Source organism: Theobroma cacao, chromosome 1 (genome assembly GCF_000208745.1).
Source record: "Theobroma cacao cultivar B97-61/B2 chromosome 1, Criollo_cocoa_genome_V2, whole genome shotgun sequence".
NCBI lineage: Eukaryota > Viridiplantae > Streptophyta > Magnoliopsida > Malvales > Malvaceae > Theobroma > Theobroma cacao.
This window is the reverse complement of record NC_030850.1, coordinates 8879432-8951520: the sequence shown is the minus strand read 5'-3', so window position 1 is coordinate 8951520 and position 72089 is coordinate 8879432. Positions and strand designations below refer to the sequence as shown.

At 34.1% G+C, this 72089-nt stretch overlaps 5 protein-coding genes across 9 annotated transcripts in view; 2 read left to right on the top strand and 3 right to left on the bottom strand.

Moving 5' to 3' along the window:
- Positions 2197-6466, bottom strand: LOC18612057. Its single transcript, XM_007048640.2, has 5 exons — positions 6313-6466; positions 6069-6153; positions 3905-4955; positions 2672-3784; positions 2197-2571 (listed from the first exon to the last, which is right to left on the bottom strand). The coding sequence occupies exons 3-5, from the start codon at positions 4931-4933 to the stop codon at positions 2542-2544; spliced, it is 2172 nt and encodes a 723-aa protein (XP_007048702.2). The 5' UTR covers positions 4934-4955; positions 6069-6153; positions 6313-6466; the 3' UTR covers positions 2197-2541.
- Positions 14071-34377, top strand: LOC18612056 (serine/threonine-protein kinase EDR1). Of its 5 annotated transcripts, none has more exons than XR_001928578.1 (17): positions 14071-14421; positions 15339-15737; positions 20036-20239; positions 21067-21255; positions 21446-21708; positions 21877-21996; positions 22126-22215; positions 26289-26384; positions 26964-27056; positions 29145-29262; positions 30288-30588; positions 31976-32099; positions 32209-32228; positions 32472-32628; positions 33500-33810; positions 33944-34016; positions 34129-34377. XR_001928578.1 is itself a non-coding variant. In XM_007048635.2 (17 exons), exons 2-17 carry the CDS (start codon positions 15489-15491, stop codon positions 34209-34211), a joined length of 2463 nt encoding a protein of 820 aa, XP_007048697.2. In that variant the 5' UTR covers positions 14072-14421; positions 15339-15488; the 3' UTR covers positions 34212-34359. The 5 variants fall into 5 exon arrangements, 4 of the variants coding, with proteins under 4 accessions (XP_007048697.2, XP_007048698.2, XP_017979405.1 ...); XM_007048635.2 differs by having other exon boundaries at positions 14072-14421; positions 26970-27056; positions 33500-33788; positions 34129-34359; XM_007048636.2 differs by having other exon boundaries at positions 14072-14421; positions 33500-33788; positions 34129-34359.
- On the bottom strand, positions 34528-37318 carry LOC18612055 (F-box protein MAX2). Its single transcript, XM_007048634.2, has one exon. The coding sequence runs from the start codon at positions 36806-36808 to the stop codon at positions 34673-34675; it is 2136 nt and encodes a 711-aa protein (XP_007048696.2). The 5' UTR covers positions 36809-37318; the 3' UTR covers positions 34528-34672.
- Positions 41310-47071, top strand: LOC18612054 (dihydroorotase, mitochondrial). Its single transcript, XM_007048633.2, has 7 exons — positions 41310-41830; positions 44000-44181; positions 44440-44576; positions 45008-45173; positions 45312-45428; positions 45686-45846; positions 46674-47071. The coding sequence occupies exons 1-7, from the start codon at positions 41748-41750 to the stop codon at positions 46866-46868; spliced, it is 1041 nt and encodes a 346-aa protein (XP_007048695.1). The 5' UTR covers positions 41310-41747; the 3' UTR covers positions 46869-47071.
- LOC18612052 (protein LIGHT-DEPENDENT SHORT HYPOCOTYLS 10) overlaps positions 71487-72089 on the bottom strand; it is a 3610-nt gene continuing 3007 nt past the window's right edge. Inside the window, exon 2 of the mRNA XM_007048631.2 lies at positions 71487-71802. The gene's annotated coding sequence lies outside the window, so the exon portion shown is untranslated. The remainder of the gene's footprint in view (positions 71803-72089) is intronic.

Below are 72089 nucleotides of genomic sequence, written 5' to 3'. Positions count from 1 at the left end.
ATTAAATCAAATGGAAGATTGAATCTTTTGAACAAGAAGAAGCACTGCAATAAACCTTTTTAATATAAATCACTCAGTAAGGGAACTCCAGGGAACACCACACTTGCATATAATGACACGTTTGAAATTGTGATGGCCTTTGGCTGAAAAGTTATCTTGAGAGTGAGTGATGTTCAAAACCAGTGAATTCTCTTCTAAGGAATGAACCTGGTCAACTTGACCTTTTCTCCAGCTTATTCATATCTAAGGTCCTGTTTCTTGCCACAAAAAGGTTTGCTTTTCAAGAATTAGAAGTTTACTTCACCTTTGACATCATTAAATTGATTATTTTCCTTGTTGTGCGTAATTAACTCATTGAAAGAAGTAACCTGAATTGGTATTCTATTGGTTATCTGCAGAAGGAATCCTATTTGTTATGCCATTGTTGGGTGTATACGCCAGAGATTCCAGAAAGGAGTAAGCACTGGAGGTACTTTGTTGGGTGTATATGCCAGATGCCAGATTCCGTTATTGGGCGTATACTGTTGCTTAGGCAGTGTTAATGACCAAGTTTTGGCTGAATAACCAAGGCTTGTGGTCCTCTATCCGTAGGTGTTTGATTTGGCTGGACTTGGATTTTGAGTCTAATGGTGCTTAGTTGGCCGTTACCGGTCTGGAGCTCAGGGCCATTGTGGAGGGAGTTGATTCACGACCCTGAGGGCTCATTAGGCAGTCTGTCCATGCTCGACCCTTTGTGTTGCTCTCGGCTTTTGGGAGATGTTGCCTGCCTCGTTGTGCTGAGTGGTCTTTAGGTGCTGCTGGTGCTGTTTTTCTTCTGGTATCCTCTGCTGTCCTTTGCGGTTGTCTTTCATGCTGGGGAGAGCAGGAAGATTTTCGAGGATTTTTGGTGTTGCAATGGAATTTCGTTGATGTTTTTTGGACCACTTCAAGTCGATATACCTGTTGTATAGTTTTGGTTGATTTTCCTTGGCGCCATTAAGTGTTGGTTAAGGGCTCCCTTTTTGGATTGATGCTGCTTTGAGCTTGATAAACAGATCATCGTTTTTGTATCTGACTCGAACGTTGTTGTGCTTTCAAAGCTAGTTGCTCTATGCCAACATGAGTCTTCTACCTATATGGTTCAAGACTCACCATTGCATTCTAGCTGCGAGTTTGTAAATCAACCACTCTTCAAAAAAAAAAAACCAAGTTTTTCCTATTTCAGCGTCACCTTTCTGCAGACTAGGAACTGGCATTTAAGTTTGCAGCTTAGATTTCTGATGAGTTATGGTCAAGTCATTTTGTCCCAAGGGTTGTATTTAAGCTGAGTTCTTTCAACCTGATTCCAATTTGTCCTGCTCAACTTGAAGCCTTGAACAATGCCTGGATCTTGAATTAGCTAGAATTGGTAGAACACAGCGGTACTTTGCTTGTGTGACAGGACCAAACATTCTGCATCATTTTGTAGTTAAACTGTAGTTTCTGGGAATTCTATATAATCTGTAGCCTCCGTATTTCTGGGAATTTAATGTTATCAATATCAGCTACTTATAATTTGCCGGTGTTCCCAATTCTTCTGTGCAATTATCTGAAAGCAAGCAGAAGGGAAAGAAACTTCAATACACAACAAAATCCTTTAACAGTGAAAATCATCCTTTTTTGTCTTTTTGAAGGAGTTTCTTGTGACCCTAGTTTTGCAAACGCAATTTAATTTGAAAATTTTTGTTTTTGTTCGTTTTTTTTTTTCATAATATAATGTTTCTGAACATGGCTATCTAGCTTAAATAAATCATTTCATGGATTATTACTGACTGGTTTTACTGTTATTTATGAAGAGCTACTGGAATCCAGCTGCAACTGGGGCCTCTTTGAGAATTTCAGTTGCATGAGCCAGATAAGAAGTAATTCGATATTAAAGAATTTTTTGAAAAAAAAAGTTACAAAAAATTAAGTATTATTCCATTTGTATTAAATTGAATGTTAACTTTCTCCTTTTTTCCGTCAAATATTATAATTTTATGAATAAATAAATCTTTAAAAATAAGTTTTGAATTATCTTAAATTTAAAATTTTTAAATCTTATTCTTTTGAAATTTTAATTCATAGAAATTTATGATAAAAGTTGGTTAAATTGGAACCAAAAAAAATAAGCAAAGTGGGCATATCATACTGTTTTTAAATAACAAAAAACTATAATGAATAAATAGATAATAATAATTAATAGTGTAAACCATTTTTCTCCTATTATTGCAAATAAGAGGAGAAAGCTCCCGAATTCCTTTACAAAAGAATCAAAATACAGGATTATTGGACCTGTATCTATGTACTCAATGAACTAATTGATGTGATTTACAAGATATTACAACTGTAGCTTCTTATTTCAGTGTGATAATGGAAATGTTGATTTACACTTTTACAGCTTTCCATTATATACCGAGAGCATCTGTAGAGAAAACTTTTGAAAGGGGATTTAAGGTATCTTTCTGCATCCATTAACCCATTAAAACAATGGATCCAACCATAGCAAATGGCTGAGCCTGCCGACTCAAAGTCTTTGTATTTCTAAGCTTCGGGTATTGCCGGAAGTTGCTCCTGATACATGAGGAATTAGATAATAAAGGTAAGAACCACTCAATCCAATAACGGTAAACATAAACAAAGAAGGTATGAACTAAGAAGCTACGGAACTTACCTCAGAAAACCGCAAATGGCCGTGATGTACATTAGAAGATCGAACAATGGTTTCCCACTTGGGATCACTAGAGGGAGCAAGGGAGGCCTGAGTTCCACTGTAGTTACAGGTGGCGAGACAAGACCGTGAAGATGAATTCCTCGAGGAAACAGTGGGCAAGGTGCGCTTTAACCAAGACTCTGATGGAGCTTTTGGTAAAGGTGGGGCAAGAGGAAGTTTTGAGTAGCTGCCATGAGAACTTTCCTGGTTACTTGATTTCTTTTGCAGGTGACTTTCTAAACCAATCTTTCTACGGCCGCCTACTTTTGATTTTGTTAATGTAATAGAGTCCTGTACGAGACCATGAGAAGTTTCTCGATAACTTAATTTAACGTGCAGTTGGCTTTCCATATCATCCTTTTTGTTGTCGGTCACATTTAGGCTTGTCAATTTACAAGAATCCTTAATCAAATCTTGATCCCTTCTGGAACCATTTGTTGCATCCAATTCCATCTCAGGAGCATATTTTTCAGAAGGAAACAGGGAATATGAATCCACAGACTCCAAGCTTTTACGCTGCACTATCACCTTATCATCAACCACGCAATTCAAGTGCTTGATATCCTGTAACAAAGAATCTACTGAAGGAGTCTCCTCCACTTTCCCAGGTTTAACTACAATCTCAGAATCATCCTCCATGCCTTGAGCTGTCTTGGTAGCTGAAAAATATGGATTGGTTGATATTACCTTGTGTACAGAATCTACATAAAGAGTTTTCTCAACCACAGGGCTGTCTAAACCTGATTCCTGATATTTACTCTGGAGGGCCAGTAATTCTTGAAAATTGTTGCTTCCTTTTTCAAGCGGATCAATGCTACTAACCCCATAATTTTTAGCTTTTTCCGGAATACCAAGAAACCCTTTTTCTTGATGGACCAACTGGGAAATTTGACTAGGATAGGATGATACAACATTACCCTGCAAATGCCTGGACAGAGATGCTGCATCCGGATTCTGACAATCACTCCTATAACTCATATGGCTAGATCCACTCTTTAGATTATTCTTATCTTCAATTAGCTCTTCTGTTCGAGATATACGTGTTAAGCCTTTCTCTGTAGCAGCCTTGGCATACTGCAGAAACAGAAAAGAAGCCAATATTTAGCTTATAAATGGAAAGCAAAAGAAGGGAAAGGAAACCGTGGTTCGATTTAGACAACCATATTATACAGGAGGAGAAATGAAAATAGGTACCTCGCTTTCAGTTTCATTGCCAGATCTTAAATATGAGGATTTAGCCTGTCTTCTACGAACAGAGTGGGCTGGTTTCGCCGGTTTCTGAGCCTGAATTTTCATCCCTGGTACCGGGTTCAAAAGGCAGAAGGAACTTTTAAGCAAGAACTGAGGAAATAAGCCACAAACTTTTGCTGAAGAGTTTTGAGACCCGCTATAATCATCTTCACCTTCACTTTCTTCCAACCAATCATCTTGTGCGTGATTTGGGAACTTGTTTGGGCTGGACACATAAAGTGGTTGCTGCTTATCCACAATGACTACCTTCTTTACCTGTCTCTGTGGCTCTCGTGCTACAGGTTGCTTCCTAGAAGCGTACGGAGGTATTTCTGATGCTACTGCCTTTGCCGCAGGCAAAAAACGACCCATCATGAAATCCCGAGTTTGCGGATCTGTTGTGAAGATCCCAGATGGTTTGATCTCAGGACCATCGAACCCACTCACACCACTAATACTACAGTTCAAGAAGAATGACTCTGTTCGTGAAAATGTATCAAGCGCATCTACATATGCCTCATCACTATCCTTTGAACCAGAGCTCCCTGTCTCCTCCATATCTCCACTGGAACTCTCGTATTTAGTTTCATTCCTCTTCAAAGATGAAACTTTTTGAGAACAGGAAGGGACAGTTCCTGTTTGAGATGGAGTAAATGTTTTACCGTTGAACCCTTTTCTTGAAGAATGCTGCTTATCATTCAAAATCCTCCCAGGTGGAAGCCTTGGGGCAAGCAGAGGCTGTTCAAGAGCCTGAGCTTGTGAATTGCTTTCTTCCTTTGGTCGTCCTGGGGTTTTCTCCCATACAAATGGAACTGTTCCAGGATTTCTTACTGGTCCTGATTTCAATTCTGATTTGTAAATGGGCGGACGGAGTATCTTGGGGAGTGAAGTATCAGTTTTCTTTTTGCACTCAGAATCAGATGCCGCTCCTGGTGATGTGAAACGCCTCACAGAGAGAAGTGGCTGATTAAAATCCAGTTGTTTGTCTTCCATCAAATTCTTTAGCAAAATAGATCTGCTCATGTGCCATCAAATCAAATCCAAACGAACAATATTGAAGAATATAACAGGAAGAAAGAAAGAAGCTGAACATTACTATGATTTGAATTTTTATTCAAAAGTAGCAAACAATGGGAACAGCTAACGTCAAACAACAGGCATAACACAGATTAGATGAGCAGGGTAGCAGCATTTACATATCAGCAAATCAAGCAGTATTCTTTATTTTCACAACAAATGAAGCTGCTAATTGTCACTGAAACCCAATGAAATAAGGGTAGTACTAGATTTTTACTTGACTGCTAAACGGAAAACTTCTTCTGGAAATTTCAAAGCTATGAATAAGACTGAGGGAAGCAAAAGATCTTTTCCTCGCTTTCTGCGCAACTAAGTCAATAACATCTGCTTAATTTGTTCTAATTGCAAAACCCAAAAAGTTATATCTTGCTCCCATTGATCCTACCAACAAGGTTTTATGCTCAGTTTCACTGTTCAGAAAAGGCAGGAAGAAAACCAATGAAAATTACATTTCTAGATCATCATAATCCGCAAATGACAAATACTGCAATGCAACAGAAGCCACTGTAACTATTTTCCAAGTTTCCTTTCACATTTTTTCCGGTTTTGCCAGAACGGCATAACCCCAAATAGACAAACGCTAAAAACAGAGGAATGCTAAAGCTTAATCTAAAACTTGAATATACTAAAAAGACGACAGCTATGCAGCTCATAACCACAGTATATGGGCAGCAGCATTCTACTTATCAGCAAATCCGGCATCAACAAGAATTTATTTCAAACAAGATAAATCTTGTCAAATAAACAAAGAAAAAACAATTCAAAACGAAAAGTTTCCCCTGCATTTCCATATCTGCCAGAAAAATTTAAAACAAGAAACTATCAACTTGAGATTCAGATTTCTTACTGAAACTAAATTTGTTCAAGAAATGAGCAACGCCTCAAATTTGAGAGAGCAAGAAACTAAAATCTCTATATGAAACACGATAAATAGAGATGTTTTTCTTTTTCAAACTTCTTTTCTTTCTTTCTAGTAATTGAAATTCCAACAACCACCCAACACAGAATTGATTACAAATACTAGAGAAAAAGAAACAATTAAGAAAAGTACCTTTATGATATGATGAAGGAAAAATTGCAGAAGACAACCCAGCTCCTTTCTTGGAAAAGATTGCGAGAGAGAGAGAGAGAGCCGCCTAATCAATGATTAATTAAAAGAGAGAGAGAGAGAGAGTGAGAGAAAGAAAGAAAGAATCAATGCTTAGTAGCAATAACAAGAAAAAATATTGAAAAGAAAGAGAGAAAGAATAAAGAAGAGAAGAGAAGAATAAATTTGTTTGTACGCTTGTGCTTACTTGAGGGTGTGGAGGAGAAAGAAACAGCCTTCACCCGCCCATAATGGCAACTCAATTTACTCCACGATTCTTTTTCTTTCCATATACAATCTTCGACTTCACCATCGAAATTCCACTTCTTTCTACTTGAAATCTAAATTCAAAAACTTTAGTATATTATAATCGACTAGTACTTTTTTTATTATTTTTATCGAAATTATCAAAAAGAAAAACCTTTTTGTGCTGTTTAAGTGTCACTTGTTTTTTGGATCATGTGAGAAGAAGCTATCAAGAAGGAAAGAGAGAGTGAGTGAGGTGTCGAATGCAACTGTTGAAGTCGTAGTCACACATACACACCCCATTTACTCATTGGGAATGTTAAGGTGTGAAATCCATGGCAAAAGTCAGAACCGACGCCCCTCCCATATTTTTCCATTTTATTTTTGGGTTTGGGGGCCTATCTTGAATTGGTTGGGTAGCACTAGCAGCCAGCAGTCCTTTTGTTTTGAACAAGCTAGACAATTTACAGTTACCGTAAAATTTCTTCGCATGTCCTCCATATGCCAAGATCTAAATAGTTTGGGATAATACGTGGCTCTATGACTTTCTCTCTTTCTAGATTTTTTTCTTCTTATGAAACTTACTGAACAACGGAAAAGGTAATGATTTTTTAACTTCATGTATGAACTGGAACATGAATTAGAAAGAAATTGCATCCATAAATGGTAATTTAAAACTCAAGGGATGATGACATTAGTCTAATAATAATGGCCCCTAAATACAGATATTCTCCTTTCTTTTAGGTGAAATTTGGAAAGAAGGAGATTCAGAGTCCCACAAAATCCATTTTTAAATGGGTCATAATTAAACACAAATTCTCTGCAAAAAATTTGTAAACAAACACAAGATGACAATAGGAAGGTACGTATCATCAAGATGATGGAAGGAGGGGCTAAAATTTTGGTCTCAAGTTGCATCACGTGTTTGTACTGATCCAAACAAGTTGCAATAATGAAGAGAGTTAAATCGTTCCCCAGCGAAGAAGCTTTGTCAGGGCTAGCTTTGAATGCTTCAATGGGGGAAAAGAATAGATTCTTTGTATTATGAGAGCGGGGCCTATAATAGAATAATCAAGTGCTGTGAAGTTGTAATAAGTAATACTTTATAACTTTTTTCTCCTTCTTTAATTATCGATAAATCAATAACAATTTTTTATTTGTAGATGCTCCACGTCAGGACACCTTCCATGCACATGGACCAAGACTTATTACAGATCACCTACTCACTTTGGTATTGGTTGTTCGATATTAGCTTATAGATATTATTAGTTGTATGACTTAAAACTAATATTAATATTTTTTGTCCTTTTTTTCTTTATATTTTTGAAGCTTGGACCACATATATCTTTTATCTTCCTACTATTTTTTTATCATAGAGTCTCATGATTATTATCCTTTTTTCCAATGAATCAAAGGAAGTCCTAAAAATCCTTTTTCAGCCTAATTGCCCATATTCTTATCCACAACTTTAGACGCTCAAAATAGACAGGCTTATGCTCAGTTAGTATATGTCTAATTAGAACAGACAGCAAGCCTTAAATAAGCACACATTTTTGGTACAATTCTTGCCTTTCGTACCATAATTGCTTGATTTTTAAGGAAATCTCCGTTAATTTCCTTGAACAAAGAAAAGCAGTCATGACATTCTAACTTGGCTTATCACTTTCTCCAATGTCGCGACGCGTTTTCCAGCCACCGGCGCAGGATCAACTTCCATAAATGAGTGAAGCCATCGTCTATGACTATGCTCCCAACGGAGTTTTATCTCTTTCATTTTTTTTCTTTCGCTCAAGAATTTTTTTAATATATAAATTTAATTAAATTCCGTTTGATTAATTATGACAAAGTTTTAACGATTTAATAAGTATGAATAAAATTTTGTTTAAAGTATTACTTTTAATTAATTGGCTCTATTATTGGATTTCTCTTCATTTTGTCATTTTTTAATTTCAGTTTTTATTTAATTACTTTTAATTAAAAAAATGTCACAACTTTATGTAAAAAGTCTTCCCTTAGTGTCTTGTTGGCTTTCAATGGCATTACGCATATCTTCCTGTGATAAACAGTGAGTGTAGTGGCTCCTACGGTAAAATTTTTAGCTGCATTTTCTGTTCAATGTCGCGCGTCTATCTATCCATCCAAGAAAATTTAATGATATATAGTTAGTTAAATTATCACTATCATGAAAATGATATTATGATGTTACGTCTGGATGTTCTTTCCTGCCGTACACTGCAGAGGGATAAGAGCAGATCAAGAAGACCTGGGAAACAAAGGAAAAATATAGGATGCGTATACATGCAGTCAGTATTTTATATTTGAGAGAATGAAAATAATATTTATAAAGTAATTATATTAAAAGTTTAATATTTATAAAAATAAAAGTAAAATTATAAAACTTGAAAAAAATAAAAAAAAATTAAAATTTTTGAAGGGCGGGACCCTAGTAGCCCCTGTCCCTCTGCCTCTACAGTCGAGACCAAGTTGCATTAGCAAACCCAAAGCCAAGGAAATAAACACAGGATAAGGAAATGCTTTACTTTCTATATTAATTAAAAGTTAAAGTAAACTTCTTTAAAATTAGCATCTATATTAATTTCTATTTTAGTTGGGTATATGACAAACTAACGAAAAGAAATTCTTATATTTACTTACCATGAGCACTTCGAGATCTCAGTCGTCAATTATGTAGAAATAAACAAAGTTATAAAATAAGTTGATGGATAGAATTGCTTAATCAAAATTGAATAACATTCGATAGAAATAATTATATTGGATGGACACCAAATCTGTCAAGAACCAATTAACCTTTTGATTAAACCAGTCCAAATTCAATTGGATAGTATTGAATTTGAACTGATTTTAATCAATTTAATTATTATTTAATAATTAAAAAAATGCTTGCAAGTGGCAGGATTCTTATCCTTTTGACCTTTAAGGCTTCGATTAATGTCTTCATCATTTAGTTAAAATTCTGTGGCAACTATTCACCGTATATAATGCACATTAAATGCCAAACCATATACTTTTAATTGTGAATTTAATAATGCAATATGATAAGTTAGATCAATTGAACCAAAACCTAATCCCTCATCGATTCAACAATCAGTCTGGTTATTAAAATATTGATTAAGGTATGACTTTCACTAAAAGAAGAGAATGTGTCCCATCAACTAGTGAGGCAAAGTATCTAAAGATGTTTTAAATATTTGATATTGTTGTGAAAAAAATGTTATAATAAGTTAAAATGTAAATTAAAATTAAGGATTTAAATAAGTTGTTATTATCCGATAATATAAGGTTTGAATACTCGATATTCGGTTATGGAGTGAATTTGAATTAGGTTTTCAATAACTAATTTAAGTTCAAGTAAATTTTAAATATCACTTTTAAGATACTTTAAACTCAAACCTAATTATACATATATATATATATATTAATATTACATATAATGTTTAAAAAATTTATAATTTGTGAAATTTAAACTTTTATCCTTCCTACCTTTAATAAAAAGTTTACCATTTCAACCAACTTTTTTTTTAATATAACCTTTATCATCTTAACCAACCTTTTTTTATATATTAATAAATCTAAAATTATTTTTATATAATTCTTAGTTATTTAAATTGTTGTTTGAGTTATTTAATCGAATATTAAAAAAATTCAAATAATTAATGAGTAGTTATATATTATTAGAGTTCAATTTTGAAAAGTGTTTTGTGATTTTATTCAAGTTTTAAAAAGGTTTGGCCACCTTTTTAACTAAATAGATTATGAGTCAAATATTTTTAAAAAAGTGGATACCTTACCCATTTGTATCATAATTAAAACATAAATTTTTTTAGTGACAATACTACCATGAGAGGTAGTTTTTTTTGTAACCTCTAAATAATTAATATAAATTCTGCTTTAAAAAAAAACATAATGCTCAATAAAATTTTTAAATTATTTTAAAAAATTCAAACAAATTCTTATTTTTTATTATATTCAATCAAGTTTTTATATTTTTATTTTAGATTACATAAGCTCTTGTTACTATTGATTGACTAATTATCATTAGTTAAAATACTATTTGTCATTTTATATTCACATGACACTAATATGATATTGATGTGAAAGGTGAATTTGACTATATTATCATATCAAATTAACATGACATATCATTATCAATTATAATATGTCAGCATACAATATGTCATATTATCATCAGTTATAATACATCGGCATTATTATTATTAATTATGATATATTAGTATGTCATGTCAGTACCATGTGATATAAGATGATAAATGACTTTTTAATTATGTCCATAATTAGTTATAAGAATTTATTTAATTTAAAATAAAAATAAAAAAATTATTTATCTTAAAATAAAAATATAAGAGTTTAATTGAATATAATAAAAATATAAAAATTTATTTAAAATTTTTAATTAATTTAAGAGTTTTTTAAAATATTATATATTAAAAAATTTTGATAAGGGAGCACAAAAACCACCGTCATCGGTCAACACGTTCAATGGGGCTTTTGTGCTCCACCGCCAAAATGTGTAGTTATTTCGAATCATCAGTAGCCTTTTTGCTCAAAAGTCACTTTCAACCAAAATGCTAAATGCAGCTTTAACCGGGTAATGGAGTCGTACACGTTCAATAGAATAATGGGCTAGATCATTTTAATTACCTCTCAGAACTTGATATTTCAAGTTTATAATTGACTTTAATTAGACTGATCATTGCATCATAATTTCTCTTAAAGAGTGTTACTTCCTATTGTTTAAGAGATTTTAAGTTTTTCTTTTTTTGTATTAAGTAGTATCCACTGTCCACGGTGAATGAATATGAGGCCCAACAGCACTGTTTGAATTCCAGTAGAAGGCTGAGATCTGCTTTTAAAGCAAAGACACATTAATAATCATTGAATTGTACTCCACGTATAAAACGATAACGTTTTAAGTAACATGACTTGCTTGGCCAGAATATAAGACTTTGGAGCATTAGATGCACTTCCAACATGACTTTCATTAAACGTTTGATAAAATGCGATTTCAAGTTCTTTTAAACAAAATATAAAATTGGTCCGGAATTAATAATCCTTGTAAGTGCAAAGTCTTGGTCAGAGTCAAAAGCAGTCCAAGTCAAACCTCATGCCCTGAGTTTGGTGGGCTTGGCTTTGTACATTGATTGGCAATTCATCCTTTTGATTCTGAATTCTGAACCTTCTCAAATTAGCCCAACTTCAATGGCCTCCTCATGCCTTGACTGACAAAGTATTTTGGACTTTGTCCTGATTGGGTTGACCGACAAAGTCCAAAATACTCTCTCCTTTCGGTTTTCAACCTGAAAAAGATGCTTCGCATTAGAATCTACGTTTCAAACCAGAAATTAGTTAGAGGAAAAGGTCGCCTTCTATCTTCAAATTTGAAACGTAATCTATTTAATTTTAGTGCTGTTGTTAGTTAAGATGTTGTCACCGTAGTTTTAATATAGCCAAATTCATACAAGTGTAAAAGGAAATGAAAAAGACAAAAAATGGCCCTTTAATTTCAAAAGAAAAAAGAAAAAGAATACCGATGGATATTGCAAATTTATTTTGGTTGCAACCCTCCCGTTCGGTAGACCCTTCAGTGCCGTTAGCACCGATTGCACCAATCATGTCGTGAAATTGCCGCTTGCCAAAGATTCCAGCGGCGTGATTGGTCAATCCAACCGCACTGCAAGTGCAGTTGGCAGCCCAATTGCATCAGGAAGGAGTTTCCGTGGACAATTTGCACTGGACCTCTTCCCTTTTTTTTCTCTTTTCAATTTTGTCCTTCTTTTCTTTTTGCACTAATGACATAAAATGCTCTGCTTAGTAGTTTTTTATCCTTTTTTCTTTTTATATAATAGTTCTTCTTTACTTCACTTTATTTATTTTTTATTTAATGCATTAAAAATCGATATATAAAATTATTTATATAAATAATAATGCTTTCAATATTATATATAATATATATAAGTAAATAAACAATTGATGAAAATAACCATGAAATCAATTTCTTTAGTAAATAGATAAAACATAATAAATATACCTTTCAATTTCAAGTATTATTGTTAATTTTTATTAAATTTTTAATAGTAAAATATTTTATAAAATTAGATAATATACCAACTTTATCTAATGTCCTTGTAGTCATTCTTTTCTTCTCATTACACCTTATCTCACCCTTACTCCTGTATTTTACCATGCATATGAAAGCAAGTTATGAGAAAATATTTATATACTATATTTAATAGTATATAACTTCTATATATTATTAGGTCACTAAATCCTATCACCTTATTAATGAGGTATTATTTTGAAGGAATTAAAAGATTGATATTATTTTGAAAGAAATGAAAACGGACTTTATTTTTTTATGTCATCAATAAGGTGTCAAGATTTAGTGACCTGATATTTATATAAGGTAAATGCATCAAATATTAATCCCTAAGTTATTCACATCAACATTATTGACAACAATATAAATAATTAAGCATTTATTTTAATTAATCAAATCTTCTTTTATGTCATTTTCTTGTAATCATTAGAGTTAAAACCTTTAAAATTCATGTATTTCATTTAGAGAAATATCCAATCAAATTTAATGTTTTTTGGTCAAGTAAAAAAAAAATCAATATCTAATTTTTTATATCATATTCAACAATGTTTTTGACTCTAAATTGAATGCTTTAAAAATTTTAAGCAATGGAATAAAATTTGCCACCACACTATGAAACAATATCAAATTTTATTATTGCACCTCAATTTTATTTAACTTTGTTATTATTCTATTTATTTTATTAAATTTTAAAAAGTAATTGAATTAAAATATTTTATCAATACAAATAACAAATTTTGGTATTAAAAAGTTCAACGCGTCATAATATACTTCATTGTAGAATATGATATATTTGATGTTTTACACATAACCGAGATTATAGTTCAATAAAATTATTTTTTTTTTCAATACGAAGTGGGTTTTGTTTTCATATGAAATGACGAAGAAACAATCAGAACACATGGAAAAATATCTAATCGGGACGTCACTTTAATGTTGGGATAAAAAAATCCTATTATGCGGACCAAAAACATAAGAGACATAAGCCTCCAAAGAAATATATGGACCATGTAATTTCCCCACGCGTGTGTGCATGACCTGTTCCTCTTGCGTAAGGCCTTGAGATTGTGACCATTGACTCCTTTTGGTCCTCGGCATGTACGCTCATTCGACAATTCCTGCCGCTTCGTTTTGCTTGGGGATTAAATAAATTACTTTTAATTTTTTTGATTTACAGTACCGGAAACTTCAAATTTTTATGCGTTAACAAAAATAATTATATGTTTAATAATTAAGTCAAATGTTTAAATATGAAATATGTAGCAGCTTTTATTACTTATCTTATTGGATACTAGTACTAGTAATTAGATGGAACCAACCTCTGCTTGGTAAAAACAATAGAATTTGTCTTTTTTTTTATGGGAAAGAACAAGAGAATTTGTTCAAGAAACACAAATGTAAGAAAAAAGAAAAAAGAAAAAAAGAAAAGAGAGGGGTGATTCACGCGGATAAAGGTGTGGATGTTGGTGAGCCAACCTTATTGCCAGCTGGCTGTCGGGGAGAGGTCCCCAGATCCCGCTGCACGTGACTCACCACCCCCCTCTTCTCTCTCTCTCCTGAAAACTCAGAAGAAAAAGCCCATCGCTTTCTTCATCGATCGATCAAAATAAATAAATAAATACACACACACACACACACTTATTTATCATTAAATTCCAAAAATCCAATCTCTCGTTCATTTTCTCTCTCTTGCATTTCCTCGTTCCCTTCTCCTTCGGGGTTTTCATTTGGATTTTTGCTTACATTTCTCATTTTCCCTACTTTCATCTACCTTTCTATTTCTATAAATATAAATAAATTAGTTTTCTTTCTCTTTCTGGCTGGTGAGTTTGTGTAGAAGAATGTGATGGAAAAAAGATGGGGCTAATTCACCAAGGGAGGAGTTGAGATTCAAATGCTATTGGTTTGGGATTCTAATGCACGGATCTGCTGGTGGTAAAATCCTTTTTTCGCTTTCTTCCTTTCATTTAAATCATTTCCGTTTCTCTTTTTCTCATTCTCCTTTTTTTTTTCTTTTTATTTTTTTATAATTTTAAAGATTGAGAAAGAATCTATATAAGATTGAATAATCTTTGTTTCTTGTTTGGATTGGATATTGTCGTTGATTAGGGAAAGATTAATTGCTTGGCATAATCACTGCCAAAAGAGAGGGATTAAAGTGTAATTTTGAGAATGCCTTGCTGATTTTGCTTCGTTGCAAGCATTTGTCTACTTAGGTTTTCTATTCGTAGATCTTCTAATTTGATCTAAATTTGCTTTTCTTTGTTATTCAGCTTTATTCTTTTTTTTTTGGTATTCCATTAAATTATTAATCACTTGAGGGTACTCCAATTACTTCCCAATATTGGAAGGAATATAATTTTAAAGACATTAAGTTTCTTCTTTTGGTGGATAAGAATTTAGCTAGATATGAGTGGGTTCATTTAGGGTCCTTTTGTTTGCTACTTTGCTATTGTCATATGAGGCTGCCTATGGATCATCTGAATCATTTTGCTAATTACATATGCGTGATTGAGTTTTATATTGAATATTCTATGGGTGATGATTTTTATCTGGGTGAAAAAATGGGTTATTAGATATGCTGGCTGATGTGCTTGTGAACAAGTGATTATGTGCAGAAATTCTGGATGTGAGCATATTTTCAGATCTTAATTGGGTCATAGGCTTTTTAGAAGAAGTTTGAGGAGATTTTCATTGTACATTACTTTCTCATTTAACTGTCTTGGTTCGTGTGCTTTCCTCATTTGCTTGTAGTTGTTTCCCCCTTGATAATGGGTGCTAAACTCTTCAATGATTGTTGTATTCAGAACTAAACAGTTTACCTATTTGGTCTAATAGTTTATGCTCTGCAGGTCTGATGGCCTCCAGCTCGAACAAGTCAACACAAAAGAAGCTTGTCATCCAATGTTTTGTTGCCTGAGACCTATTCCTAGATTGAAAAGATCTTTTATGGGGTGAGAAGTAGGGGCGAATATGGTTTTTCATTTTAAACATTTAAGGACATGGAGGAGACACGAGATGATGCAGGGCCAGCAGAGCAAGGGCCTTCTAATGCAACATGGTGGTCTTCAGATTTTATTGAAAAATTTGGTTCTGTTTCTTTGGGTTCTCATGAAGAGAGTTTGAGTAATAGGGAGTCACCTAGAAATTTTGAGCAAGATGTATTGTCATCTCAGACAGCATCACAGATTTTGTGGAACACTGGAATGCTTTCTGAGCCAATTCCAAATGGTTTCTATTCTGTGATTCCGGTGAGGATTGAATTATGTTGTTTCTGACTAATCTTACCATACTTGCTGCTTAAGTATTGAACCTGAGTTTCTTGAGATAACAAGTCCTTGCTTTCTTCTCCATCTTTCTCTGTTATTTTATTCTTATTTGTACTGAATTTTAATTGTTATATCTTTGCAGTTATAGTCAATGTACTGTTGTCAAGTGCTTTCTATTCCTTTTCAAAGATAAATATTTATCAGCATTTTGTGTCTTTTCATCAATTTTGAAACAGAATTTCATCTTTAAACCATTCATCTGAGTAATTGCCACATCCTTAATTTATCAGCAAAAAATTAGAATTGTTAAATTCTTTGATTTTGCAAGCCAGGTTGTGGTTGTCCAATCTGCACTCACATGACAATTGCATAATTTTGTGGTTTAAAACTACAAAAAATACTTGGAAGGTCAAGACTCCAATATGGATTAAGTTATAGATCTCATTGACGTTAAGGTGATAGGGCAATAGTGGTTTGCTTCATCAGGTTATAAATCTGTGTGATGTTTAGAAGGTGTTGCATATGTCATATTGTTGAAGAGAAAGTGGCTATATGATGAGATAATGTATATTGGCTCATATCAGGTTATGGTACATCTGGTAAACTTGTTCATTATATTGGCTCATATCCTAAGCTGTCACACTGATGCCTGAGCTGTTTCAAAGCCCCAATGTTACTGATGGTCTTGGGTAAAGGTAGAAAACTGAGGTGTCCACAGAGTGTACTTAAGCTTGTTTGTCAGATGACTTAAATAAGGTTGCTGTACTTTGAAGTTCCTTTGATTAGTAGAAGTTCATTGGTGAGCATTCATAGCTGCTTATAACCATATATAGGCCATAATTCATTGCTAAGCTTGTGACGAGTGGTTTTTCTCTTCTGGTTTATATTGAAAGTAGTAAAGTTATCACGGTGCTGTGACAAAACTTAACTAGAACTATTAAAAGAAGGTAACGAATTTTCATTTATTTCTGGGATGGTTGTATTTATTTAGTGGAAATTTAGGAAGCTAATATTTGTCTTTTTGTCTGAGAACTTGCTTATGGCAGCTGATGCTTGTTCTGGATAAAACTGTTGAAATGTCAAATTGATATGGGTCTGCTTTAGGTTGTGAATATACTTCTTCTACATTTTCATTTCCCATTGGAATCCCTAAAGTTAACTGAGTTGAAAAGCACTTTGTTTCTGCTCTTAAAGTTGAGTTGACTGTGGCTTTGGTTTTTGATCTGAAGATTGTTAAAGAAAGTAGGCATTGACTCTCTGATTTTTTAAGGTAATACCAAAATGTCCTCCTGAAAGTTTGCAGAAAAACCATGGCTCCCTCATTGCTGAGATTGTCTTGTGAAGTTTCTTTTTTACAAAAGGTAAGTGCCCAAGTTGAGGTGTGAATATATCAGACAAGGTTTGATGATTGTTAGTTTAACAGGTTTAAGATAGAGAATCATTGGCTTTTTTTGAACATGTTTCAGCCTCCTCTAGTCTTAAGGGCAGATCATGTAAAACTTTGGGCTGAAAATAATGTCTGGGATTCGTATGGCTCTCTTCTGGTGGACATTTACTGGGATAACATTTTTGGGCCAAACATATTCTAAATAACCTTTTTAATAGGAAAGAGTTATTGTTTATTGGTTCTAAATTCACAAAGGTAATGAATGATGCAGAAAGTTTTTCCACTTGATTGTTTTTTGGTAAGGGCTTGTGGAGTTATATTTTAAAACTTTTATTGTGACTCAAGTTATGCCAAAAATTGTGGCTAGATATTGACCACATGAGAGAGGTTTTGAGCACAAGATAAAGCTTGGTAGCAAGTCTCAGTTTGACGTCCCTTACAATTCTCCAAAAGGACAGTGTGTTTGGCTTTGCGTTGAGTGTGAGCAAATTATTATTTTTCCAGATGGTGTGTGAAGGAATAATTTTACCTTTGATAGCATTGAGATTTTGGTCCACCAGAATGAAACTAGTCTACTAAAGATTGCTTGTCCTTCTGTTTTCTAGTCTCTGTGCCTTTTTTTGTTTGGGGGCAGGGGGGCAGGTGGGGTTAGTTTTCAGTTCATCTTTTATTGCCCTTGTAATATGGAATTTACCATACATAGTTGTTGCTAATATCTCCTCTCTTGTTTGATAGGTTCTTAAGGAATCATATAATATTATTTATTTGTTCAACTTATGCAATATGATGAGTTATGGAAGTTACTTATGTATTTTTGTTTGTGCATAGATATGTAGCTTGGCGTGTAGTTATGTATGAAGTTAGTTGGTAATTTTGCTATATAGGGATATCTAACTTGGATAATGGTTAGAACTGTTAAGGCTTGAGTGACTTTTGTTTACTAATGATAGGCTTCTTGATTGGTTTAAGTAGAGTTCCCTTTTCAGGCATATAGGTGATAACTTTAAAACCATCATAGTTTAGAATAAATTCTACTTAGATCAATAATGTCATAAGGAAAGAAATTAATGCTAGACTTTAAAGTTATAGACTTGTTTGGAGTTATTCGAAGTTGGGGAATTTGTTTGACATATAAATGAAGGTTGAGGGACTTTCGATGCCTTTTACCTGACATTTTTGTTGCGCAACACATAATATTATGGGCTGTTTGAGGAGATCTGTTGTGGGATTCAACAAATTGCTGCAAAGACATTAGGATGAGACCAGTGATACAGTCAGAAATGAACTGATTTTTGCTATTGATAGATTCATTAAGGCCTTTTCCAGTTGATTATGGAGATGCCACAGGTTTATTTACCGGATACTGTTTGCTGATGTTATGGAGGAGGAATATGCTCTTTGTTAAAATGACGGCAAAATTATGATCCTAAGATTTTGGGTTAAGCAAGATGAAAAAGAGAATGTGACTCAAGTAAGGTTTTAGTCAGAGGTTCTTCACTGAAGAATGTTTTCGTTGCAAATTGCCTCACTCACTTGGTTGGATGGTTTTCTGCTGTGAGGAAGCTTGGTCTGCTTGTTTCCACCAAAGAACAAAAGAGTGGGGATGGGGGAATCTATCATTTGTGGCAAGGGGGATTGAGGTGAAATTTGTAACAAAGTTAATTCAGAGTCATCTAATGTCTGATGATTAATCTCTAAAGAACTCCAAATAAGGAAGAAAACTTCTATAGCTTTTGGAAAATTATTATGGTACCTTTGATGCTGAGGATATGTCATCTATAAGGAATTAAGTTCTATTTATGGGGAAGAGATGTAGGAGGAAGTTGTTCACAGGATTGAATCTGACTGGATGTAATATGGGATTGCGGTGAAGTCATAAGCAATTGAGGAATGCTGTAAATTTCAAATTATCATTTATGATGATAGTAGATTTTAAAGTTTTACTTTTTTCAAGAATGAAAGAGCATATTTACATCATCAAAAAATTTAGACCATGTCTTATGTGTTTTATTTTAACAAATTGAATGTTGAATTTTTTTTAATACATTCCAATGTATAGATTGAGAACTTTTTACTTGGCTATGTAGCTTCCAACTGCATATTTGCTCTAGCTCCACATATCTATATGACAATCAGAGCACTTAATGATATTTGATCAAACCTAAAATTGAATTTTAAGCAGTTCTATCTGGTCTACTATCTATAAGATTTCTATTGTAATTGACAGTATTCCTCTTGTGATTGATTGTTTGCTACCTAAAGTAGAGTCTAGACAGTTTTTGCATGGAAATTTGCTTTAGAATTTGATTCTTCACTGTGCTTCTATGCTGAGGAAATGTAATGGCATTTTAAAGAGAAAGTTATTGCTTTTCAAAGACTTGATGGTTACTAACTCATAAGAACCCTCTGAAGCAAAATTAGAAGGTTTTTACAATTGTACTTCTTTGTGTAAAGAGATAGAATTAATTGCAGTTGGAAGACTCGATGGTTGCTAACTTGTAAGAACTGTATGAAGTTTTAGTTTAGCAGGTGTTTATTGGGTAAAGTCTTGTTCAAATTGAAGGACAAACAGAAGCAACCTCCTTGTCCTTTATCATTCTGTTGATGTATTTTTCATTACTTATCACTATTTATTCAGGGAATGCTTTCTACACTTGCCAAATAAAATTGGCTAGGAAATTCCAAGAAGCATTCTGTAGATTCTTGGAATTGTGAAATCAGAATCATATTGTTGTGTCTGTTTCAATGCTGGTACTTGGATGATATATGCTTCATATGTGTGCTAGTGAACTAACACTAACATGCAGATCATTCCATTTATTCTTGTTTATTATTTAAGTTTAAATATTACTGCTCCTGGGATTAAAGATTTTTTTTTTCCTGAAATTGACAGGATAAAAGGCTTAAGGAGATGTTTGATACTATTCCTACATTGGAAGAGCTTCATGCTTTGGGTGGAGAAGGTTATAGAGCTGATATCATTCTTGTGGATTTTGAGAAAGATAAAAAATTATCTATGCTGAAGCAGTTGATTGCGGCACTGGTTAAAGGATTGAACTCAAATCCACCTGCAATGATTAAAAAGATTGCCGGATTGGTGAGATTAGTTTGATATTTGTTTTTTCTATAGCCCTTCTTCCTCTCTTTCTTTTCCCCCTTGTTTCACTGTTCTCATGTTTGTATTTCATATTGTTAACAGTTTTGTTGTATTGTCATTATCAACATGCAGTTAGATGCATCTGTCTATGTTGTTACTTGCTATTTTAGGTGCATGCTATTTGCCATATCATGTGAAAAGAATTTCCTACTGTACCACTTCTTACATATTTCACCTTCTTCTAGTGATATATTGGTAATAGTAAAAAAAAAAAGTGTATTTATTTCCCTTTCAGTGCAGGCAATTTCCTACTGATATTTGCTGAAGTATTGAGCGGTATTTGTTTACCAAAGAGTTTGGGCAATTTAAGAAAACTTGCATGAGAGATAAATCTGCCCTATAACAGAGATAAAAAGATTTTATAAGAGAATTTTGGAGACTAGAAGGTACACATCCAAATGCTGGTGTTCTTTGTTTGGGACATGGAAAGGACATTACATCTCTTGAGTAAAATTTCCAAAATTGGAATTTAGTAATTCCCAAACATGGATAGAGTAAATTCTTAGGACTGCATGTTGTTTAATTTCAGTGCTCTGCATTAACATGAATAAAATAAATAAGAGCCTAAAGCTGGCTACTTTAACCCTTGAACAATGGGACAAGACAGTAACTTCTTATTCTTCCTCATTGCTCTTTCAGACTAATATTCCTGTTGGAAGTCTATTGTAAGCATTTATTTAATCTTTTTAATCAAATTTCTAATTTGGTTGTTAATAAATGCTTATTTATTTATTTATTTATTTTTTAAACTCCTGCTATTTACCTAGGTATCTGATTTTTATAAACGTCCAACTGCGGAAAGTCCAGCAAAAGCTGCACTAGAAGAAACCTCTGACATGTTTGAGAATAGAAGTGTCCAGATGCTGGGACAAATAAAGCATGGTTCATGTCGTCCCCGGGCAATTTTGTTTAAAGTTTTAGCAGATACTGTAGGGCTTGAAAGTAGGCTCATGGTGGTAAGCTTTTCTTTTGTTGCCGCCCTCTTCAGTTGTTAGGTTAGATTACATGATCTATTTCATCTTTCATACATAGTGTATATCAGTTTTAAGTTGAATCAAATAGAAGATTTTCCAAGAGACTTTTGATTGCCTATGTCAAATTGTAACTGAAAGGCTGTGGCCCAATTTTCCTACGTCATTCTTTCAGGGTTTGCCAAATGATGGGGCTGTTGAGTGTGCAGATTCATATAAGCATATGTCTGTGATAGTTGTGTTAAATTCTGTGGAGCTACTGGTTGATCTTATGCGGTTTCCAGGTCAGTTGATACCACGATCAACAAAAGCTATTTTTATGACCCATATATCAGCTGCAGGGGAGAGTGATTCTGCTGAAAATGACTCTTGTGATTCACCATTGGAGCCAAATAGTCCTCTCTACGGATTTTCTGATAAAGTTGACCACCCTGACAGGTTAGCAGATGGCATATGACGCAATCTGAAATTGTATATAACTTGCCTTCTGAGCTCCCTTAACATTATGTAATTGGTGACAAATGCTTGGGAGATGTTTAGAAAGTTATTATTGTCTTTTTTTTTGGATGAGTAGATGGTTATAATTCTCATTTTGGTTTGTGGCAGTGCTGAAAAAGATGAGAACCTTCAGTTCCATCGGAAATTAGATGGGTCTTCCAATATAACTGGTGCTTCGTTGCGAAATATGATGCTACGATCTTCCGCCTCGATTGACAGGAAGTTAAGGTAATATTTACCTGGACATTTCTCACAAGTAAAAGACCTGCTTGATTGAAAAATATGTATGCTACAGCATGTTTGATATTAAATTTCTAATTTTATTTATTTTTTTATTTTTTTGTTTGTCTCCCTTAGTCTGTCACATAGTGAACCCAACATCGCAACTACATTCTGGCGTCGTAGCCGAAGAAAGGTTATTGCTGAACAGCGGACTGCCAGTTCCAGGTTCCTCTCATGCCCTTTTGTGTTTTGAATTTGTATATGCTAAAAGTTGAGTAGTGTAATCCTATTATTGATTAGTTTGCGTATTTTGTGACCCTATATTCATTTTGGGCACTGCACTTATTATTAAATAGTTGTAGATGGGATGCCATGTTGATGTAGTGATGTAGAACAGGTAGGGGAAAGAGATAGAAATTAGAAATTTAGAGGGAAATCAGATATATGTTGCAACAATTAGGAAGAAACAGAGGGAATGGGGAGATAAATAAAAGAATTAGTGAAGAGAAAACCAGAAAGAATCAATAGTGGGGAAAATCTCAATATTCAATCTCAAAGATTAATCATCCAAAACCTAATGATAACTATAATAACATAGATATTTATAAGCTAAACCCTAAAGCCTAATAAAATGAAAATACCAAATATAACCTTAAAACCCTGACACTTGGAAAATAAGCAAAGCTTGTTAATATAAAATAGCCAAAATAACCTAAATCTATATAATGGTGACAATCGAACTAAAAAGTTATAACAAAATTACAAGCTAGAAACTTAGTTCAAACATCTCCTTTCCATTCTCCATCATTTACGCAGCTACATGATTAAGTCTTTTGGTAGTTTCAGATTTGAGTTCTTGAGAAAATAGACAAAATTGAATAAAGGAGTCCCTAAGCTTCACGCTTAGCGTTGCTTAGCCAGTGACACCTAAGATTGATCACATCACACAATAACAAGAGCAACAATGCTGGAAGTTCTGCTATATCTCAATAGAATGATTACATTCATGTATATAGACCTCTATATGTAGTCCAAGAAGAACTGGCACTGATAGAATCTTATCAATACTTAAGATTACAATTGGGAAACTGACAAACTTACTTAAAGCAACAGCTACACTAAAATAAGAGCCCAAAAACCGAGGGAAAGACATAATAAGACAGCTCAAAACCTGTAATTTTCAGCAAACTAGGAATTACAAAAATACCCTTGACACTTAAAACATGAGAAAACAGAACAAAATAAGAATTGGAAAAATTTAGTCAAATTTAGGACCCAAGCAACAAATGAAGCGTAGTCAAGCTCCCAAGCTTCTCAATCATTGGACTTATGCCTGCTAAGACATTAGGATCAGCTGTATTTGGGGGATGCTGATAGTTTGCTTCATCACATGTTATATTAGCCTAGGTTGTTTGTTGTGCTGTTTTAACAGTCTATATTAGCAGCTGTTGTCTTAGTTAAGCTTGCATTTGAGAGTGAATATTAAGTAGTGTTATTTCATATCAGTTGGTTTGAGGTTGTCGTAGCCATATTCTTGGATTGGGGCTCTTCATCTTTTGACAATTGGTTGAGTTGGATGCATAAGTCAAAGAAATTATATTTGAAATTACTTTTGTCTTTCATAGCATATTTTTATTCTGGATCTTTGTTTGTGGTTCTAGCTGCACAAAAGGTTTCAGTAATTTGATTGGGTTTAATAATTTTGTTATCTGTGGGATGGTACATTGGATCCAATTCTGCAGAACCTTGATTAATTGAGTACACGAGCATGGATGTAGTACTATGACTGGTTCTTGAATTGGATAATATATGTAAAACAGTGGTTTGTGAGCTGGGTAAGCGAAAATTTTAATCATAAGCTTTATGTATGTTCAATCACATGCATGTAATATAAATATAATTTTGAAATTTTAATTTTGACTTGTCTTAACTGGTTAAGGAAATTCCATATGAATGAGGAAAGAATTTGGTGGGACTGCTATAATTTTTGTAGTTATTAGTGTATTATGCTTGAAAGCATATGATTTTATTGTTCTAGTTCCTGTAGTTGCCTTTAATATGGTTTTCCGTCCTTTATTGCCTTCTTTGTCAACTTATTTTTTTCCCCTCTCATTGCTTTCTTTTGTCCATTATCCATCAGGACCATTACTCTTCCCTTTTGCTTTATGGCTCTGCATTATGCTGACTAAAACTGAATGATTATGCTCGGATTTTTACAGCATAGTGAATTCTCAACCACTTTTCCACTTAATTAGCTGTTTGCATCAGTGCACATCTAACAAAACTCTGGAATGGAACATCCAGTAGCATTCAATTCCAAATTTGACAAATCCACTTAAATGGAAAGCATTACTTATCCAAAGACTTCTTTTTTCTCCCAATTTTGAAACAAAGTTCTGAGGAGACACATTTGGTTTCTCGAAAGCTGAAGTTATGGGATCCACTTCTAAGGCAAAGCTTCAACTTTGCATTGGTTTGATGAAAAAAGTTCCTTGATTATAAATTGAAAGGTGACATTAGCAACATTTGTGGAGATAATTGAGTTTTATTATTAATTTGAATTTAATGATTATTTATAGCATTATTAAAATAACAAAGGAGTCTGTGGCAGTTTGATTGCTGGCTTGATTTCTAGCTTTTCTTTTAAAGGCCAGGCCTGGTCATGAAGTTAGGCACCAGCAGGTCATGACAAAAGAAGTAGCTGTTAATTTGATGTTTAAGTCCAGCCTACTTCTTGGACTTCTGTACTTAGGGTAGTATCCCACCAACTATAAAAGGGTGTAATATCGGAATAAGTTTACGTGTATCTTATTAGTGGGTAGAATATAGTGTGGACCACATTGTAAACTCAAGTTAAGATAATTGAGTTAGGTTTTGTGTTCTTGATTGGAAGTAGGTGAAGAAGCTTGATTGGAGGCTGTGTGGTTGAGGAAAATAGGGTATTTTGGTGCTTTGGCAGTATGGTTTGAAGGGATATTAGGGTTTTCTGAAGATGACAGCTTCTAGGTTTATGAGCAGGTTGTCTAAGGAGAAGAGGTTATACCTTGGGATTCTAACCATGTGTTTCATTAAGCAGTCCCATCCCATAGGAGTTTGACCTCTGAGCAAAACTCTTATCTGGTCTGCTAAAATAAGAAATGTAAGAATATATAAATAGACTAACCTACGACTGCAAGATATAAAACTAACACTAAACATGCTATTGGGCTACATCTAAAGTCCAATACTATTTCAAAACTTTAGAGCACTCATGACGCATTTATAAGACTTCTTTTGATAAAATCTGGAAATTACATAAATACCTTGACTGAAAGGAAACTAAGAAAACTCAGTATTTAAAGTAACCACAAAGATAACCTGGAAATATTACAAAACCAAACTAAAATCCACTCAAACTTAATCAGTTTATCCTGTTGAAGCCCAGAATGTTCTTTGGATTCCCAAGTTAAAGTTCAAAGTTTGTGCCTTAGTCTTGCAAGGATCATATTGATATTTTTAAATCCTTGTGACCTGTCTAGGTTCACACAGCCACAAAATCCTCCTTGATGGTCATCATGTGGTAGAAAGGTTTTTCTAGGGTTCCTTGACCCCTTGGATAGAATTAAGCACCAATAACACTTTCCTGTTTCGAATAACAATAGCAAATTAATTCTTGTCCCATTACGTAGGTGCATGATTGAAACAAGTGACTTTCTTTTTTCGGGTTTTCTGTTGTGATTGATGGCTAATTTAGTTATGGGTCATGCGGTCTAAACTATTCCTGAATTTGATGCTTTTCTCTTCTGAAAGAAATATGCAGCTATTGTTGCCAAAATTTTTCACATATAAAGCTTTTTATTGTTCATTATTTTACAAAGGTACTAGAATCGTTGTAGTCACCTATATTTTATGTATTATAGTAGCACCTTAATTATGTTGCTTAAATATAATAAACTTTAATATTAATGTCATCTATAAGCATTTGATTGTGAATTTTGTTTTTGAAAATTTTAAAGGGCAACCGTTTTGTTTTGATTGTTAAATAGATGTATAGCTTATTATTTGAGGAAAGAAATTATGCATTGCTGTAGCCATTGAAGATTTTAATCTCTCTCTCTAATACGACAGACAAACACATGCATACATGCATGCATGCTTGTTACACTAATTTCTTTCAATGCCTTTTTTGCATGATATGTCCAATAATTTGCCTTAAGTAGTGTCTAGATGTCTGCTTGGTCATGAGAGTATCCATCTCCTAAAAGAATAGAACATTTCAAGTGTTTCTTGTTCTTTTTAAGATTTTAATGTCTTTGCAGTCCAGAGCATCCATCTTTCCGAGCACGTGCAAGGTCCATGCTAAGTGGTGATAGGAATCCCCTTAGAGATTATGCTGATGATGTTGCTACATCAAGGTTCTCTCATTTGATCCTTTTTTAGTAAACACGAGAACAATAATAATGATTTCTTAACGAAAAATGTTGGTAATATTTGGTTGTTGCTAATTGTTCATAGTTAATTGTTACTCTCACTTTCCTGTGGCTTTCATGTCAAAACATGCAAGTTTGCATCCCCCTTCCCCCCAAAGTCTTCTTGTGTTGCTGCAAAACTTTCTTTCTTTAGGTCTTTGAGTTGGGTGTGGAGAGGGTGGGGAAAAGTGTTTGGAGTTTTCTTCAACATATTCTTTATCGTAACCAAAATTTTAATCCACACCATCTTTACCATTGTTCACGTAATACAAATTATCGCGCTCTGTGTATGGTCATTTGTTTGTGTATCTTTAGTGTTCTCTTGCTTCTCAAGCTGTTGATGTTCTGAACTGGAATATCTGTTTTTAGTTTAAAATACTAACCTTGGCTTAACAGAAAGAATGTACTGGCCTTTATTAATCTGTTTGACATTCTCTTTTTCCACATTCTGTAAACTAACTTCAGAATGAAGTGCCAAATTGTGCACTAATTGTTACTGATATCTTTGATCTGTAATAATTCTAGCTACAGATCAGATGGGGCATCAACATCAGAAGCTCGTAGAATAAGAAGAAGAAGCATTAGCATGACTCCGGAGATTGGTGATGATATCGTAAGGTTGATTTTTGTCTTGTTAAGAATTATGACATACTTTTATCTGATGGTAGACTAGTCTAGCTTTCTAATATCTCTTACTCTTTATCTTGTTTTCCCCCTAGCAAATTTGTTTTTTTTTTTTCTTTTCTGGTTCTAGTAATTTAAGATTACTTATTTCTATTTTCTAGGTACCTTCCCAATTTTTTATTGTAGAAATTCAAGAATTCTGGTTCCTCTTCTCTTTTGTATTTTCTTTTTGACTGGTGAAATAGTTTTCATGTTTATAAATTATATATATATAATGATTTTTTATAAAATGAATTTCCAGCCTGGAAGTTGAAGCATGGTATCAACCATGTCAGTACCTTAACTGTAAGAAACAAGAACTTTTATTAGGTAGGCAACCTTCACGAAGAAGAGGGATCAACAGATTGAAAGAAGTTTGGTTAGACCAACATAATTCCTTTTTGGTGGTAATTAGGTGGGACCAAGAATATCTGCTTGCTTAACTGTGTTTTTATGTTGACAATTTTTAAATGAACTTCATCTGAAGTGCATAAATTGAAATCAGGACTCAGGGTACTTGCATTAAGTATTTGTGCATCTATTAGATTATTGTGGTTCAGTTAATATGTAGCCTAGTAGTCAAGCATGTTCCTAGGTCATAGCTTGTGTGAATGTAAAATCTTTTGAACAGATATCTTAACAGCCAAAAATAAAAGAGGGGGAGGGGGGACAAAAGATGTGGATATACAATTCTTTTGTTTGTGGGAGTACAAATTCCCTTATTTCCGCTGTGAGAGATGGCTCGGTGATTAATCTTAAAATGCAAGCCACCCTCCCTATGCCCCTTCTTTTTTCTCCAAAACAGAGGAAAACGAAATATAAAATATCAATTTGATGAATCAAACATCTGCAGTTTGATGGCAGATCTACTTGCAATCTTAAGCCAGTTCATTGCAACAGATGTGCCTTGCCTATTGCAATGGATTGAGTTCATTATAAGCACAAGCCAAAGTAACAGTATGAATCTGGCACATGTGTTTCCATTTCAATGGTCCAAATAATTGTAATGCAAGTTACTCAGTTTCTGTTTTTGCAAGGTCCTCTAAATGTTAGATCTAGTGTCACCAATCTTTTCTGATGAACTTTTTAATTTGCATAATGTTTGCTTTCGACAGCTAGCATTGTTATTTACCGTGCTATTAAATTGTGGGAGTTAAACAAGTTGTTCTCCGACTTTTGACTCCTTAAAATTATTCAATGAATTTGATGCCTCGAACTTGGACTTGCCTTTTTCATGCTTTCCTAATTTCTTTCATTAAACAGAACATGTACCTTGAAGCTTGGTGCCCGTTTAGTCTTAGAAAATGTTTTCTATTAATTTTTATTTACATTTGCACTCTAAATATGATCAATAAGATAAGGTAAATATCTAAATTTTGAAATGTAGTCAAACAGTTGGAAAACAACTTATTATAATAATTTTTCTATTTTTACTGAAAATTAAGGGTTTCCAGATTTGGTATTACCGTTATTAATTTCATTTGTAGTGTAAAAATGAAGATGGAAAATGGAAAACATTTTTTAAAACTAAATAGACTCTAAGCTTTACTGTTTTGTATCCTTCATTCACTTTCTGTTTATAGAAGATATTCGTTTTGGTGATTACATCTACAAATTTATTCTTTTTGAACCCTATGTAATGGATGGAAAAGATCTGGTTCTCTATTTTTAAAGAAAAAAATTATTTAGGGTAATAGCTTTTGGAATTAATCATCATTTGCTTTCCTCCCAACTTGTGTCTTGTAATATGGGCTGCATGAAGTTGGCTTCTTGCGTTTGTCCATGTTATTGAACTGGACTATTAATGGTTAAAATGGAGTTGCTAGCAGTTCATCTTGGTAGTCTTTCAGGTTAGTCCACTAGTATATTTGGTTCATGTATGCCAAGTGATGCCTGTATTCATTTGTTAGTGCTTTAGTGTTATGCCAACATGTTTATATATTGATGTGTATTTTCTGAAATTTTAAGGATCTTGTTTGTTTTCTGGGGCGTACATTTTGTTATATAGTCACTTGACTTGGATTATGTCTTGAATTACTTCAGGGCTGTCAGAGCTATGAATGAAACATTGAAGCAAAATCGTCTTTTGCAAGAGCGTGGGGAAGATAGGTCTTTTGCCCATTCTTCAAATAGTCGGAATGAAAGTCCTGATCTTCAGAACGTATGTTTTTTTTTTCAATATTTATTTTTATCTCGGTGTAGGATGTTCTGGACTTTATGAAGTCTTTCTCTCTAGCCCTTCATGCCGGCAAACATGTCTTTCTCTTCTTGCTTCTACATAGCTATATTTATTTGGCATAACCGCCAATCATTTGAGGAGATATTGATGAATGGGCACAATTTCATATGAGTGTCAACTGATACTTGCAATTTTGGTTTTGTTGTAAATAAAAACCGTTTATTTTATATATTTGGGATGGTTGTATCTGTTTTTTTTTGTAGCATCTGTCCCCTATTGTCTTATATGATTGTTGTGGGTTTTGGAATTACATTTTGGACTAATTATCAAAGAGAAATTGGTTATATATAGCCCAGACCTATAATCAGTTTGGGAGTCATGAGTCATAGGAAAGCTTTTGGATAGGGGCAGTTACCTTTGCTGGTATTAATGTTGGAAAATTCCGTAGTTATAAGTAATATTGTCTTCAAATAAGGAGAGCAACAAGATGTGCCTTTTATCTTTGTTGTTAGAATCACATTTTGATGATCCATCTGATGTATGTTTGTTTCTTTTCTGTTTTTATCATTTATAAAGTTCAGAGATCAACTTATGCAACTGTTCCCTCTTGCACACATTTTTACCCCCTAATGTCATAAATTTTATCCTTCTGATATTTAAATAAAAACTCACTCAGACTGTTTTGTTGCCTCATTGTCTCCAGTTTGTTTCCTTCTCTATGGATAGTTTTAGTGCCACTTCCACTGTGCAAATATTCCTTAAAAAATGTGATTGCAATAGGAACGATCATTAGTTGCACAATTAAGCTATGTGAATTATATGCAAATTGCTATCAAATGGTTACATTTATGTTTTGTTGTTATATTCTTCGTTGTGGTTTTAATTTCCCGAAATCTATGTATAGTGGCTTTGCCTTAAAACATAAAACTGGCATGCTTTCCTTTCAGAGGGTTTAGTTACCTAATGCAATTTAATAAGTCACTAAAGCTCTCTGCTCATTCTTTTAGGTACCAAATTTCCATCTTGATGGCCATGATGACATTACTGGTGGGAGGTCTGTATTGTATAACCTTTCCAGGGACCAAATAAATTCTCAAAAAGCAATATCGTTGCCATCTTCTCCCCATGACTATAGAAGCCAAACTTCAGGGAGAAGTGGAGTTTCGGGATATGTCACAAATGATGAAATGGTTGCAACATGGAATAAAGTTCTTGAATCTCCATTGTTCAACAATAACCCCTTATTAGCTTATCCCGAATGGAATATTGATTTCTCTGAATTAACTGTTGGAACTCGTGTTGGGATAGGTAAGCACTGTTTTCAATTTTCTATGCTATCATTGCTGTGAAACTTATCTAGGCCTGCTTCCTATAGATTCATCTTGTATATGCTCTCTTCTCTCTTTTGATCTTTCTAAAGGCCTCTGCCTTTTTATTTATTTCTTATTATTATTTATTAATTTTTGGGTATATAACAAAAGGCTAAAGCAGTCTGCCCTAGATGCCACTTTAAATGCTGCAGATGCATGTACGATGGAAACTAATGTCAATTCAAGACTTAGTTTAACTCTGAAATGCTTGGTAATGTTAATCTGATGTGTAAGCAAGATTAGGTTTAGAAGATACTGAGTACTAGGATCAATCTCACAAAAATTGAGTCAACAAATAAACTTATTGATACTAGGTATTGAAATTGGATCAAAGTATTAGAGAAACCACTTAAATGATGCGTTTAATCATGTTTCTTAATAACAGGTTTTAAATGGTATTATCGTACATCAATTAAGTTATAGGGTGTCTCCAATTGGTTTTAGGTTGGATGCTTGACATGGTATTAGAGTTCTTGTTGTTTGTCACCCTCTTTATTGTTTGTTATGCCATTCAATTTGTTTTCCACATGTTAGGCTTGTTATATAATTGGTATTGTACTTGTACTTGAGAAGTCTTATGTGGTGTTATCCTGCATCTGTTCTTTTTAGAGTTTGTTGTTGCCTTTATAATCAAGTTGGACCTCTCCACCTATTGTCAGTTGGTTTTTTAGTTGAATGCTTACAAGAGGCTAGTCTCCTACATCATTGATATTTCAATTGGTGCTTTTTCTTTCCTTTTATACGTGTGTATGTATGTATTAGGCTTCTATATCATATGTAATTTGTTACAGACAAGATAGAGAAAAATGTCATGTCATGTTTTCCATTCATTTTGTTTACCTTCATTTTTCTGTTGTGAAGATTATGGGTGTTAGAATAGCACACCCTGTGTGTATAGAAGGCTATGGTAACACGAATCTTTCCCAATAGCTTCAAAGTAGAAAGTCCCATAACAGATGATGTCTGTTTTTGAGGTGCTGGATCTCATTTTCTATTTTTAATCTTTGCAAAGAACCTAAACCAATCCCTTAATAGGGGAAAATGAAAATGCAAGACATGTTTAACATGTAATGCTACCTAGGTGCCCACTGTGATTATCAGGGGCAATCTGATTTATATTGATTGCATCCTTGGCTTGTTTTTATGAGTCTTCTATATCAGCAAGGATGAAAAGCAATCGGGCACTGTTTTTACCGATTTGTAAGAGAAGGGACATAGCATTAATCTTTTTGTACTTCATTATGCATGGAAATTTTATCACTCTAGAAAATTTTCACTGAGCGGGTTGTGTTTTTACAATATCTAGTTGTGTGTTTATTGTCCAGGGTTTTTTGGAGAAGTTTTCCGTGGGCTATGGAATGGAACAGATGTTGCAATCAAGGTGTTTTTGGAGCAAGATCTTACTGCAGAAAACATGGAAGACTTCTGCAATGAGATATCCATTCTTAGGTATCTTTTTGTTGATATGCTGAAAGTTTTTAATATTTTCTTGTCTAAATATCTTTCTGACCTAATCTTCTTTTCAACTTTGTGTGTTTCTATGTGTTTGTACTTCCAGCCGCCTTCGACATCCTAATGGTACTCTCCTACCTTTTCTAAAATTGTCCCTTTTTTTTGTTTTTCTAGGATCTCTTCCCCTGTTATCCCAATCAGAAATAAGATAAAAGGAAAACAAAGTAAAATAAATAAAATAAACGCTGACCACTGTGCCTGCAATAAGTTAATCTCATTTATACATATTTCCTATAGCTCCATAAGAAACATTGGCCAATTTTGTTTTATTTCATCCTTTAGTGAACCAAGGAGTGCTGTTTTTTGCAGTTATTTTGTTTTTGGGTGCATGCACAAAACCACCCCAGTTGTCAATGATTACTGAATACATGGAAATGGGATCATTGTACTTTTTAATCCATTTGAGTGGTCAGAAAAAGAGACTGAGCTGGCGGAGGAGACTGAAAATGTTGCGTGATATCTGCAGGTTCGTTAAGCCTGTACATCACTTACAGAGTGTATTCATCTTTCTTTGCTTTCGTATTTAAAAGGAATATAGTGCAATACCTTATAATATCTTTTAAGAAATTACTATTTACTCTTAGGGTCCATCTGTAGGTACTTTAGGGGGAATCAAAGTAGAGTTTGTTTATTTTTATATCAACTTCTGCCATTCCTCAAGTTTTATATTCCCATCTGAAAATTTTTAATTCTTGATCTTTTTTCTTTTGGAAACTGTTAACATGTGGGCTATTTTAATGCATAACATTCGAGTACTCATGCTTGTTCATGCTGTCCATAAGAAATTATTTTTAATATCCCCTTTGAACTTTAAATAATTAAGTTTATGGGAATAGAATTTTCAAGAATTATGGGGTGTTTGGCAGTTTTTAGTAGGAGCAGATGAACATTACACTTGTAAGTTGTCAAATATGATGGTTATGTTTGTATCTACAAGTCATTACTCCTTAGTTTCTGTGAGAAACTCATAAATCTCAGTATTTGTATGTCTGTATTAGACAAGTTTATTGGCATCTGTGGTAAAGATTCTTGTCTGGGGTTTTGAAGGAATTAGATGAAATATGAACTTTTTTGGCTAATGATTTGGTTCTTAAGAAAAATTTGGACTTTTCTGCCCATTATCAATAACTGAAGTTACAAACTCTGCAAATGCATCGTCTTCAAAGTAAAACGCCCAATTTTTTTGAAAATTCATTGTCATATTTATTGTCAATGTTTGTTTGGCAGAAGCATAGGCATACTTGGTTGTGTGTCTGCATACATGCATAATGGTATGTGCGCGTTATTAAGTAAAATAAAAGTGCCATACTGACAAGTATTTCCTCTTGGATATATAGGGGGTTGATGTGTATACACCGGATGAAAATAGTTCATCGTGACCTAAAAAGTGCAAATTGCCTTGTGAATAAGCACTGGACTGTGAAGATATGTGATTTCGGGCTCTCAAGAATAATGACGAGCCGACCCATGAGAGATTCTGCATCTGCAGGAACACCAGAATGGATGGCTCCTGAACTCATTCGTAATGAACCCTTCACTGAAAAATGTGATATTTTTAGCCTTGGGGTGATAATGTGGGAGTTCTGTTTTCTAAATAGACCATGGGAAGGTGTACCGCCAGAGAGGGTATGCAGTGTACTGATACTTGGTCGTTCTCAAATCACTTGTTTGTCTTAATTTTTGCCCTTTTTCTTGATGCTTTAAATAATACCTCATGAATGAATCCAGCTTTTAATATTTCCATTATTGAAGATGAATGCCCCTTTTCTACATTGGTTCAGGTAGTTTATGCTGTTGCGAATGAAGGATCACGGTTGGAGATTCCTGAAGGTCCCCTAGGAAGGCTAATTTCAGGTCTACCATGCAAAAAATTTTCATATATAATCCCAGAAAGTCGTAAGATTTTTCTTGTTGATTTATGGCATTATAGCGGACCCCATGTGATATAATGTGTTGTTGGCTACAGATTGTTGGGCAGAACCGGAAGAGCGGCCAAGTTGTGAGCAGATACTTTCTCGCTTGCTGGATTGCGAGTACTCTCTCTGCTGATACATTCTGTTTGTATAGAAAACCCGGTAGAGGTGTTAACAATGTGTTGTCGGCTTTTCAAGTTGTATAACTGTAATAATTTTTCCAATCATTGTAAAAACAAAGAGTTTTTTCCTCTTCCTTGTCATTTAAATTTTTAAGTTGAATATCCCTTTGCAGTTTTCAATTTGCAAACCCTCCTTTTTATCTTTTTGTGCAATCACATCAGGGTTCGTTTCCGGTCCATGACTCGCAATCACATGAAAAATTTTCTCCAGCAATATTAAGTTTGGCAGAAGCCAAAGGGAAGGGGAGGGCTGGGCTGGGCAGGAGTACAGAATGAAATAATGGAGTACGGGTGCACCTTTGCAATTTTATTCTTTTGAAGAAAACCTCAAACATGCGCCAGATGGTGCAAAACAAGAAAAAGAAAAACAGAAAAACCACGGTGTTCTCAGTTCTCACCCATCATTGAGGTTATCTCAATCGAGGATGTGCCGACTATTCAGAGCAGCTTCAAAGCGACTACATGAGTCAGCTCTCATTTCCGTGCTCATATCACTCTCTGGTGCCGGATAGTAGTCTTCTCGCAGCTGTACATCTCTGAGGTTAGGAATATTAGGAAGGAACATCATGAAGTGTTCATGAGCCGTCCCATGGATAAATAGCTTCCTAAGCTCACGACATTCTGCTAGCAACCCCGCTGAAGGCAGCGATAGACTCCTCTGGTTCACGTCCCTGTCTTGTGGAGGCCAATAATCTAGTTCATTTAGCCTCAAATTCCCAATGCCGTTGAGGTAAAACCTTTCCCACAAGCTTAAATCCATTTCGCCTGACGGTGCTGTGAGTGCATAACCTATGGTTTCACCACAATCTAATCGCATCTTTGACAGCCTAGGGTAGCGTGCAAGGTAGCTCAATCCAAAGGCACGTTCGCGTGGTTTGGGGCGCCCCCTGCAATCTCCTTCTACCTTTATTCGAATCTCCTCCAACTCAGGGCAGTTCTCAAGTCCTGCCATTGGCAATGGACTGAGAAGCTCAGCCACAGCAATCCAAAGAGAAAGGTAGCGCAACTTATCCCATTTCTTGCACCAAAATCCATTGACGGCATTTGTTTCCATGATGTAAGAATCACTACTCAATTCAAAGTCATCAGAGTATTTGCATTTCTTCCTGCTCATGTCTTGATCATCCTCATTTTCAGTTTCAGAGAAGCTAAATAAATTAGATGATTCCCCCACTTGATTGCGCCCAAAGCTATGACCAACCTGCTCTGAATCTGAATTCCCAGTCTCCCCCAAACCATGCCAGACACAATCAATATGCAACCATTGAATCCGGTCACAGATGGGCTCCACGGCTCTCAATGACGCTGCAGCATCAAGATTCTTACAACAAGAAATCTTGACTTGAACCAAAGTATTTCTTAGCAAGCAAGCCATAGTCCTTAGTCCCTTCTCCGTAATCCTTTTACACCCTTGAACCTCAAATCTGGACAGCTTACAACAACCTCTCCCAATAGCAATCAATCCCATATCCGTCAAATCCCCAGAATTCTTAATAGACAACTCTCGCAGCCCCGAACACAAGGCAATCCCATCAAGCTGAGACTCTATCGCCAGACAAACCCCGTGAAACTGCCCCAACTTGAGCACCCTCAAATCCTTGCATTTAGAATTCAACATCTCCAAAGCCAACCCAACGTCCCTGACATTCCTACAGACATCGAGCACCAACTCCTGAAGCAACGGAAGCCGACTGAAAAACTCCACCAGTGTTCCCCTGGTAATCATAGCATCTTCAGAAGTAAATCCTTCATTGTCCGGATCACCTCTCACGTCAGCCAACGACGACGTTTCGGCCAAATGTAAAAGCGTTAGTTTAGGACAATTATTGGCAACAGCTAACAAAGTCTCATCTCCCACGAACCCAATGTACCTAGGATCAAAATTACAAGCCACCAAGAAGCTCTTCAAATTAGGACAAGCCGTGGTGATGTCCTTTATGTCCTGAGACTTAAACCCTTCAGTAAACGACGTCGTTAGCAAATTTAAGTGAACTAACGAGGCTGATACCTTTGGGCAAGCTTGAAGAACCGGGGGGAGATCTTCAGTCCAGTAATAAAAACTGGACAAATCAAGCCAACACAGATTCTCGCATTGCTCCAACAACCAAACAAAATCGGCTCCGATTGGCCACTGGGTGAGCCGGCGGTGCCACCTCACCAGCTTCACACGCTTCAACCCAGGCCATTGGTGAACCAACATCTGAATCGTGGACGGCGATCGAGCGTATACCGTCAAGGACCTCACAGCGGGGAAAGCAACGCGGAGGCGGTGGGCCAAAAGCTGAGGATCGGGGAGATGAGAAGACGAGAGGAGGGAGTGGCCCCAGGGGGACAGCAAGGAGAGGTCCAAGCGAGTGACGGATCTGAAACAGGTTGGGATCATGAACAGGTCCTTGGCGTTACCCCGGAGCGTGAGGGAGAAGCGCGTAGCCCTTTCTAAGAGCATAAACTTGCGGGAAACGAGCGACAGGGAGTTCCGGGAGCGGGTGTCGGAAATGGAAGCAAAGATATTGGATAAAATAACGTCGGGGATATCGTGAATGGCGGCCATTCGGCGTAGGCCAAAAGAGGAGAGTGTGTTTTGTTTCCTTTTTCTGGTGTTGGATTTTTGCGGGGGATGTGTGTGTTAGCGTGGATTTTATTGAGAGGGTTAAGGCTAACGATTGGTGGGATAATTATAGAGAGATTTTTTAGAAGCGAATTGATTTGAGGAGGTTTCTGGTTAAAAGGATAACGCGATTGGTATTGGGACGGGACGGGGATGGCCGATCACAGTAAACAAACGGGGAGAAGATAGATAGAGAACTTGATTGCAAATGGTTTTGTCGCGTGTTTTGACCATCTTATCTCGTTTTCGTGTGCCTGGCGGGACCCGCATCCCAACCAAAACCCCCACACCGCATCTGCTAACCACGTGCGTGTGGATCCCACTACAAAAGATTTACCCACCCCTCTTCCCTTCTCCTCCATTCATTTCCCCTTTTCTTTTTCTTTGTCTTGAAAGATTACGCGGCCTTTAATACAGTACGAATTCCGGGGAGGCATGCAACATTTTAGTCTAGTGTGAATGATAAAATCATATTACATTATTTGGTTCATGTCATGTCATGTTCACATCACAATTTTATTATCGCACTCCTTTTAAAAAATCATCCAAATGTTACTTTCTCACTGCCGGAGTAAGTAGTTTCTTTTTATTAAAATGCTCAACATCTTCTTTTTATTAGTGACGTGACACGAATATAACGGATAACAATTTATTTATGATAAATGATATTTTAATTAATAATAATTTATTAAAATTAATAATAAAATTTTATTTAATTTAAAATAAAAATATAAAAATTTAATTAAATGTAATACAAATTAAAATTTTATTTAGATTTTTTTAAATAATTCAAAAGATTTTTTAAATATTATGTCATGTTTTAAATATGTGAAAACTAAAAACACAAAGTTGAATGTGAGATAAAAAAAAAAAGATAAAGTACTCTCACTTGTTAAGTTTTGATTTATATTATATTAAAATTTATTAATTTTTAAAATAAACATACCACTCTAAATATCTAAACGGTGTTAATGTTAAATATAAAATAATTAAAATATTTTTTTTTTGGCCTTTTTGACATTGTTTTCTTTCTCTTAGGCTAGCAGACTGCATCCCTGCACTGGTCAACCACCCATTTCCATCCTATGCTCCCTTGGAGGGTACCAGACTTTGTGCTCCCTTAGGAGCCCAATTGCTCTGATCGGGTTCTTTTTTTAAAATTAATAAAAAAATTAATAAAATTATATAATCATAATTTTTAAAATTAATAGAGTAAAATTATTTTTTTAATATTATAACGTTATCAAATTAATAGAAATATTAGCTATTGATTAATTGTTAGATTTATGTGTTCAGTGAAAAATATTTTTTAAAAATAAAATATTTATTTTAAAAATTAATAAATCTATTTAAAATTTTAATTAAAACTTAAAAAATAAAATATTTTACCCTAAAAAGGAATATAATTTAAAATGTCCTCTCATGATAGCGATGCACGTACGTTACGTCAATGAACGTAGAAAAATGAAGAACCCAAATGTAAGAATGATTGAAATTGAATAATAAAGACATGTCATAAATTTATAAATTTTGGAATTTGTAGTGTAGAAATATAGAATGGGGCAGTTTCCCTGTGGGATGATGCATTGGAGAGGGTTTTCTTTGCTTTGTTTCCTGTGAAGTAATATGTATCCAGTCGTGTGAAGTGTTTCTACCTTTGCATGCCTACCATCACATTCACGTGAAGGATAAGGATTCCTTGGAAGATGAAATCTTCCCAATGAACCAAAATTTTGTTTCAACGTGTCACCAAACAGAGAGGAAATACTGAGTGGGTAATGTAACCCATCAACTAGGAAAATTGTACAGTACATGGCCTTTAGACAGGCTGTGGTTAAATTTGGTCCAAGTATTCAAAGTGAGTGTGTGGGCAACATAACTCACCAACCATACAAATTTGATTGAAAACCAAGTTCAACCCTCACGCTTTACTATATATTACAAGCTACCACTAGAAGCAAAGTAAGTTACATAAAAGACAAATGGATTTGGTTTATTTCCAACATTGCCTCCCTTAAACCACGTCTTGAAGCTTCACCATGCCGATCAATGACGTGCAACGTACCCCGCGACGAGCAAAATTACGCAACCATTATCTCATTGTCCTTGACCAGGTGTTGAATGTAGTGATTTTGATATGTTTGATATCAAATATGTTTGCTGCAACCATAAAACACTTGACTCTTCATCAATGTAATTGCCGATTTACTGTAACAAATAACCCTTTCACCCTTTCTAGCTATAGTTGAATATTTGGATAATATATAATAGTGTGACACGATTCTACATTGGAAAAAAAAAAATGAAGTGAATAAAATTCTTTAAATCGATATATTTGTTTGAACATTTATATCTATTCAATTCATTATATTTGATCAAATAATTATATTTGTACAAACATACATATCTTCTTTTGAAAATCTACATAAATAATTTTTTGCAATCAATCTTCTTATCTTTTTTAAAATACTTCTTAGATTGTTTCTATATTATTTTGATGGACCGCTAGACATGGGCGAAAATAAAATAACTAGAAATCGTCACCAATCTTTTTTATCTAGGTGCGATTGGTCACCTATCAATTCAATTCTAATCGATGAAGTCTTAAATTAATTTTAAATCCGTCGAAAGAACGACAACTGGTCTACGATTTTCAAAGATAAGTTCAGGAGTGCGGTTACGCACGACGAAGGGTTAGTACCTTCGTGGCACTTGTTCCACGAACGGTACCATTTAATCTTAAGTTATCCTATTGTAGCCTACCATTGATTTTATTCCTATATTTTCTTAATCCTTGCTTATTAATTAATTTTTTTATTAAATTAGTTGATTGAGTCTTTTTTTTTGTTTAACAGATGTATATGATGCAGTTGTAAAATGATATTATGATTTGTTCAATTTTAAATGATGAGGTCGATAATTTTTATTGAAAATCGTTCGTAGACCATCTTAATGTTTTAGTGAAGTTTTGAAGTTTTCTTCACCTAGAGATATCCCCGAAAGAACTCATCTCTACAAACTCTTCAAAAAAATTTCATCATCAAAACCCCCGTCCCAATAACAAGATGAACGTGACATGCTATGATAAGATAAAATGATGATACCTATATGAACGCATTTATTAATTTAGCTGGTTCATTATTCATGCAATAATATGCTTAATAATTTAGAGTGATTTATTACCTTGTTCATATATTTGTTATTATTCATTATTATTTTTTAATTATCTTATTGGAGCTTTCTATTTAAATCTATATTCCTTAATTAACATTATGGATTAATATTTTGTTTTATTTTGCTATATATTTTATCAAATAAACAATTATTTAATTTTTAATGGTTGAATTAACTTTATTTAATGATGTTTGTTTAAGCTAATTAACTAACTACATTTATTTAGATTTAAGTGCAACATTATGTAAATTTATTTTTTAAAAAATATATTATTTTTAACAATAATTATTTGAGGTAATGAGTATTGGAGTATAGAATTCGGATTTATCCTGACACTTCAGTAAAAATCTGTCTCAAACTCCGCACCTAAGAAATCCATTCGAAAGAGATAACTCTTTACTCGTTTTAGGTGGAATTCTATCATCGAATTATTCAAAATAATCATTTCATTTTTATAATTTTTATATTTGTATCATGTTTTTTTTATTATATTTATTATACTTACAAGTGTCTAGATATATTTATGCTATAAATATTTCCTTTTACCATATCCTTGATCTAACCATATATTCCCTTATGTATATATTATCCGTCTAAGCAAGCCTATTCCTATTACCTAATACTTATTATTGTATAGATTTATATATTCAACATTTACCTAAATATACTTATTATCTTTAGTTGTTTAATGTCCATGTACTTCCCTACGTGTATATTTTCATTCTTGTCCTTTTCCATAACTAAACGATAAATAAATTTTAAATTTTGATCTAACTTTATAATAATTTCTATATTTTCTATATTTCCTTTCCATTCCCATCTCTTTTCCATTTCTAAACATTTTTGTTTATTGTAATTATTTACTCCTCCTTTTTTGTTATATATTTCCTACTTTTTCACACATTTTATTCTCATCCACATCTATTCTCATATCTTCCAAGCTGTATGATTTTGGCATCTCTATACTCCCAAGATTCTTACTTTAGCATTAACATATTTTTTTTCTACTATTTTGCTATTCTTAACATACTCTATATTAACAAAAATTCCTAAAATAAAACCATCTCATACACATGCCCGATAGATTAAAAGTTTAGAGTAAACTTACCCTGAAGCTCAAAACCAGACAAGTCCAGGACTGATCGGACCAGCAAAAGCCCACTGATTTGCTTCAAAAAAAACCAGCTTCCACTTCCTTAAACGGTGTCGTTTAGAGGCCCTCCCAAGCTGACGTTTCACTTTTTTTTTTTTCTTTTCTTCTGCCTCTTTCTTTTTCTCTCTTCCGCCGCCAATTCTACCACCTCTTTAAAAAACTCCATTTTTCTGCCCTCACCAGCTCACCGGTCTCTCTTTTATCTCCCTTCGCCGTCCTCTCTCCCTTAGTCGGCCTCTCTCTCCCCTCCCTTCGGCGGCCCTCTCTTTTCTCTCTTACTCCGGCAGCAGCGAAACCTCTCTTTCTCCTCTAAACCAGCAGCAACTTGCTCCCTAAACCACTACCTTCTAAACTTCAACCAAAGCCAAAAAATAAAGATCTACCCCTAGAAACCCAAACCAAAAAATCCCAAAATTACTCTCTTTCTCTCATTCTCATTCTATTTCAAGGTTTTGCTTTGCCTTCATACTTGTACTGTTTCTTTTGTTGTAGGCATTGAAGTTCTCCTCTACAAAATTGGAGGGGTCAACGAAATCAAAGTACAGGGGACCAAAGATGGAGCTAACCCTAACTCGGCCCGATGATTGGCATCTTCACCTCCGTGATGGTGACCTTCTTCAAGCTGTTGCCCCTCACAGGTTGTTTTACTTTAACAGCAACATTCTTTCATAGTTGACTTTGATGATGTGCAACTTTTGGTCATAACTGAATTGAGTAAAATCACTTTCACAATTTGGCTTAAACGGGTTGTTTAAGCCAGTATTTCAGATAATGTCTTAAATAAGCAAAGTTTTATTGCGTTTTCCAGTTAGTTAGTGTTTCGAAAATTTTCTACCTGAACCAAACGAGTAATCGATTCAAAATTCAATATTATTATTTGAAATATACTATTTATTGAATGCCAATTGAAACTATCGGTATTTACATTGTCCCATATCCCCAGGTCCTAACTTCATGGTTTTGTTCCTCTCTCAACTCTTTCCACTCCCCATCCTTTAGCCCTTCCATATACTCACATCTACTGCTTTCCTGAAATCAGTGACAGCTTGTAGGCATGTTTGTACTTAGTTTCAGTTCTTCCTTTCTTATTGAATTCAGAGTCTCTCATTATCTTAAGATTGATAGTTAAATCTTTTTCTTTTTTTTTTTCATTTTTGTTCTTCTGTTTTCTTATTTCAGTCCATCATCATAGATGCTTTTGGTTTGGTTGGATTTGCCACTTTCTTGTAAGGCTTCATTATAAATTCCTTCTGCAATTAGAACAGAAAAAGAAAGAGCAGACTTTTTTTTTCCCCTTTAAACAGTACTACCTTCTAGCCAAAAAAAAGTACTCCCTTTTTTTTTGTGGTTTCATATTGTATTAATTCTTATCTAAATTTGATTACAGTATTTATTATAAAAATTTGATAGATTTTTTAGCATCTAGTTATCTATTCCATTACAATAACCATTATTTTCTCCAATTTTTTCTATTTTTGCAGATTCATAATGTCATATTTTAGATTTTTGCTTCTTTTTGTTTGTGCAAAATCTTCAATTCCACTTTTTGCAATGAAAATCTTCAATCTCCTTGCTGCCTTGTAGCTTTTTCTGCTTCATGAATCTTTATTAAGCATCAAAATTACTGGCCATTTTTTTTTAAAAGGTAAGTTACTGGCCATTTTAAATGTTACCTTATCCTTATAGTTAAAGCAGAAAGGCTTAAATGGTAAAAACGCCCCCGAATTATGGCCATTTCATCAACTAAACCCCTCATCTTTTATTATATCCAAATGTGCCCTTAAACTTTGATTTGTACCCAAATATGTTTTTAACCTAACGAAAAATTAACCATCATGAGATCCAATGCCAACTGATATTTATACCCACTTGGCATATGACATGTGTAGCTGATGTGGCCACATGGCAGAACCTAGAACCCAGAATCTGACAAACTACAACCATCAATTGTCGATTGTCAATCACCAACTGTTGGCAATAGGCAGTGGCGATGGTCAGATTCTAGGTAGATCTTAGAGAGAGAGAGAGAGAGAGAGAGGAGGAGGAGGANATAGTAGAGAGAGAGAGAGAGAGAGAGAGGGAGAGGGAAGGTGAGGATAGTGAGCGGAAGAGGAAGAAGAAAATGGGAAGGCTTGTATAGCCTCCTCCAAACTACATCATTTTGAGGAGGGGTGAGAGAAAAAAAGAGGAAAATAGGAAGGACAAAAGGCCACATAAGTTGCCATGTGGATAGAAGTTGCCAACTGGCATTGGGTCTAATGGCTGTTTTTTCTCTTTTAGGGTTAAGGGCTTATTTGAGGTACAATTAAAGGCTTGTTTGGGTATAAATGAAAGTTTAAGGGCTTGTTTGGGTATAATGAAAGGTAATGTGCTTAATTGAAGAAATGGCCATAATTTAGGGACTTTTTTATTATTTAAGCCAAAAGAGAAAAGAGAAAAGATTAATAATGTCTTGCTTTGATCTAAGGTCAGTCTAAAGAAACTCTTATGGGTTTTTTATATCAGGTTTAGGCTTAAGAGAGTCTACTAATTAATATTTCAGTATTTGAACTTACCAACTGAATTGAATGACATATTTCACTCTCTCAATTAAGCTAATATGCTTATCAGTTGGTTGGTTTCAGTTCCAAAAAATTTCATGTTCAATTAATTTGGTTTTAACTAATCTTCAACCGCATTAACCAAAGCAACCATTTGCTCACCCTTAGAAAGTTTAATTACATCTTCAATTTATGGGGAAGTTATTTGTTAATCGCATTCTCAATGATTGATTTTCATTTTTCATGTAATTACTATTATACTTGCAGTGCAAGCCACTTTGGAAGGGCAATAGTGATGCCAAATTTGAAGCCCCCAATTACCACCACTACTGCCGCTATTACTTATCGAGAATCCATCTTGAAAGCAGTGCCTGCTGATAGCAACTTTACTCCACTAATGACACTGTATTTAACAGATACAACCAGTCCTGATGAGATCAAGCGTGCTAGTAAGTCTAGCTTATATTTAATATGGTATCGAGGAATCCTTTTATTTGTTTTAACATGTGGAAAAGCACTCTCTCGCTCTCTCATTGTTGTTTTGCAGTTGGAGGCTTTTGCAGTTATAGTCTGTTTTGATTTAGTCATTCATTTAGAATGATGGAGAAATTATAATAAACAACTGACTTCTTATTTGTTATTTGGTTCCTTGCTTCTAACTTGAATCTTACATTTTCAATGTCACTATGGACATAATGTGTTAACAGGAAGAAGTGGGGTTGTTTTTGCTGTTAAGTTATACCCTGCTGGTGCAACGACAAACTCTCAAGATGGTGTTACAGATCTTTTTGGCAAATGTCTACCAGTTCTTGAAGAGATGGTCGAGCAAAACATGCCTTTACTGGTAATTGCAACTATATTAAGAGAACTGTTAACTGTTAGTTGTCGACAAGACTCTTGTACGTGGGAAAGATCGTGAGTTGGCACTAGCATGTGGTAGGAGCTAGAATGCTTGAACAAGCAACACTATCCTTAATGCTTACAAAGTAAGAAAGAACTCGTGAATATAGTACCTTAACATTTTATACAAGAGTGTTCCTGTATCTATAAAATGTTAACAGGTTTTTATTAATGGGCAGCTTCCTTCTCTCTCTTTTATTTAAATGTTTTAAAGGTTGCTTTTCCAAATATGTGATGTCTGAGTTAATATTAGAAAGCCAAGTACAGCCTAAAGTACCTTGTCAACCCATCAAAACATTCTGTTTTACTTTACTTCTGTTGCTTACAGCTATGATAAATTCATTTTATAATTTAATGTGTAATTTTTATATATAGGTTCATGGAGAGGTCACAGATCATAATGTCGATGTGTTTGATCGTGAGAAAGTGTTCGTTGACACTGTTTTGCAACCTTTAATTCAAAGGCTTCCAAGATTAAAGGTTGTGATGGAGCACATTACCACTGTGGATGCTGTTAGATTTGTGGAGTCTGGTGAAGAAGGTACACTTAAACGCTTTTGGGGAAGAATTTTACTATTTACTTTTCATCTGCTTGTTTTAGTCATGAAATCATCCCTGTCATTTTATTTCTTTCTTGTTTTCTCATGTAGCTCACAAGATTTTTGTTTTCGCCTTTTAGGATTTTTGGCTGCAACTGTTACACCACAACATCTTCTTCTCAATAGAAATGCTCTCTTCCAAGGAGGATTACAACCACATAATTACTGCCTTCCAGTACTCAAAAGAGAAACCCACAGTATGTTCCATTCAACATTTTCCACAGCACTTCAATAATGCACTGCTTTTTGTGAACAGATTGTTGAACTTCCTTCTTTTATGCATTAGACTTCATTTTACTAATTCTTAGTTTTGTGCATAACATGATGTAATTATTATATGGGAGTATATTTTTGTTGCTTATAGTTTTTGAAATTGGTTATGTGATTAATTCATCCTAATTTCTTTCAATATTTGTGTCTTTAACAGTTGTTTATGTGTTCTTCTCTTACCTAGGACAGGCTATTGTTTCAGCTGTGACTAGTGGCAGCAAAAGATTTTTCCTTGGAACTGATAGTGCTCCCCATGAGAGACGAAGAAAAGAATGTCCTTGTGGTTGTGCTGGCATTTACAATGCCCCTGTTGCGCTATCACTATATGCCAAGGTCTTTGAAGAGGTACTTTTATTCGTTATTATATTATACGTTTCTTCTTACCATTTTCATGAATGTTGCAAAGGATATTGAAACAGAGACAAGCCAATTACTAATGGGATTAAGGGGAGTTAGGTTAAGCATTCTGAATATTGATATTTACTGCTCCAAATAGGAAGATATACATTTGTTGCTAGTTGTTAACTTATGCAAGTGACCATTTGTCTCTTGTGAGATTATGAAAACAATTCAGCATAGGTGGCAGAAAGTTCTGTGCTTAAAACTTGTGAGGGATATATTATGCTTCTCATTGAAGTCGTAAATGATTATTTTACAGATAGTTCTATGGGTGCTTAGATTAAACTTCAAAACAATTGACTTGATGGGGACTGTAGGAAATAATGCTTGCTGAGCATGTAGTTTGTAGTTTGTAGTTTGTACCTATTTGTACAGCTCCTTCTGATCCAATTCATCTGGCCAGAAGGGATCAAGTTTTGAGGATAGCGTTTGATAAAAAACAAACACTATAAAATATATGATAAATATTGTAAATATACATGTAGAGAACCTCTTTTTTTTCTTGGTAGGGCACTATAATATATTGTTGCTTTTATTTTTAAAAAGAGTAAGTTGAAATAGCTCCTAGATCCCCATTGATATAGCCTTTTCCTTATCTCTAAATTGTATTTTATACTCAGTTAGACAGGTGGATAATGTGGTTGTTTTCAGTTCAATTATTACTTCTTGGTGTTAGTCTATACAAGACGTTCTTCTGGATGATTGAATACTCAGATAGCTGAACATTGCCATTTCAATATTATCTACCTTAAGTCACTTCTTGTTTATTGTAGGCGGGTGCACTTGATAAATTAGAAGCATTTACAAGCTTCAATGGACCGGACTTTTACGGTCTACCAAGGAATGCCTCGAAGATTAAATTGATAAAGACTTCATGGAAGGTTCCAGAGTCCTTCTTGTTTTCGTTTGGTGATATCATCCCTATGTCTGCAGGTGAAACGCTTGAATGGCAATCATGCTTCTCTTGATTTTATTTTTATCCTTTTTTTCTTTTATTTCTATGTATAAAATAGTAGATTATTCTTGTGAAATTTGATTTATGAAGCCCAGGTAGTGGGAAAAGACTTATTTTTTGTTGTTGAATAAAGGAGTGGAGCACCAAAGCTTGGACTAAGAATCTGTACTCATATAATCTCATCCCACCAGAGGTGATTTAATCTTTTTAAGAGAATTTTTTTGGTGGTAATTTTTTCCTTGGCTTTTAGAGGACCTTAACAACTTGCTTGGTTGGGGACCTCAGTAATGGCTATTTCAAGGGTGGAAAATAAGTCAAAAATTTTTGTTGAACAAAATTATCTTTAAATAAATTATCATCATAACATAGGTTTTCTGTAATTTTCACATTTTCTTTCCCTCTTTGTCCATCTTTTACCTCTTTCCTTCCCTCACCATATCCAGTCGCTGGCAGTGTTGATCTAGTTCTCTTTGGCTAAATCCAATTGCGAGAAGCACCAATCTAATGCTTTAGCGGTCAGATCCGGCCATAAGGAGCACCAAATCAACGCTCAATTATGTCAATCACATCTTTAGTGGTCGGTTGGTGAAAAAAAGGAAAAAAATTGAAAATACTAAAATAAAAAAATTAAAAAAATTAAAAATTAGTACTTTATTTGTTAGAATTAAAATGAAATTTTAATTATAAAAATAATATTGAAAATTTTAATTATAAATTATTAATATTTTTAAAATAAAAATAAAGACTAAAAATAACATAATTATATATTATAATAAAAAGTATTTTTATTTGCTTATTTTTAAAATTATTTTATTAAAATAATAACAATTCATATCTTATTTTATTTTTATAAACTGAATTATTTTTATTTTATTCTATTTTTACGAAATAATTATTTCATTCTTACCGTATTTTATTTTGCAAATCAAACATACTTTAAGTTTTATATGTTGAGAGCTGCATTCTTTTATGTATGAGTTACTTTTAGAGATCAGGTGGTGGATTCTTGGACTATAATTTTGACGTTGCATATTGAATTTGCCAAATCCAAAGTCTTCTCAAGCCCATAAAGGGTTGACGAGGAAGCAACTCAAAAAGCAGTAGCATTTTTTTTTTCCATTTTTGGTACATCCGGACAAGTAGCAATTCTAAAATTACATTAATTCGGTTTTAAAGTTTTCAAAATTAAATTAATTGAAATTGATCAAATTATAATATAAAAAAATTAAACTTATTTATCTTGATTGATTCCAGTATATTATAAAAATATTAATAATATTTATATAAAAAATATATTATTAATAATCAATTTTTATCAATTTAATTATAAATTTTGAATATAAAAAACTAATCAAAATAATTGAATACATTGTTCCTCTTCATAAAAGCATGTGCTTTTTTTTTGTCTTTTTGAATTTCGACCCATTAACAATTTATTTGAACTTCTTTTCGGTATATGTAATGGTCATATCCTCCTCAATAGGCACTTTAATAATTTCACCAGAATCAAAATTCTATCATTGTTTGCTATAATTCTCTTCAGTTCAAAGATGATCACTCAAACTCTCAAGAGTTATTTCCTCTTTCTTGTACTTCAAATTTCTTTTAAAAATTTTATTAAAATAATAATAATTCATATCTTATTTTACTTTTATAAATTGAACTATTCTTCATTTATTCCATTCTTGCGAAATAGTTATTCCATTCTTATCATATTCTATTTTTCAAATCAAACATACCTTAAGCTTGAACTACGGCTACGGCTAATATTTTTCCCTTTCCTTTGCCATTCCACTTAAGATTAAGCACCTGCTCTCGTTTAAAAAGCCATGTCATACCTTCCTTCAAATGCAACTGCGACATGTCCGTTTAACATAGCGTGGATTTCAAATCCTTCTTAAAAGTGAAGAATCCATATTCTTAAAATACCACTAGAAATATTCTCTTAAAAAGATTGAATCACCTCTGGTGGGAGGAGGTTATATGAGTGGAGATTCTTAGTCCAAGCTTTAGTGCTCTACTCTTTTATTCAACAACAACAACAACAAATAAGTCTTTTCCCATTGCTTGGGATTGACTTCATAAATCAAATTTCTCAAGAATACTCTACTATTTTATCCAAAGAAATAAAAGGAAAAAAGGGTAAAGATAGAATCAAGAGAAGCATGATTGCCATTCAAGTGTTTCACCTACAGACATAGGGATGATATCACCAAACAAAACTGAGAATGACTCCGAAACCTTCCATGAAGTCTTTATCAATTTAATCTTTGAGCCATTCCTTGGTAGACCGTAAAAGTTTAGTCCATTGAAGCTTGTAAATGCTTCTAATTTATCAAGTGCACCTGCCTACAATAAACAAGAAATGACTTGAGGTAGATAAAATTGAAATGGATGTTCAGCTATCTGAGTATTCAATCACCCAGAAAAAAGTCTTGTATAGATTAACACCAAGAAGTAATAATTGTACTGAAAACAACTGTATTATCCACCTGTCTAACTGATTATAAAATACAATTTACCTGTCTAACTAGGCACGTTACGATAGATGGCGACTCCACTGGGGAGTAAAGAGAGTCAAGCCATAACTAATCATAAGTTATCCTAGGTCTTAAATAATTTAGTGTTTTCCTTAATCTCAAGCATTTACTTTTACTATTATTTGTTGTATTTATTGTTTTGATTATTGTTATTGCCATTTAATAATTATGGGGAATTTAGGATAGAGGGATGTGAGATTATTGGTCCAAAGTCAATATATTCCTTCACACACACAACACATCTTGCATTCATGCATAAGCCTTCTACCCGGGTTTTGTCCTTAATTAGGAGAGGGTTAAGTAGCTACGCTCTCGTGAGATAGAAAAATGAAGAACCCAAATGTAGGAATGATTCAATATTTTTGACTAGATGATTTATGGCATTTAGCTTTGGAATGAATTAAGTCTGGAAACAATATGATAGTCAACAAAGTGACATAGTAATAATGTTCTGTCATCCTGTCACTTATTGCTTATTATTTGATAAGCTTGTATAAATACATTCTGTCAAAAATTTGAACCCTTACATGTTATTTCTGCATGACAAGAATAAAAACATGCTGAGATGAATAATAAAACTATGCACACGCTAAGGGAGAGCACACACTTAGGGGGAGGAAAACCACCATTTTGTGCAGAACTGAAAAGAATAAAAGGACATTGTGTTGTTAATCAAGGAATGTTTTGTCATCATCAAAAAAGGAGAGTTTGTTGGCTCCATTAGTTTTTGATGATAATAAAACATTCTCATTCATTTGTGTCTAATATCTCCATTTGAGTGTGCAAGACAAATATTGTATGTAATAACTAATCAATCATTCAAATGCACATATCAAAGAGCATAGGAATAAGGAAGTCACAATTGATCAACAAGACAGAAGCCCCTTAATCGATTAATGAAGAGTTAGTCAGCTAAGATTTAAATCAAAAGTCGTTGGGCTGAAGAGTGTTGAGAAACAGAACCAACTTAGTCGACCAAGGAATGAGTTAGTCGACTAAGTGCACACTGCCAAAAATTGGGATCAGAAGACAAGGACAACTTAGTTGACTAAGAGCATTCTGTCAGAAATTTTGAATTGTGCACTAGAAGACAGATTAACGGCCATAATTGCTACCAAACTATTCCCAACGATCAAAAACTGTCTAACTCACATTAGAGTTGATTTTTCAAGTATAAAAGAGGGTTCCAATGGCTAAAAATGTATTGAAGGCTTCCAAGAACACACAAAAGAGCTGAAAAACTAGAAAACACTTGTTGCTCATTTACTGCACTCAACTCCTATCTTTATAATTGTGAATTGCACTTCACTTGGTACCACTTAGATCAACCTTGTGATAATAGGTACACTCTCATCACTTCTCTCTTTGTATTCTTAGAGTGAGCAAGTCACTCTAAGGGATTGATTCAAACTAGGATTGTTTGATTAGGTATAGGTTCTAACTTAACTTTGAAAAGTTAAGTGTTGGGTTTTAGTTGATCCCGGTAAAAACTATTGTGAAAGGTTTTGGCTAAGCTTGGTAAAACCATTGTAAAATTGAGTGAAAGCTTGTGAATTTCACCATTCATAATGGATTAGTTTAAAAAATCCTTGGTTGGATAATCAAGGTAGTGGATGTAGGTCTTGGACTGAACCATAGTTCCTGTGCATTGTCTACTCTGTTTTTATTTTCATTGCTTTTCAATTTAGTTTTTCATCTTACCAAGAGCCAAAAAGTATTATTCACCCTCCCCTCTAGCCATTTATTTAGGACCAACAAGTAGGGCACTATAATATATTGCTGCTTTCATTTTTCAAAAGTGTAAGTTGAAATAGCTCATAGATCCCTATTGACATAGCCTTTTCTTGTTCTCTAAATTGTATTTTATAATCAGTTAGACAAGTGGATAATGCAGTTGTTTTCAGTTCAATTATTACTTCTTGGTGTTAATCTATACAAGACTTTCTTCTGGATGATTGAATACTCAAATAGCTGAACATTTCCATTTCAAATTTATCTACCTCAAGTCATTTCTTGTTTATTTTAGGTGGGTGCACTTGATAAATTAGAAGCATTTACAAACTTCAATGGACCAAACTTTTATGGTCTACCAAGGAATGCCTTGAAGATTAAATTGATAAAGACTTCATTGAAGGTTCCTGAGTTATTCTCATTTTTGTTTGGTGATATCATCCCTATGTCTGCAGGTGAAACACTTGAATGACAATCATGCTTTTCTTGATTCTATCTTTACCCTTTTTTCCTTTTATTTATTTGGATAAATAGTAGAGTATTCTTGAGAAATTTGATTTATGAAGTCAATCCTAGGTAGTGGGAAAAAACTTACTTGTTGTTATTGAAAAAAAAAGTAGAGCACCAAAGCTTGGACTAAGAATCTCTACTCATATAATCTTATCCCACGAGAGGTGATTTAATCTTTTTAAGAGAATATTTCTAGTGGAATTTTAAGAATATGGATTCTTCACTTTTAAAAAGGATTTGAAATCCACGTTATGTTGAGCGGACATGTCGCAATCGCATTTGAAGGAAGGTATGACATAGCTTTTTAAGCGAGAACAGGTGCTTAAGTTTAAGTGGAGTGGCAAAAGAAAAGGAAAACTATGAGCCGTAGGCAGTAGCAAACCTTCGCGTCTCCATTGACTCTAGTAGCCATCGGATCTACTCATTCTAGCTACAGCACTCTCCTATCAACATCGAATTTGGAGCTTCGAGCCACCACTGAAATAATCAGGTAATTTATTCATTTAGTAAGATTTGTTGCAATCCGCATGCATAGATACCAACTTGTAGATGACCTGTTTAAGAAATTGTCCATAAGAATGTTACTCTCAAATAATCATTTTATCCAATACAATGCACTACACAAATAATCGTTAGGATTCAGTGCATATTTCCCTGATGCTATGGCTTCTACTTGAACAGACACATCTGAGAGAGGGGGACTCTAGGTTGCTTGAATCTTCTAGAATGATAAATATGTTGGTTCTTCTTAGCTAAGTAGGTACCTTCTTTGTTATCCACTTCCATCCTTTCTTTCTTCTCACATTATTTTTCCTTTTTTCCATAAAATTAGAAAAATAGGAAAACATATTTGCTTTGAATGTTTTTGCAATCTGATGCTACAATTTTGGGTTTTTGAGAGCGAAGGAGCTTAAGCAGATTCTTTTGTAATGCTATGTTTGTTGCTTTAATTAGGTTTACGGATCATTGATAAAATCAACAAAGTAATGATAAAACCAGTAAAAGAATGAAGGAAAGGTCGAGAGACAATTGAGAGAAAAATGATTTCTCATTTTTGAATTAGTTATTACAAGGGGTATTTATACAAGCTACTAACTAACATTAAAGATAACTGACAATTAACTTTTACTAATTACATTAGCATGGTAAAAGGAACTAGTAAAATAGTAAGATAGTAAAAACGCACTCTAAGCTTAAAATAAAATTACACGTGTCCTGCTTCTTCCTAGACTTTACAGATGAATAGTCTTATGATATTTTGTTCTTCAATTATAGTCAGTAGCTCAACCTTTTTCAAATAACATATGTACTTGAGGTCAACCAATGTTAAATTCTTTTGCTATGGCAGTTGTAACAGATGACAAAAAGAGATTCTAGAAAGATGTCATTTGTTCTCATTGCAATAAGAAAGGCCACTCAAAGGAAAAATGTTATAGGTTGATAGGTTTTTCTAATGATTTCAAGTTCCATAAAGGGAAAAATGCATACATGAGAGACAAGTAGGTGAATAATGTTTCACTCATTGAGGGTAAACAATCTGTCATTGAGGGGAAACAACCTGCATAGAATGATGAGGTTTTTGGAAATAGTACCATGTTCCAAATGTCACTCATTAAGTAGCAAGTTAGTAAGTTGATGAGTCTCTTAAATGAGAATGATATTAACATTGATGATGGTAAGGAAAATCCTACTACTACTCAACAAAGCAAACATTTCTAGTTAATTCTGCATTTGCAAGTATCATTTTTGGTCTCACTTGTTTCAGTAATTCTAATAACTTTCCATCCAAATATCGAAATATGAATACTTTCATGATTAAACATAATTCTTGGATAGTTGATATGGGGACAACAGATCATATTTCTTATTCTATGAACAATTTTGTTTTTGCTAAACTTGTGTTTAATTGTTTTGTGCAACTTCCAAATAAGGCTAGAGCTTTAGTTTCTCATATTAAGATTGTCAAACTTACTTCATCTCTTATCTTGAATAATGTCTTATGTGTTCCTAGCTTTGAGTTTAATCCCCTTTTTGTGAGTAAACTTACTAGTTCAAAGACAAATTGTGTCTGGTTTACTGATGAAATATGTGTTGTTTAGGATCTGAATTCATGTAAGGTGACTGAGGTAGCTACAATCATTACAGGCTTATACTTCATGCAACTTAATGAAGATGAGCAAGATCTGTCCAAATATAGTTTCAATAAAATCATTGAATCTGTCAATATGTCTTCAGTTTTTAGTAGCATAGTTACACCTCTCAACTTTGGTTGGTGGCATTTTAGATTAGGTCTTGCACCTTCAGAAAAAATAAATGTAATTCATGAGCACTGTTTAGAAGTTTAAATTTCAAAAAACTTGATTTATGAAGTTTGTCCTAGGGCTAAACAAAGAAAAATTCCATTTCCTATTTATGTACAAAATATTGTTAATCCTTTTGAAATTGTACATGCTGATATATGGGGTCTTTATAAGATACCTACTATTTCTAATCAAAGGTATTTTCTTACTCTTATGGGTGATTTTACACGTTTTGCATGGGTGTTTTTGATTAAATGTAAGTCAAATCTTTCAACCATCATTTTTAACTTCTATAATTTTGTCAAAACTCAGTTTAATACTTGTATCAAAGTTTTAAGGACAGGCAATGGTAAAGAGTTTGATCTTATTGAATTCTATGCTAGGACAGGTATTGTTCATCATCTAACTTGTGTTGAAACTTTTTAACAAAATGGTAGGGTTGAAAAAAAGTATCAGCATATTTTAGTAGTAATTAGAGCTTTAATACATCAATCTCATGTTCCTTTTCATTTTTGGGGACATGCTATTCTTACTGCCATCCATATTATTAATAGAATGCCAAGTAAAATTCTCAATAATTTTACTGCATATAAGCATCTTTATAGGAAACCTCTTTATGCTTGTCGTAGAGTTTTTGGCAGCTTATGTTTTGTTTCTACTCTTAGTCAACATAGAAAGAAATTTGATCCAAGGGCTAGTAAATGTATATTTTTAGGCTATCCTAATGGTGTCAAAGGTTATAAGGTTTATGGTCTTCTTGCCAACAAGGTTCGAATATCTAAGAATGTCGTTTTCCATGAACATGTGTTTCCATTTCAATCATTTGGTACCAATTCCTATGATCATGCATTTTATCAAATATAACATGTGCATGACATAGATTTTGATTTTTTTTTTATGCTGTACCTACTCATTTCCATCCTCTACAACTGCATTTGTTTCTACACCTTCACTTCAATCTTCTAATTCTTCAGATAGCTCAGGAACATCCAATTCAACTGATTTTGTTCTAAATTCTAATGAATAGTCTGTTTCTAGCATAATGTTGACCCTGTAGTTGACTTTTTTGATTCAAGCCTTCCTGACAATATTTCCATTCCTGTTACATCTATTCCACCTAGGAGAAGTGACAAACATAGAAAACTATCTAAATATCTTGAAGCTTATGATGTTGATATTCCTAGCTCTTCTAATTATGTCATTTCACATCCAATTACTCATTTCTTATCTGCTACTCATTTATCTCTTGCACATAAAGCTTTTACTGCCTTATTGTCACATATTCATGGACCTAGTACTTATCATCAAGCTATTAAACATGCTTATTGGAGAGAGGCTATGGTTGTTGAACTAGTAGCTCTAGAGAATAGTGGCACATGGAGCACAGTTCCTTTACTTATTGATTCTCATGCCATTGGCCATAAATGGGTTTATAAGACTAAAATGAAAGCAGATGGTCCTATGGAAAGGTTCAAAGCTCGCTTGGTTGCCAAAGGTTATAGTCGAGTTGAGGGTTTTGATTATCAGGAGACATTTAGTCCTGTTGCAAGGCAATCTACTGTCAGAGTTTTTCTAGCCTTAGCAACTGCTAAAGGATGGTGTTCAACTCAGCTATATATCAATAATTCTTTTCTCAATGGTGATCTTGATGAAGACGTGTATATGTCCTTACCATAGGGTTAACAATTCCAGGGGGAGTATCCACCTAATACAAAGCTTGTGTGCAGACTACATAGGTCTTTGTATGGTTTAAAATAAGCTTCAAGACAGTGGAATGTAAAGTTTACAGTAGCCTTGATACAATATGGTTTTAAATAGTCTTTATCAGATTATTCATTGTTTACCATGAATACAAAAAATGGTGAATTCATAGCCCTTCTTGTTTATGTTGATGACATAGTCACTGGCACTAGCTCTTCTCAATTGGCAAACAATGTTAAAGAATACCCGAGTTCTCACTTCAAATTGAAGCACCTTGGAGAAGTAAAATATTTCCTAGGATTGAAAGTGGCTAGATCAGCAGAAGGGATTTCATTTATCAAAGGAAATATGTTTTAAATATCTTGGATGAGCATGATTTTCTGGGTGCAAAGCTAGTGTCAACACCTATAGAATATAATCATAAACTAGAAAAGGCAACTAATGAAGAAAAGTTAACAAATGCTACTGTTTATCGACAACTCATTGGGAAGCTATTGTACTTAACCTTCATAAGGCCAGGTATCTCTTATACTGTTCAAACACTTTCTCAATTTATGGATAAACCAAGGCATATTCATCTCGTGGTAGCCTATAGAATATTAAAGTACTTAAAAAATTCACCAAGACAAGGAATTCTTTTAAACTTAAAATCAGATTTACAACTGATTGCATATTCAGATAGTGATTGGGCTGGTTGTCCAAATACACGAAGATCAATAATAGGATTTTGCATTTTTATTGGTGAGTCACTAGTAAGCTGGAAGTCTAAAAAGCAATCAGTTGTTGCTAGGAGTTTTGCAGAAGCAGAGTATCATTCTATGGCTGTAACTTGTTGTGAAGTAATGTGGATGAAATATTTACTCTCAGATTTTGGCATTGAACATTCTACATCCATAATGCTCTACACAGACAGCTAATCAGCTATTCATTTATGTAAAATCCAATTTTACATGAGCGAACAAAGCATATTGAGATGGATGTTTATTTCATTCGTGATAAGGTAAAATCTAGATTGATTAGCCCTATTCATGTCTCGACAACATTACAGGTTATAGGTATACTCACAAAGGCTTTGCAACTAAAAGTTTTCCAGAGACTCCTCAACAAGATGAATGTGCATAACATACACAATTCATCTTAAGGGGGAGTACTAGAAGCTATAGATGTTATTTAAAGAAGGTTGAGCTACTAACCGTACTGAAAAACATAGTATCAGAAGATTATTCATCTGTAAAGTCTTGGAAGAAGTAGGACACTTGTAATTTTATTATAAGCTTAGAGTGTGTTTTTACTATCTTATTATTTTTCTAGTTACTTTTACCATGTTGATGTAATTAGTTAAAGGTTAGTTGTTAGTTATCTTCAATGTTAGTTAGTTGCTTGTATAAATACCCCTTGTATTAACTAATTCAGTAATGAGAAATCATTTTTCTCTCAATTGTCTATTGACCTTTCCTTCATTCTTCTACTGGTTCTATCATTACTTTGCTGATTTTATCAATGATCAGTAAACTTGATTAAAGCAGTAAACAGAGCATTACAAAAGAATCTGCTCAAGCTCCTTTGCTCTCAAAAACCCAAAATAGCTGTAGCATCATATTGCAAAAACATTCAGAGCAAAGATGTTTTCCTATTTTTCTAATTTTACGAAAAAAAGAAAAATAATGTGAGAAAGAAAGGATGGAAGTGGATAACAAAGAAAGTACATACTTTGCTAGGCAGAACCATTGTATATATCATTCTAAAAGGTTCAGGCAACCTAGAGTCTTCCTCTCTTAAATGTGTCTGTTCAAGTAGAAGCCATAGCATCAGGGAAATATGCACCGAATCCTAACGATTATTTGTGTAGTGCATTGTATTGGATAAAATGATTATTTAAGAGTAACATTCTTGTGGACAATTTCTCAAACAGGTCATCTACAAGTTGGTATCTATGCATGCGGATTACGGCAAATCCTACTAAATGAATAAATTACTTGATTATTTCAGTGGTGGCTTGAAGCTCCAATTTCAATGTTGATGGGAGAGTGTTGCAGCCAGAATGAGTAGATCTGATGGCTATTGGAGTCAACGGAGACGCGAAGGTTTGCTACTGCCTACGGCTAATATTTTTCCTTTTCCTTTGCCACTCCACTTAAGCTTAAGCACCTGCTCTCATTTAAAAAGCCACGTCATACCCTCTTTCAAATGCGACTGCGACATGTCCGTTTAACATAGTGTGGATTTCAAATCCTTTTTAAAAGTGAAGAATCCATATTCTTTTTTCGTTGGACTGAAATCCATATTTATTAGTTTTATATTTACTAGAACGAGGTGACCTGCTTTGACCCATGGGTCACTTTTGTTTTTTGAATATTTACAAAAATAATAATTATTAGTAGAACAATATTATAATAACAAAATAATAAATTTAAATTAAAAAATATTATAATAAATAGTAGTAGTAATAATAAAACATATATAATTATTAATTTACACAAAATAATGATAGTATAGAAATACACAATTTAACAACTCCAATTTATAAACAAATTAAGGTGGGCCTTTGAGAATTTTTTGGGGCCCAAAAAGTACACAAAATACACAACATCAGTTTATTCCAATTATGTGCCCAAAAATTCTCAAAGGCCCAAATCTAACTTGATTGGCCCAAAAAATGAAAGGCCTAAAAAATTCTAGGGGCAATGGTAGAATAGAAAGAATAATTTTTCTAGGGAGAATTTGAGCAGAAAAATTCTCTCATTTCAAAGGGCCTAACTGAGAATCTAACTAAATGATTTGCGCAGCTTTAATATTGTGGTAACTTGAAATCTTTGACCATCTTAGATTAGGGCAATCATGGCAGAGGAAGACATAAAATTATAAAAAATTTCTTCAGCTTCGTGACATTATTTTAGAAAGACTAAATTATGTTTTTAGTTTTTGTATTTTAATCTTTATATAATAATAATTCAAATAAATCGAATTTATATACTTTTTAAATTTGTTAATATCAATCAAAACTCTAAAATGATATTATATCAAGACAAAATTTTGCTGGATGATAAATAATTTTGAACATGCAATTTCATTTTGAAATAAATTATATCATACGAGAATTTTATTCATTTCATTATTTGATTGAATGCAATCGCTTTACCAATCTCCAAAATTGGCTTTAATCCTTTCCTAGTCCAAGGAAGAAACTCTCATTAAACTCTTGAAATGGTAGAGTCAATTTCAATAATTAGAGAGATTTAATTATTTCACTAAAATTGGAATCTCTACGAATTTTATATTTCCTGTATCACCTCATATGAGCATATGCATATAAAAAATGATCCTCAATCAAATGCAGAACAAATGGTGGATAAATTTCAAACTAAAAGAATAATTGAACATCGTGTCCTACAGTGGTTTGACAAAAACCCCAGTCGCATAAAACAAGTTTTATTATTCCAAACGTACAATTTAAATATATGCAAATGACATCTACATAATTTACATTTAAATAATATACCCATCAAAATATTTATTTAATTCGTCGTGACTTGATCTTTTTGACTTAATTTCTTCATTGTTGCGATTGATTGTGATCTTTAAAATTTAGTATTCAATTATATAAGTTTTTATCAAATATATTTTTTTACACGAAAGATTTCAACTTTTCAATATTTTTAAAAGAAATATACGCACAATGATCATTAAATAAAATATTTAGATGTTGAGTGATTTAATAATTATTATTGCTAGATGCCTTGGAAAAATGAAAGCCAAGCAAAATAAAGTAAAAAATGACAACCTAATTGTAAGTTTCTGTAATGTTTATGAGCCCGTAAACTTTACTTCTTGGCATTGAATATATGAAGGTAACTGAAAACAAACAAAGACCCTATTCAACCGTCACAATTGTTGATTATCAAAGAAACCGAATAGACTTGTCAGCTTTATTTGTCTAGTTATCATTCAGCAAGGGACATTGTCATGCACATGATTCTAGACGTCATCTCAAGGATGGTGCAAATTACAAAGCTGCAACTTGATGAATGATGATAATAAAGCAAGATAATTAGTGCGATTCTTGATAATTGATAATATGGTCAAAGAAAAAGAACGAAATCCGAAAAGCAAGTAAGGGAGGGGGTTTGGTGTAATGAGAGAAAGGACATGATAAGGACCCGTGTCCAAACTTCATATGAGAGAAAAATGCTTTAGGATATTTGGGCCTTTGAATTTACATTGTAAATTAAGGTTAATATACATAGGCTTAAATATTAAAAAAAAATTTAAATTATTTTATTTTATACAAAAAAATCATATTAATTATCATGTTGCCACGTTTTTTTTTTAAAGATGATTTTATTAGTTTGAGTGATCTATATGTCATTATAAGTCTTTTGCTTATTATAATAGACTTTTCATGACACATTAAAATGGTCTGGGCATTGGAAATCTGTACACTTACAAAAGAGACCGTGCAAAAGTCATTGGCAGTAAAGACCAAGAGTCTTACTCCTACCTTGGTTTACTAAAAAAGAAAAAGACTGTTTGCCCCTATACAAAAAATTAGCAAAGTAGTGCACAAAAAGGAATGCCTCAAACAAAAAGAGAGGACTAACCTTGGTTTATGAGAAGCATGCAAATCCTAATGATGAAAAAAAAATTCAAAATAGGTGTTAATCAAATGGAGCTGCCACGATTAGTCGACACCACATAACATAAGCGACAAGCGCTGAGCCTCTTTGACAACATGATCTGGCAACAAACTAGCATGGAAGCAACCGCACCAAACCAATGCAGCAACTCCCTATAGCAATTCTTGAGCTAAAAGTAGAGTCCAAACATCAAGGAGATCAAAGAAACGCATCCAACTCCATAACAAAAAGGAGGATAATCGAAACAACAGGCAAGCCAACAAAATCCTCATTGAAAACCAACAAGTGGAACACCCCCTAGCTCTTCTCACCATTCAGGCACACTTGTTGGACACTTCCCATCTTTCCTCTCCCCCATGCACTGCAATCCAGCGACTACTTTTCCCCCCCAACCTTTTTTATCCCCTTTCTACAGAAAGAGAAGAATAGCCCCCAAAGCAAAAACAAACAACCACACCCCCTAGATAACATCCAAAGACCCCTGCCCATCAATATCCCTACCGCCCCTTGAGAACAAAAACAGAACCCCTGTGATGGTTCCTAAGGACCAATGAGCCACAAGCATGCATGAAGTGGAGTCGAAAACAAGAGCTCCAAGGTCAAGCCATGCCATCAAGATCATATGGTAATAACTATCTACAAAAAGCATCTCTCATCAGCTTTCAATAGTCCACTCTCAAAATCCATACAAAGCCCAATTAATGAGAATCTAAATACAACTTAACCTACCCCTCCCTCTTGTCTCTTTCCCTATCCTCCTATGAAAAAGAAAAAGTAAAAAAACCAACCTCAGTGGAAGAGCCTCAAAGTAGAAATCAAGTGGTTAATAATGAGTTTGTGACCAACACACAAGGAAACGAGAGGAAAGGTAATTTTCTAGCCACTCGCTACCCACCCAAAACTCCCTCTAGTGTCACATGCATATTGAGGAATTAAAAGCGAGTGCATGATCACAATTCCTCCCTCAAAGTCTTATCATAGCCCCGTACCCCCCCAATTGAGGCAAGCAAATCACTAATCAAGCAAGAATATTATGGCATTAATACCATGCTTCATTCTTACAATTCCTTGTCATTTTTTTTATTTTTCTTTTCTTTCCATTTTCTATTTTTTTTCTTATTGATTGTTTCTTTTTCTTCACTTTTGCTTGTTTCTTCTTCTTTTTTTTCCTCTTTTTTTTAATATTAAAATCTTGGTAGCTCACTAGCCATCGTGACTTGATCGATGGATGAATAAATAACAAAAAATCAAAAATAAAACTCCGAAGACACCTGCACGCATTTAATAAAGCCATCAAAACATCACCTTCATGTAAAAGGAGCATAGGGAAAATAAATCATAACGATCTGGAAATACAAGATCAAAAATCCCTATCGAAGCCCACATGTCCCCTTTTTTTTATAAAAAATTCTCCTCCGTTGACTAGTCCTAGACTACAATGAGATCTCTTTATCTCTAAACCCTCGACTTAGCAAACTCATCTACCAACCCGTTAGCTTCCCTAGAAACCTTTCTAACTTGCCACTCCCTTGTTTTATTCTTGATACCATCAAAGCCTAGAATCTCTCTCTTTATCCCTTATGGGGCTTTCTCAAGATGTTGGACCTAATTGATAGCATTCTTTGAATCGTTCTCAATTAAGGTAGTGACTCCCTACTCATTTTGAAGCTTGAAACAATTTGAAGGCTTCCTTAATTGCCAACACTTTGGCTACATTGGCTTCAGTGACTCCCACAGGTTTTGAGAATAATAGTTTCATGGCTCTTGCCTTATCTCTTAATACTCTTCCTATGGTAGCTTGACCTAGGCTCCCCCTAGCTGCTCCATCTACATTGTATTTAAGCCATCCCTTGTTGGGTGGTTCCCACTACACATTCCTCCTTATCTTGGCTACTTTAATAGTAAGCAGTTTAAATTTAAGATACCTAATAGTATCGTTTAGTTGATGGAAATCTCTTAGGCACTTTGCCTTTGCCCACCATGCTACCCTGTACTCTTACTAAATTAAGACATTGGTCAATATCCCATATCTTACCACGGAACGTTACCTCATTCCTCATTAGCCAGATAGACCAAGTGATAGCATAAAAGGCCATGTGCCATACTCTCTTGTCTCTCATTAGGACTAGTTCATTCCAGTCAAGGAAGAAGTTTATAGTTATATAATGTGCCACCCATTTAATGCCCCACAAATTGGTCCACCTCGACCAAACTTTCCAACTTTCAACCAATCCAAAAAAATAGATGGTCAACTGTTTTCTCACCAACCTTACAAAAGGACACACATTGTAGAGTCTGCTCTAAGTAAGCTTCTCTTAACTAACTTAACTTTAACTGTCACCCTACCTCTAAGAATTTTCAAGTGAAAAATTTCAACTTTCATCTGGGCAATCCTTAACCAAACCTTCCTTTATTGTTCATTCCGAACTCTTTTCTTTTTAGCCATAAATCGACTATACCAACTCACTGAGTATTCTCCACTCGACTTTCACTTCCATACAACTGTATTTTCATACCCTTTCGCCACAAGATTTTGATTAATGATCATAAGTAGTTGCTCCCATTGTTCCTCTTCCTACCCAAATAGATTTCTTTTCAACTCCACTCTATACCTCTATTCCCCTTCCACCCACTAATCGAACTCCTTTATTTTCCCACTCTTGTTAATGGCGAGTGAGTAAATCCTTAGAAATGTCTGTCGTAAAATATACCCTTCAATCCACTCTTTATTCCACAAAATCTGACCATTCCCCTATACCTAAAATGAAGCCCAACCCCTCCCGAATGATCAAGCTACCCTTTTCTCATTTTCTAGTAGGTTTAATAATATTATTCCAAATGAAGGATTGCTTATTCAATTTTTCTAGATTTAGGATTAGCCCATGAGGATCACTCTCTTCTTTGTCTACCAATGCCCGCTTCCACAAGCTATTTCGCTTATTCTCATATCTTCATATCCATTTATTAAGTAATCTCATATTTTTGTCTGAAGATCAATCTATCTAAGTCCACTAAATTCCTTATAAGTACAAATTGATCCTTAATCCACAAAATAAATCCTCCCAGTTTTCAATGTCCCACACTAAAGAAATCTCCTTAGGATATGCTCCAACTTTTGACTTACCCCTATCAGCATTCTAAATAAGGACATGAAGAAAATTAGTAGACTAGTAAGGATCGGTTTAATAAGTGTAACACGACTCCCCCAAAGACAGTAGCCTACCTTTCCATCCTGCTAGTCTACTTTTAAATTTCTTCACCATCAGTCTCCACATCTCCTTCGAGTTTGTTTTGACCCTTATGGAATGGCTTAAGTATTTCGAGGAGAATCTCTCCCTTTTACATCCAATCTTACTCTCTCATTCCTCTACCAACCTATCCTCAACACCCACTCCAAAAAGACTATTTTTTTGGAAATTAATGCACAAACTTGAGATTAGTTGGAAGCTCCTCAAAATCTACTTCACATTCATAATCAACTTCCATTTTGGCATGCACATAATCATTTTATCATCCATAAATTACAAGTGGAAGATATTTTCAATATCAATTCCGATGCATTCTCTTGATTTAACCTCCTCACTCATAAGAACACTCAACGCTTCAGCTGCATAGTTGAAAAAAAAAAGGGAGAGCGGGCATCCTTGCTTTAGTCCCCTCCTTATTATAAACTACCTAGTAAGAACCCCATTCACTGGAATTGAAATTCTAGTCATAAAAATGCACTCTCTAATCCAACCTCTCCATTGCTCTTCAAACCCTATCTTTCCTAACACAAAATCCATAAACCTGAGATTAATTGGAAGTTCCTCAAGATCTACTTCACATTCCTAATCAAATTCCATTCTAGCGTGCACTTAATCATTGTATCATCCATAAATTACAAGTGAGAGATATTTCCAATATCAATTCCTTTGCATTCTCTTGATTTAATCGCCTCACTCATAAGAACATTCGACGCTTCGGCTACACAATTGAAAAGAAAAGAGGAGAGTGGGCACCTTTGTTTTAGTTCTTTCCTTATCATAAACTGCCTAGTAGGAACTTCGTTCACTAGAACTGAAATTCTAGTTGTAAAGATGCACACTAATTTAACCTCTCTATCTCTCTTCAAACCTCATTTTTCCTAATATAAAATAAAAAAAGTCTTGATTGACTGTATTATAAGCTTATTCAAAATCAATCTTAAAAAATAGCCTCATTCTTTGTTTTTCCTCATGACATCCACCACTTCATTTGCTATAAGAGCACAATCCACTAATTGTTTTCCTTTTATGCTTCCCACTAGACTTATTGATCGGTAATCCTTGATGCTCTTCGAGGTATTGTATATGGGTATAAGGGTGATGAACGTGGCATTAGCATATCCATCAATGTTCCCAATCTCAAAAAATTTTCCTATAAAGCTCATTAACTTTTTTTTAATCACCTACCTTTGACTTTTAAAAAATTCAAGTTAAACCCGTCAGGCCCCGGAGCTTTATTCCCATCGCATGAGTCAATGGCCACCACATTTATTTCTTAGTAAACTCCTTCTCCAACTTGCATGCTTTATTCCTCTCAAAGACCTTAAATGTGTCACCCAACTTTTTAACCTTAGCTACATGGTCCTCTCTATAAATCATCTCAAAAAGGTTGGCAATACTATCCTTTAACTATTTTGGCTCTTTTATAATTTGATTCTCTATTTTGAGACATGGAATAAAGTTAGACCTCTTTCTCGATGATGCAACTGAGTGAAAAAAACATAGTGTTTCTATCCCTTTTAATATACCATTTGACCCTTGACTTCTGATGCTATTCTCTTTCCTCATCTTTATGGAGTTTTCATAATTCACCTTTCTTGGTCCTCACAATATCCCTCCACTCTTGAGGCCTATCTCCCCGTACTATTTCTTCTTTTGCATCTTGAATGATTTTTTCAATTTCCACCACCTTCTTTTGCTCATTACTTAACTCTTTTCGTTGCCACTCCTTAAACATTGGTTTGATTTCCTTTAATCTCCTCGAAATATCTCACTATTTACCTCTATCACTCTCTGCTTCCTCCTAAGCTCTCTTAAACATATGCCCAAAGGTATGCTCGTCAAGCTAGTGGTTAAAAAACCTAAAGGGTTTTAGTCCTCAGTCCATTCCTATTTCCCTTAGGGTTATCGGATTATGATCTAACAATGAAGACGGTAATCTTTTCTGCACAAGTTCATCGAACCCATTCAAAATCCCCTTACGTACTGAAAATATATCAAGCCTACTAAACGTTTCATTTTCCTTAAAATTCTTATAAGTGAATTCACCTTCATTCATCGGTAAGTCAATTAGCTCCATAACCTCAATTCATCTCTTAAACTGGTCGATGGTATGACCATTTTAACTTTTACCTACTATCTCCTTCCTACTAATGATGACATTGAAATTGCCCCATATACACCATGATCCACTTATAGAGCTTATTATTCCCTGAATTTCTTCCCGAAGTCTTTGTCTCTCACTATCCATGTTCGGAGCATAGATATTGCCTATCCCGCATCTAAAGTTCTATTTCTTCACTACTCCTACAAGCAGTATGAAGCACCTAGACTCAATGCTCTATTAGATATCAAAAAATTCATCACTTCACATTGCTAATAACCCTTTTGATGCACCCTATGAGGCTACCATTTTGTGCTGATATGGATTACTCTCCCAAATTGACCTAACCACTTTATCTTCAACTATCTCTAATTTGTTTCTTGTAGGAACAACTTATCGGGTTTTTTTCTCAACACCAACTGCCTTACAACTCTTTTTCTTTACTCTCTGCCCTAGCCCTTTAATGTTCCACGTAATCAATTTCATAAGATTCGTGAAACAACTTAACAAGAAAAAAGTAGCTAAAAAGCATGTCTTACTTTTCTAAGCTGTATCTGGAGGTGGTACGTGCCTTTCCCTCTATCTGCCTTGTTTAGTTTCACTAGTCTTTGGATGACTGATTCTTTATCCTTTTTAAAAGCTAAGCCCAATTTTTTCATTAGATCCTAAATTTTTTCTGCCTCACTTCTTGTTGCTAGATTTCTGCTTCGAATATTGGAGTTTGAAATGGACTTATCAATATGAACTTCTTCCTCCACATCAATAGCTTTTATTTCCTCATCTGTTTTTTCTCTTACCTTTCTTTTTCTTCTGCTAGATTTGCTTGATTTTGGTGAGGTTGTTCTAGTTTTTCCATTAGCTTTATGTTTCTCATAACTACTACCACCCTCACTTGACCCCTTTTTATTCTTTTAACAAATCTGAAGAGAAATGTTTGAAATAGTTTCTCGCCTTTTTGCTTCGTCGCATGGTTATTTTGATCCATCTTTCATTATTTGAACTTAGTTTCAAGTTCAACTCTTCGCTTGGGTGGCCTTTCCTGTTTCCTTCTATAGAGCATGTTAACTCCATATTCATATTGCTTGCGGATCTAACATTGGTTGACTTGCCAACTTAGCACTGCCACCTTCCATAATGCCATTAGACAAATCAAACTTTTTGCCCAAATTATCAAGCTCATTTCCCTATTCACTTTAGTGCTGTGGTTCTCTCATATTCTGACTTGATGAACGGAGCAAGCTGTGAAGTGAATTTTTAAAACCATTGTTGCTTTGGTCCATTAGTTGCCTGGCTAATTCTTCCCCCAAGTTTTGATCCATGACCCCTAGCTCTATCTTACCATTCGGCCTAACAATACCCGTAGGCCTACTAAAGCAATTAAACATTAAGCCTCCCATTTGGCTTCCATTAATAGAATAATCTTTTGGGGCCCTTTTCTTTTAAGATTGAGTTTGAATTTGTCACCCATTAGTTCGAATTTTCTTCAACAGCATAAAATTTCTTTGTGGGCTATAGCCTATACTCCAATTCGATTATTGCCCCAACCCATGACCATCTTTTTTGAGTACTGGCATTTCTTTTCATTTCCACATTGCTTATCACTTCCTTTCTTCCAATATTTCCTTCCTTCTACTCTTTTTTTTAACCTTTATCCACCTTTTCAGTGCTTGGTTCCTTTTTTAAGCTCTGAGATTCTACTTCTTTATTCCTCAAATCTCACCTTTTGTCCCTTGACTTGTCAGAACATTTTTTTCTACAAAATGACTTTAATTTGAAATTCGCTAGCTCTCTTCCTAATATTGTACAATCTTGTATCTCAACGTCAATTAACTTGTTTATTGTGGTTAATTGGTCAACCTCCATGATTAGAGCTTTTCTAATGAACTATTGTTGGACTTCTGAAATAACCTTACCATAATTACCCTCTAGTTGGACCACTTTGTCAATTGAGTAAACCTTTAAGTTATCATTAAGTTCATCCCTAGCGATGCTCACGTAAACATTATGAATTCTCCATTCCGCCTTAAGCATTACGCTTGATGGAATAGTGAACCTACTATTGACTTTCACCAACAACAAAGCTCTGTCCAGCCTTTCTTTTTTAAAGGTAGTTCTGTCCACCCTTACTAGCTCACCCTAATAGTTTATCATTGCTTTAAAAGTATTAGGATGCTAGAGCTTGATTGGGACCTCTTCAAGCTTAATCTAAATCATCACTTCACTTTCTGTTCTTGATATATCTACTAGTATGAGTGATTCAAACCATTTCTCAAAAGTGTTCTAGTAATTCTCCAGAATTACAACCATTTCATCATATGTTTCAAAGGTCACCAACATTGCGAGTCCTTCCACGTCCCTTACTTGGACAGAGAAACCCTCTTTCATCAACCTATCTTGCACTAGCCCGCAATCTAGTTTTCTACATAGTTTTCCTATTGTGTTAAACTTAACCCAGTCCATTGCCTCATCTGGAATGTTGGTGCTCACTGTTGCATTCCTAAAACCAAGTTGACCTGAAGGTTTCTGTCCTGCTGTTTGTTTCGAGATATTGCCATAATTTCACTTTGCTATTTTATTCGACTTCTCTTTTGTACTTGACTTGGACATCGTGGCTTGATTGACACCCCCCAAAGTCTTACTAGTGTCTTTTTTCCCACCTGTGACAACATTTTTAAACATCATTTCGTCAACTCTATATTTTTTAGTTCTAAGAACCTTTTCACCTCTATTTGTTACACTTTTCGCCTTTGCCAGCATCGGCTTTCTCCACGGTTGAACCTTTCGCACCACAACTCTCCCATCAATCGATTAGTGACCCCTCACTTGAGTGCTTGTTCCATTTTGTTTTTGTTGCAATAATGAGCAAAAGTAAAGTTTACTCCCTTGGACTTGTCTTCAACAACCCTTCGAGGAATATAGGCATCAACCACTCTTCCATATTCCTCAAATGCTCCCTTAATGGTTGTCCATGAAAGCCTTTTGCTCAAGTTGTCTCTAAACATTGAGTGAAGGCTCTCGAGCCACCTCCGGCCACCTTCATTATGGTTCCAAGAACTTTTGCTCATGTTCCGAGCACCTTGATCTTTCTCTCTCATCAATTGTTAACAATTCAATAACTGCAACCAACTCTCATGTTGTCACGTTATCAAGCCACGTTATATGTAATGTGGATTAAAAAATCAATTGATATAATCAATGATTTTAATAGAGTTAAGGGCTTGTGTGAGTACAAAATAAAAGAAAACATGTATTTTGAATATAAAAAAAGAAAGTGAAATAGTTCAAGAGTTTTTTTTTCATATTTAAGCCTTATAAAAGATATCCTAAATTTTAATTGTAATTAACACCAGATAAATCCCTAAGTTATTTTCCCCCCTTAATTAGCCTAAAGAAGCCAAAACCATCAAAGTAAAAAATTAAAAAAAAATGCATAAAATTGTTGAAAAACAGTTAGTAGATGAAGAATGGATCATTCAAACTCGTGAACTTAAACAGGGAAATAGTGGCTTCAGATCAATTATCAAAGGGTCTAGGCCTTCTCCGCATGCAAAGGGTAAGTCACTAGGCGCCTATAAGTCAAGTTTGCCGCGTTATTAAGGATACTAAATTTATTGATTAATCCAATGAAAGTGACGAGATTTATGTGCGAAGACAAAAGGTTCAATCCTCAGTACAGGGATTCATTGAATGTAATGATATGCAGTCATACCATTTCCTCCTAGATTCTTCATCTTATGTAGGAGTTTCTTTTTCCTTCTAGTACATATATTATATTAAAACAACGATAAATTCTAATTGAGTTTTGATTATTTTCATGGACTAGCCAAGTTAATGGGGCCCTGTAATTAACAAAAGTAGGTTTAATTTAGGAAGTTAGATTTAGGAAAGGGTAAGGGTTTGTTCCTTTAATTCAATGCTATCCATCCAAAGGGCTCGAAGCTCGAAGAAAAAGATAAACTTTTGGCTTCAATTAGAAAGAGGCTAAATTTTTATAACCATTGGCAGCTGTTAAGAGGTCAGTTTCACTTTGGTTTCTGCAATATTAAGAAAAGAGTTTTTAAGCATGCTCCCCCTCGAAGGAACACATATAAACCGGTAATAGCAGTCTCTAAATATGCCAAATCCCCATCTTCCAATACCTTTCTTATAGAAGAAAAGCTACTGCTTTGGAAATAATAATTCCCAACCCCTAAGTAGCAACCCAAAGTTCATTAATTAAATACTTGAAGGACCATTGCAAATTTTCTACCTACGTATACTAGCACTCACTATGATACGGAGCAATGCTTAATTTCTTGTGATTTGCTTTCTTCAGCCAAAGCTACTTTAGTCTTGTCTTTTCCTATACTGTTAAAAAATTAATGACCAGATCACCATTTAATTGGTGTCGATTCCATCTGTTTTTACCCATCGAGTCTTGTTAGAAGCATGAAAACTGGCTATGTTCTTTTTTTTTTTCAAAGGCATCTGTATTGATTTCATTCATGGGATTTGCATTACAAAAAAAATTACCATGATAAAGGTATTAATGCAGGCAACACACAAAGGTAGTACAGTAGTAGCTCTAGCTATATTCTGTGTATGAAGTGATAAGGTCTTTATTTCTCTTCTTTTCATCCTCATGTCTTTTCATAGGTGATACTTCTCTTTTCCATGGAAAGAAGCCACTGCTCCCATGGGGCCCGGGGGCGGGGGGGGTGGTGGTGGGGCGGGGAAAGAAGTGATGGTCCATGACTTGATTTGTTGACCACTGGTTTGGTAATGAATTAGTCACGGTTTTTCAAATAAAAAATTTGTTCCAATAATTAATCTTATTTTAACAGCGCTCGTTTATCGAGGACATCCTCCTCTTTCACTAGAGATATCCCATTATTCCCTCAACAATTATCAACATGCAACATACTTCATAAATTAATGTATCCAAAATTTGGAGTATCTAATACCTTAGTTCAATCAAAATAAATATGCATAATATAATTCAGTTATTAACCATACATACAAATATTTTTAAGTACTCAAAAATAAAGAATTTTCAAATATAGGAAGCTGGGACAAAGCTTAGTTCACAAGGTGCTTAGGATGAGTTGTTTTTTTTTTTTCTTGAAAAGTACTTGGGATGAGTAGTTAAAAAGATACTATATAAGAATTAAAATCGAAAAAAATTCAAATTTATAGAAATTGATAATAAATATTTGTAGAAGAATTATTTATAAATGAATTTACAATAAACTGTCAATGGTAAAAGAAATTTGCATTAGTTTAAGATATGTTGTTAACATTTACGTAATTGTTTGTATGACACAATTATATATTATATATTACATTCTTTCAAGTAATGAAACTTCTCATTTTGCTTTTCAAAAAAAAAATATTATATATTACATGAAATATGTTTGTATTTATTGATGTTTAGTGAAATTATAAATAAAAAAAAGGATGAAAGTACTAAAAAACCGACAGAAAAGCCTTCTATAAATTCGACTTAAGGACAAAAAAAGAGACACCCTTTCGTAAGATACGAAGTAATAAACCCTAAGATATATTAATATTGCATGACCGATCTAAGCAGGCCCTTCATTTTTCGATTGTTTTTCTTTGAAAGTAGTATGTATGCTCACCGAATGAAGCCATGCTTTCTCATCATTTTTGGTCTCAAATGCAATATATATTCCATTTGAAAGTGGTGGAGAGGCATTCGCTGTTGGGTGCTCTTAGAAGTTTAATGGCAAAGCAAGCCAACATTAATCGAAAGCCCAGAGCGTATACCATTCTGAATTAATAACATGGAATATGGGAATGGACAATAGGGTTTAACGTACAGGAAATTAACGGAAGCTAATAACGACAGATGGATGTCAATTAGGTGTGCATATTAAGGGACAGAGAATATATATTATGATATGATCATTATTATGAATATTTGGAATAGGAAGTTTAGGCATAAAATGGACATATTCATGTAAAGAGTTGGTGATCATCTACTAAGAGCTTACAAAAATAACCATAACACAAACAAAATGGAGACTCTTAACCAGCACGCGAAGAGAGTTATGTACACCCAACTCCCTTTAATTATAGCTATTGGCAAGTACAAAATGCTGAAAACCCCAAACTGAGCTGAATCTTCAATTGATTTTATCTTTTAACAATCCCCTTCCATTTGATTCTTTTGTCATGTAATCCTGCATGAAACTACATCATCAGTTCAACATGTCTGCACAGCTTTATCTGGATATATAGCAAATCTCTCTTTTTTTTTCATGAAGCATTTATACGTGCGTGTGTGTATATATGTACACATGTACATACACGTATCTTACATGTGTATGTATGTAAAATGAAAATAAAATCGCAATAATGTCAAAACACCAAAATGCTAAGTTGTAGGTATACGTGCAGCAACAAACCAAAGAAACAAATTAACAAGTAGGATTTGCCTTCTATCAAAGCAGTACTTCCAAAATTGCAA

What these genes read in the sequence shown, in the direction of transcription:
- LOC18612056 (XM_007048636.2), top strand. Translation starts at nt 15,489, where the DNA reads ATGGAGGAGACACGAGATGATGCAGGGCCAGCAGAGCAAGGGCCTTCT. An exon ending in TTGAAAGTAGGCTCATGGTG is followed by an intron (nt 21,256 to 21,445) that starts GTAAGCTTTTCT and finishes TCATTCTTTCAG; the next exon opens with GGTTTGCCAAATGATGGGGC. An exon ending in GATGATGTTGCTACATCAAG is followed by an intron (nt 26,385 to 26,963) that starts GTTCTCTCATTT and finishes TAATAATTCTAG; the next exon opens with CTACAGATCAGATGGGGCAT.
- LOC18612055 (XM_007048634.2), bottom strand. Translation starts at nt 36,808, where the DNA reads ATGGCCGCCATTCACGATATCCCCGACGTTATTTTATCCAATATCTTT.
- LOC18612057 (XM_007048640.2), bottom strand. Translation starts at nt 4,933, where the DNA reads ATGGAAGACAAACAACTGGATTTTAATCAGCCACTTCTCTCTGTGAGG. An exon ending in GCAATGAAACTGAAAGCGAG is followed by an intron (nt 3,785 to 3,904) that starts GTACCTATTTTC and finishes CTGTTTCTGCAG; the next exon opens with TATGCCAAGGCTGCTACAGA. An exon ending in GCCATTTGCGGTTTTCTGAG is followed by an intron (nt 2,572 to 2,671) that starts GTAAGTTCCGTA and finishes CTCATGTATCAG; the next exon opens with GAGCAACTTCCGGCAATACC.
- LOC18612054 (XM_007048633.2), top strand. Translation starts at nt 41,748, where the DNA reads ATGGAGCTAACCCTAACTCGGCCCGATGATTGGCATCTTCACCTCCGT. An exon ending in CAAGCTGTTGCCCCTCACAG is followed by an intron (nt 41,831 to 43,999) that starts GTTGTTTTACTT and finishes TTATACTTGCAG; the next exon opens with TGCAAGCCACTTTGGAAGGG. An exon ending in ATGCCAAGGTCTTTGAAGAG is followed by an intron (nt 45,847 to 46,673) that starts GTACTTTTATTC and finishes TGTTTATTGTAG; the next exon opens with GCGGGTGCACTTGATAAATT.